The sequence below is a fragment of the Barbus barbus genome, assembly GCF_936440315.1.
Source record: "Barbus barbus genome assembly, chromosome: 39".
NCBI lineage: Eukaryota > Metazoa > Chordata > Actinopteri > Cypriniformes > Cyprinidae > Barbus > Barbus barbus.
The window spans coordinates 23102899-23174987 of record NC_136717.1 but is presented as its reverse complement, the minus strand read 5'-3'; the positions used below and the strand labels follow the sequence as shown (position 1 = coordinate 23174987).

General features: G+C 37.6%; 1 protein-coding gene across 1 annotated transcript; it reads left to right on the top strand.

Annotated features, from left to right (window-relative positions):
- The first annotated feature begins 45985 nt into the window (after positions 1–45985).
- LOC306858531 (leucine-rich repeat neuronal protein 3-like) lies at positions 45986–57428 on the top strand. The gene is made up of 2 exons (XM_079399099.1): positions 45986–46291; positions 54146–57428. The coding sequence occupies exon 2, from the start codon at positions 54486–54488 to the stop codon at positions 56604–56606; it is 2121 nt and encodes a 706-aa protein (XP_079255225.1). The 5' UTR covers positions 45986–46291; positions 54146–54485; the 3' UTR covers positions 56607–57428.
- The last annotated feature ends 14661 nt before the right edge of the window (positions 57429–72089 follow it).

Sequence of the window (72089 nt, the reverse complement as noted above, 5' to 3'; positions counted from 1 at the left end):
TCACAGACAGAGTACTGAAAGGAGAGTAAATATTTGTTTGCTCGCACTTACTGTAACTAATTAACTAAACCACAAGACAAAGCAGGTTATAAAAACAGAGAAACAAGCAAAGCATTAACATTATTGGAGCTCAATGACTATTCAGTTCAGTAATTAGACTGCATCATTGTATAATGACCAGTTACAAATAAATTCCATGTGTTATAATAGGTTTATTTAACATACAAACTTGGACATCCAGTCATAAAAGACGTCATTTACATATAGAAGTGTTACGGTCTGAAACATGCATTGTTTCTTGTTGCACAAGCTAAATATTTTTGTGCTGTGCTGCATTATCGCGATTCAAAATGCAATACATTCTCTGTGTGACCACAAGGGGTGCTAGTTTGTATGTTTCTGGCAAAAAGCTTTTAGCAATTAAAAGTAAGGTGGATATAAAAGGCTTTTTTTATACATACGAAATACCTGTATTTACTTTTTGGATGGATTGAGTTTTTTTATAACAAAGTGTGCAACAAAGTTTATTTTATTATTATTTTTTTTTACTTATTTTGGTGTGCACAACATAGCTACAGTTAAAACTAGCTATATTTAATTGCCAGAATTATGTGGTGTTTTAAATGTTTTAAAAGTCATTATACATTTTAAATGCTAGTTATCGCATTAACTTTGGCAGCCCTAAAACACTTAAACTGAAATAAAACAAACAAAATAAACTGCAACTAAAATGAAACCAAAACAAACAATAATAATGACGTCATGAAAACTAAATCAAAAGTAAATTGAAAAGACAAACTTAAAAAAAATATAAATAAAAAAATATAATAACTCCAGCCTGAATAAGATGGACCATTTCCATATCCGTACACTGTAAAAATATTTAAATAAAATATTTTATAAAAAATAAAGATTACTGAAGTTTGTTTTCAAAGAAAATACTACATTTTTGTACAGCATACAGTACTCCATAATTCCTGTACAGTTTTTCTACTTCAATATTTCACATTTAATTCAATGTGTTACTTATTTGTGATATTTATTAGCAATTTCTGAGTAAAAACAGTTTCTACACCAAATTTTTTCAGTGTGGGAAATGGCTATGTAACACTAAATTACAGCTGATTCGTGCACTTAATCTTATATGTGGACTTTAAAAAAAATCTGGAAAGTGTGGAATATCACTATGAAATGAAAAGTCTGTATTTTTTTCTCTGTTAAAATATTTTCTCATATGCCAGATTTATTCCTCTAAAAAAATAAAAAATAAATATATGGTCCCGACCAATGCTGTAAGTTTGAGGAGGGAAGATTTGAAAACTAGCACTAGTGGTGGAGAATTTACACACTTCCTGAGTTTAGAACAAACCATTGAACCTTTCTTGAATGTTCTTTAGATTAATGAAATGTTGTTCACACTAAGACGTAACTGCTCTTTTAAGATCACAGAAAGGTTCTTTGAGGAACCAACAATGGTTCTTTTATCGGATCACTGAAACCCTTTTGGAACCTTTATTTTGTACAGCATGAGGACAGTGAAGGTGAGACAGAAGGAGTGTGTATTATTTGACCTATCTCTGCACCCCATATATACCTGTGACTGGTAAACACTTTCAAAAGCTCTTTGTCCGACGTGGGCCTTGCTAACTGTCCACCTCGCATCTATTAAAGTGCGGGGATGATATGCTTTTAAGCGTCATTACTCCAAGGGTGAAGAGCTTTCGCAGAGTAGTGCTGCGCTGACCCTCAACTCCACTTCCATTAGCATAATTGCATTTCAAACGATCGGGATGTCCAAGAGACGAAACTATTAAAATACTCCGACGAGTCGGAAAGTGTTTGGCTCACCTTCATAAGCGACATATAGTGTAGGAGACGCGAGAAATGGCAGTGGTCACCCGAAATAACAGAGACTCCCAGAAGTGACGTGGCAGGCATCCTGCACTTCCGATACTCATCGTCTGCTAGTTTTCCTCTCCATCCATCTGTCCATCCGTGTTCCCTGTCCAAACTGTCTCTCCCACCAACTGTCCAATTATCTCCCAGCCTCCCTCCGTGATGCACGCCTGCCGACTGGTCGCTGTTTTGTCCGTAGAGCACCGTCTCACTTTTTTTTTTTTTTGCCGATGCCTCCATCTTTCTGTGAGTGATTGTGATAAATGGATCCAGAGTCGTGTCTGTGGGTAGGGCAGCTTTTTACCCAGAGCTCTCAGCCATCAATCAGGCTTGTCTCCCGAGTCCAGGTGTCCATAAACATGCGCATAAAATAGGATTTTTTTCAGCAGGTGGTAGTCTGTCCTTGGGAGAAGAAGAAAGTCAAATTGGCATACAGTATATTAGAAGCACGTCCCTTATGTCCCTCAGTGTTTACAGTTATCTGACAGTAGCTTAAAGACCAGCACAGTCCATCATTTGTCTTGAAATTGCTTTGAAGGCAATCAGGAAGCCGTTTACAATATGGCCATTATGCACAAGCCTCATTTTGTACAGAAATGCAAGTGGGATTCGCTGGAAACCTTGTCTGAAAGGAGCGAGTCGTAAATAAAAGCCCAACAACGCTGTTGCAATACAGTTGTGCACTGTTGACTCTGACATTTCGGTATCTCTGATCAAAACCGAATCCGTACACTTTACGGCTTTGTTCCAGGGAAAGGGCAGCTGGTTTTGAAGCTGCTCATAAACAACATATGCTGAGAACAATCCCGGACACCCTAGAGGCAAATCTAACCTTGGGGCTCTGGAGCAGATGTTGAAATAGAAAATGCTGGAGAAAACCTGATCATAGCCACTTTGGAAATATGAAGCATGGCATCTAACAGCAAACGTGTTTCTGTGGTGGTAAGAGTAAAGCGACAGGTCTGTATGATGTGAACTGCTATTACACCTTTCCAGAGGGATTTTTAATCATTTTGACATGCAAATGTGGTGTTTAAAGGCATAGTTCACCCCAAAATGAAAATTGTCATTAATTACTCACCCTCATGTCGTTCCAAACCCATAAGACCTTCGTTCATCTTCAAAACACAAATTAAGATATTTTGATGAAATGACCAGCACAGACTTTGTGCACAAAAAGTATTCTCGTAGCTTCATAACATTACGGTTGAACCACTGATGTCACATGGACTATTTTAATAATGTTCTTACTACCTTTCTGGGCCTTGAACGTGGTAGTTCCATTGCTGTCTATGGAGGGTCAGAAAGCTAATCAAAAATATCTTAATTCCAATAGTTTCACAGGTTTGGAACGTCATAATTAATGACAGAGTTTCCATTTTTGGCTGAACTATCCCTTTAGGAAACATTTTATTATAAATTCTACAAACAGTTGTGCTGTTTAAAGGGACAAATGAAAATTGTCATCATTTACTCACTCTCAAGTTGTTTCATAAGTTTATTTCTACTGTTAAAGACAAGAGAAGGTATTTTGAAGAATGCTGGTAACCATACAGTTGACGGTAGCCATTGACATCCATATTATTTTTTTTCCATATTATGAAAGTCAATGGCTACCAGCAACTGTTTGGCTATCAACATTTTAGTGGGAATGGTAAGACTTTTTTTTCTCAATTATTTGAAACAGAAATCTTTTGTAATAATTAAAATTTCTTTATCATCACTTTGCTCAATTTAATTCAGAATAAATGTATTAATTTCTCTCTCACATACAATGCAATTTTTTTTGCTGACCCCAATAGAAAACACTTTGGAAATAGGATGCACATGACGCATGGCATCTACCATCAAACATGTTTCTCCGGTGGTAATAGTGAAGTGTACAGGTCTATATGTTGTGAATCTGAATCTTTCCAGAGGGTTTTGTCTTATTGTTGGATGTTAAAATTTCATGTCACGTTATTACAGCTTTCAGCTGAAAACAATGCATTTTTAATGGAAATTTTTGTACTGAGAAGGAGGCATTCGGGTGTAAACATACTCTTCTGCAGAGAGTAGAAATTATGATATATACGGTAATGTAAAATATATGAGCCTTCAGTTTCATATATTGGTCACATGAAGCACTGAAACAAAAGCTGATTGAAGGTGAGCAGCAAGAGTAAGTCTGCGGTTTGTATCTTGGTTGGTGTGTGTAATATCAAACTTAAATAGACTCCTTGAGTATATTCACTGTGAAGGTGAAACCTCCCCTCAATGCCAGAGTCGTGATAGATGGATAATAACAGAGCCAATGCAAAAAACCCATTCAAAACAACAGCACAGCTGATGGCACAGGGCCAAGTCTCAATACCCACAATTCCATTAAGACTCCATCTTTATATTCAGTATTTATACTATGAGTGAAAAGGAACAAAGTTTAAAAATACGGAAGCAAACGCAATTGAATGTACAGTGTCGTTGCATTCCTTGCAGAAATGAGAACTATTAGTGTCACTGTAACCAAGTATTATCATAAATAGTGGTCAAATATCGAAGCTATCTAATCTCAAGGTCAAATCTGAATATTTTTTGGAAAAATGATTTTGTACCAGCTGTCAAAAATAATCTATATATGTATTTCTGTGATATATATTTAAAGGGAAAAAATGTTTTTTTTTTTTTTTTTTTTAAACATCCCCCCTCTGGTTTGTTCACAAATCGCACCCTGCATATATTATATACTGGGATTGAAGCGATGTGGCTTGGTAAACGTTTTATTGTCAGCATAAAGGCTGATAATGGCTGACCCCCCCCCCCCCCAAAAAAAAAAAAGAATAATAAGGATTATGTGTCATAAAGGTTCCGTTTCTATCTATCTATCTATCTATCTATCTATCTATCTATCTATCTATCTATCTATCTATCTATCTATCTATCTATCTATCTCAGATAAATCTATCAGCACAGCTTATATACACAAAGCTTATATATTATATGGAAAACAGCTTATATATACATACAATATATACATACAAACAAACATAACTGGGAATACTTCATTTCCCGTCTTTGTAAGTTTATAGTGCAATGCATGTTTCTGCAGAATATTATTTAATGCTGTTGAAAGAAGCATTAATACTTAACATATACTGCCAAAAACTGTTTCTGATTAGCTTTGATTTGTGATGGACTTGTTATGCTGTATTTTCACGTTTAATGTGTATAGAAAAATGACTGGTGGCTGCAATCTTGGGACATAGTGAAACTGTTCCCAGAATGTCATTGTGTCTCATTCAGCGCTAACACTCTCTAAATGGCACTGTCATCTTCGGTCATTTGTGTAATTAGGTTGCTTTCTCATTCAGAAAGCCAGGAGAAGGAAGAAGTGAATCTACCATCAGACATCTCTTAGTACTCCGAATGCAAATGTAATCTTGAAAAAGAGCGTATTTATATTTCTCTGTAGAGCTTTTGTTCATCTCAGCAGGTGTTTAGAAGAGCTCTGCTTAGAAAGGTACGAAAACATCAAAAGATGTTCTGCGCACCATTATAGAACCTCTAACAGGTTTTACTTTACATATCAAACTCGTTCAATTTCAAGCCTCTGTATCTACCGTGTACCGCCTTGTCGTGATCAAAAACTGCTGGTTTGTTGTGTGAGTAAACAGTGTTGCACTAACCGGTCTGCTAAGGAGCAGGAATGTTTGCTTCTCCTCAGACATGGTCATTTATCCACGGCGAGATAGATGCAAGTCAGCTCTGAACCCCTCATTTGCCGCGTTGCAGAATCCACCCATGTAGTTGAGGAATAACATCCTCCATCTCGTGCTGTCTGAACGCCAGACTGTTTGGCCTGCGGGCGATGTATTAAATGGTATATTGATAATTGAAATCTTTTCGGCTGACTCCGTTTTGCTGACGGAGCTCTTCGTAAGCAGATGGCCTCCATTACTCAAGGGTGTAGGTTGCTGAGCGGGGACACGGATCCAGCCTGTTCCTCGACTCTGATACTCACTCAAACATGGACACTGAGAGGAAAGAGGAACAAACAAATAAAACGGCCAGTCGTGTGAAAAAGAACAGATAAGCTCTCGTTCTGTGGTGCTTGAGAGCCACCATAGAAAACTTTCCCAATATGTTCAGTTGATACTGAATTGAAGTTTGTGTGCAATTTATTTCATTCTAGAACTTACGGTGGACATCCAAGTTTTGTTGTCAGAGTTTGGCTTATTTGGGTGATTGAAAGGAGTTTTTTTTACAAACTCAACCGATTCCATCAGGTGGTGTGTGTGGTCCAGTTCAGTGTTGTTATTTGGAAATTCTTTTTTTTATGTGAATTTGGTTACACATTTGTGAATCTTTTTTTGAATAGATTCATTTTATTTTGTAAATGTTTATTAGGTTGTGTATTTTACTAAATTGTTGCTATAAAAACACAAACAATGCTAACTTGTGAAAGAAATTTTTTTCTATTTTTCCAAAAGTGTAAACAGCTGCCACTAGTGCTCAACTCATGATGACGAATGAAAAACGCATTTCAGCTTTGGACCTAAAAGTACAAGATGAAAACATAATGACCAACAATAAAGCTTGTGTTGAGACCAAAAACCTCAGATTCCCCTCTAACTCTACTTCACCCAAAATAAACTATTTAAAAAGCACTGCACATTAAAATAACTGTTACTACCTACTTCTGTGATTTACAGTCTCTCTTTTAGCATTGCACTGGATGCAGTTAAAACTGCGATAAAGACGCTGCTTCTGAAGGACAAACATCAACAACCTATTTACCTACCTGAATGTCCCCAAAGCATCTGTCACACACAATCCCAGCAGCCATTTCACCTCTGCCCTGAATCACAATGCTGGGTGAACAGATCAGAAAAAAGAGGACAGGCGTCACTATCATAGGCCTCCAATCTGGAAATGAACACAAGCCTGCAGCAACGTCTGGCCCAAATTACCTCCTTCAAACAAATTCGCCATTCACATTGTTTGAAACACTGGCGAGATGAGCAACAATAAAGAATTCTTCTAGTTATAATGAGCATCTACTCGCCATCACGCGACACTCACTCAAAGGTAGGAAATGAAGTCACATCACACAGCTTATCATTACCGCTCGGTACAGTACACTAATTGGTCAGCTTTTCCTCTTGTACCTCAGTGACACCCACTTTAAATCCTCTTCTTTTAAATCCACGGCGTATTTGGCACTTCATAATTTTAGTGCACACCAGGGTGAAGGAAACTTAATTTCTTTAATTGCGATTAACATCTCTCAAGAGCAGAGTTACACGATACAAACGATACAAATCGTTGCAAAGCAGCTCTACAGAAAATTAAGTTTCCACAATATATTTATATATTGCAGAACCTTAACATATTTAACTTGGTAAAAATTTGGTAATTCTGTATGTTGTCTGAGCATTGGCATCCTCTGAGGTCCTCTGAGGGGTTGGCATCATCTTTTCTCAGGTGTTCAGTCATCTCAGATCATTTAAGGGTTGGATCCAGACTGAAGCTTCTGTAATTCCTAGTTACCACGGGATGTTAATCCCGTGGCAGAAACAGAGAAACAAATAGAGACATAATTAGCGTAGCTGCTGTTCCATCTAAGCACAATGATTTGTTCAACCCAAGCTAAAGAAAAATAATAATGTACATTTGATCAGATATAACTGCAGTACAAGATTATAAGACGCATTATGTAAATGCTTGGCTAAAGAGATGAGTCTTTAATCTAGATTTAAACAGACAGAGTGTGTCTGAACCCTAAACGTTATCAGGAAGGCTATTCCAGAGTTTGGGAGCCAAATGTGAAAAAGTTCTACCTCCTTTAGTGGACTTTGCCATCCTAGGTACTACCAAAAGTCCAGAGTTTTGTGACCTTAGGGAGCAGGTTGGATTGTAGCGTGGTAGAAGACAAGTTAGGTACGCAGGAGCTAAACCATTTAGGGCCTTATAGGCAAGTAATAATATTTTGTAAATGATACAGAACTTAATAGGTAGCCAGTGCAGAGACTGTAAAATTGGGGTAATGTGATCATATTTTCTTGACCTGGTAAGAACTCTATCCGCTGCATTTTGGACTATCTGTAGCTTGTTTATTGAAGATGCAGGACAACCAGCTAGCAGTGCATTACAATAGTCCAGTCTAGAGGTCATGAATGCATGAACTAGCTTTTCTGCATCAGAAACAGGTAGCATGTTTCGAAGCTTGGCAATGTTTCTAAGATGGAAGAATGCTGTTTTTGTAACATGGGAAATATGATTTGAAGTTGCTGTCTAATATAACACCCAGATTTTTGACTTTAGAGGACGTAACCGTGCATCCGTCTAGTTGCAAATTGTAATCCAAGAGATTTTGTGTACTGTTTTTTGATCCAATAAGTAATATCTCTGTCTTATCTGAATTTAATAGGAGGAAATTATTGGTCATCCAATCTTTTACATTTTTTACACAATCTATTAGCTTAGATAGTTTAGAAGTTTCATCTGGTCTTGTTGAGATATATAGTTGAGTATCATCAGCATAACAATGAAAACTAATCCCGTATGTTCTAATAATATTACCAAGCAACATGTATATTGAAAATAGCAGAGGACCTAGGACAGATCCTTGTGGTTCTCCATACTTTACTGGTGATAATTGAGATTACTCAAGGAAATGATCAGTAACATCAACACTTTGGGGTACGATATCTATATCGGTAAGATCAATTCCATGCGATATAATTAAATCTAGCGTATGATTAAAACGATGAGTGGGCCCGATGACATTTTGCTTGACTCAAAAAGAGTTTATTAGGTCAGTAAACGCAAGTCCTAACGCATCATTTGTATTATCAACGTGAATGTTAAAATCTCCGACAATTAGCACTTTATCAACATTAACCAATAGATCTGAGAGGAAATCTGCTAATTCTTTTAGGAAATCTGTATATGGCCCTGGCGGTCTATACACAGTAGCCAGAGCAAGAGATAGGAGAGATTTATTTTGCATATCTAACAGTGTAACATTAAGCAGAAGTATTTCGAATGAGTTAAACCTCCTGTATCCTGTGTTTCTGAGTAGCATTGAGAATATCACTATATATTGTTGCAACACCGCCGCCATGACCAGTCTGACGGGGCTCATGTTTATAACAGTAGCTTGGTGGAGTAGACTCATTTAGACCAAAATATTCATTTGGTTTAAGCCAGGTTTCAGTTAGGCAGAGTACATCAAAATTATTATTATTATTAAGAGCAGAGCCACTTTGAAAGGCTAAAGTGAGGCAAGTAGCAAACGCTTATTGAAAATGCTAGGCTAGGTATTATGGATTCAGAGTGGGCGACCAGTAAAATTTCACACCATGGTAATTATCCGTTGATGGAGAGGCTGGAACCCATGTCAAGTAACTTTGCAAGCATGCATAATGAACAGCTCAGCTCAAGGAACTTAAAGGGACAGCTCAGCCAAAAAATGAAAATTGTCATCATTTACTTTTTACATCTTTTTTTATACATTTATATAATTTATTTTTGTGTTGAACACAGCATAAGATATTTTGAAGAATGTTATTAGCCAGATAGCTGATGGTAGCCATTGACTTTCATAGTATGGAAAGAAATACAATGGAAGTCAATGGCTACTGTCAATGGTTTGGTTACCAACATTCTTCAAAATATCTTCTTTTGTGTTGTGAAAGAAACTCATCCAGGTTTGGAACAATTTGAAAGCGAGTAAATGAAAAAAAAAAAACAACTATAACCTTTAATGGGACATGCAAAAATTTGGAAAACATGGCTTTTTTTCACTGTTTCCTACTACATTTAATGGAAAGTAGCTAAAGATTGCTCAAAATGTCACTAGATTTCATTAGATGAAGCCATTATGCTAATTAGCATATTCATGACATCATTTGCATTCTACTGTCAGCCCTTTACATTTGCTACTCTTCTACTCTCAAATTTCTAATAAAACTGTTTTCTTTATATACACACATATATATATATATATATATATATATATATATATATATATATATACACATATATATATATACACATATATACATATATATATACACATATATACATATATATATATATATATATATATATATATATATATATATATATATACACACATAACCACCATACGCATAAGATAAAGACAATGGCTGTGCTGTAATTTTGGCTGTATTTTCATGTAAAATGTCACTTAGAGAGAAGGTTAGAAGCAACAGAAAGTGCTCTAGGGTCTGATCTTGCGATAAAGTCGCTAAGCTGGCAACACTGCTTTTTTCTCTTTGGAACATTTCTCATTTAATTTTTGTCACTGTCACTGGGGTTCAGTGTTGTTTTGGTTCTCATTGACTTTCATTATATGGGATAAAATACTCTTCAAAATACCTTCTTTTATGTTCCACAATAAACTCATAGTCATGCAGGTTAGGAATGATGACATGATTTTCAATTTTATGATTACCTATTTTCTTTAAACTGGCTTACTCACAAATTGTTTACATATGAATAATAACACATTTGCATTTCCTGCCACCAAGGGCATAAGGATGAACTGAAAAGTGGGCGGGGACATGATCAGCCTGGTCATGCATATTAATGAGGCAGCATGACATTCAATACAGCAGCCTCTTCTTGGTTTCTAAAGCTGTATTTTTACATGCCTGGCTATAATTTCTTTTCATTGCACCGCTACAGATTAAAAAGGTTGTGATAATTTACAAAAATTCTTCTGGAAATTGTTTTCACCAGAAACCAGATTTTTACACTTTGGGAGCCTAGAAAACAGTCCCCTTTTCTACAGTCATTTAGAACAAAGTTTTCAGTTTCATAATTCACACTGCATTTATCCTTCGCTTTCTCAAGCTGTATTTTTACATGTCAAGCTACAATTTCTTTCCATTGCACTGCTACCAAGCAAAAGGTCATGATAAAAAAGTAAGATTTTTAGCCTTTGGGAGACTGGAAAAAGGTCCCCTATACAGTCATGTTTTTGTAACAAAGTTTTAGCTTGCATGTTATGCGGCAGTTAATATTTAGTTTCTAAAGTTGCCTTAGTTGTCTGGCTGCAGTTTCTTTCCATTGCACTGCATCTTTCCATAACATTTACAGACAAAAGCATTGTTAAAACGATCCCCGTTTACACAGATCCTCAAAAGACTAAAAACGCTGTATTATGCATGCCAGGCCAGTAGGTGGCAATGTACTTCGTAAAGAAACACTTCTGGCCTGTGCACATACATAAACTGAACACATAATATGCATGTGCATGACCTCAACATTCTCACAAATTTTTGTAGTTTAAATGGAGATGATAACAGCAATGTTTTCATTAGTTTGCATTTTCAGCCTCCCATAACGCTGTTGCTGTGTAAATGAACAGCCAAAATGCATAAAAAGTTTCTGTTTTTATGCAAACAGCCCCTAAACCTGTCTTTTTACATGATTGGCTACAAATTCTTTCCATTGCACTGCTACCAAACAAAAAGTTATAGTTATTTACCAAAAAGTAGAGGAAACATTCCACTGAAATTGCCTTTAGGAGTCTGGAAAACAGTCCCGTTTCCTACAGTCATTTAAAACAAGGTTTTCAGTTCGTAATTCACGCTGCAGTTATCATTTGCAGGATCACATTACTTTAACTTCTGAAAGCGTGAGTAAACATTGGTATAGCAGTGTTATTAGCCCATTTATTTTAGCAAGGAGGCACAATTCCAATTCCCGTCATCTACCCTTGAGATATCATAGCGCCCGGTTGTTTATGAGCTCACCCAATCTCCTGCAAAGTGGCAATGTGAGAGATTCGTGCAGATGGCAATGAACTGTGTGCTTTGCCACGATGAGAAGAGAGAAGGATGCAATCTCTGGAATGATGGCTGACTATGGCGCTGCCCAATATGCTTCACTTCGGTTAAATTTACAGCCTCTGTACGGCTTGTCCACAATTTCTCTCCTCTCTGCTCCGTTCTTTCCCTCACTCCCTCCCTCTTCCCTGCTCTGAGACGTCCTTGGGAGCAAGCGTACTTTTATATTTCTCCAGAGATGTTTTTAAATATACCGCTGTCATTGTTGGTCTGCCAATAATACCATTTTTACCTGTTCATCTATCACCGGTGACATTGCAAGTGGAGGATCTGCATTTTGTTGTAAAAGCAGACAGGTCTGCAGACGCCGAGCATGTCAGGAGTTATCAAGATGAATCAAAGGCTTTTCGAGTCTAAGTGCTCTACTGGGGAGTCAAATGGGATGTCTGTGCTAGGACAGGACCCCTGGACACTTACGTCTGTCTACAAGCAAAACCTGAAATAGGGAAATAGACACAAACAGGAGTAAAAGTGTTAACTTTAGGGCTGGGAATCTTCAACAATCACAGGATACATATTGTGGTAACGTAATGATTGCACGGCAGTATCATGAATGGATCGCGATTGCAACTGCAGCAAATGTGCAAAATGTATAGTGAGAAGAATAATAATGATATATGATTATACTGGCAAAATAAAGTAAAGTAAAGTAAAATAAAACAAAATAATTATCTGTGCAAAGATTACCAAGAAATAAATATGAGGACTTGAAGTATTAATGCAATATAGTGGGAAAAAATAATCATAATATATGATCATACTGGGGGCGGAAAAATAAAAGGATACAATAATAAAACTAAAAGGAAATTATATTTAAAAATAATGAAATTAAATTGAACTTTAAATAGGCATTTGCTTATCTTTACAAAGGATGCAGAAAGTATTTTTTTTGCCCTCTAAAAATATAAAATATATTAATAACTGAAGTATTGATGCAATACAGTGAGAAGAAGAATCGTGATATAGGATTATACTGGCAAAAAATGAAATTAAATTTTAAAAACTTAAATTAAAATAGGCATTTGCTTATCTTTGCAAAGGATGCAGAAAGACTTTTATGATTATACTGGCAATTTTTTTTTATATAAAATAAAATAAATTATAAAATAAATAAATATAAATTTATTAAATTAAAGTAAAAAAAATAAATAAATAGGCATTTATAGGCAGTTATTTTTAAATTTTATTATGTGCTAATATTATGTACCTGTAATATTATTTATAAATATATCAATTTGTTTTCTTAATGTTTTATAGGAACAAACAAATCAAGATCAACATCTTAAATGTATTTCTGGCTAGGGCTGAACATCCAGTGAGGTGTGTGTCCTCCAATACATTGGGGAATAAAAACGACACCCTGCTAACCTCCCAGCATCGCCTGAATTTGTGTGCATTTTAGAGGGCCAACGCTAACAACATTTGCCGTCATAGTTTCATGGCAAAACGCACAAAAGAGGCAATTACTTGCATTGTGAAAATGACTTACACTGTTTAATCACAGAGTGTTAGCAGGCCTCATTTATCAAAACAGGAGATACGTTCCAGTGTGCTGTGCCAGAGCAGATATGTGTGTCACTGAAGCACTGCAGTAACCGTCAGTCCCCCGGGACGACATCTCACGGGAGGGCACATGTACAGAGCAGCACGCTTTCTCTGCCCGATGAGCAATGTCGACCTTTCACGAAATGCACAATAAGACTTCTAAATGGCATTTAAAGGCAGTTGAACCCAGAATGAATGGCCGGAAATCGTTCCCACCGCTTTAACACTTAACAATGTTTTGCAAGGAGATTAAGAGAGTGGACCCTGGAGGAGCCCGTTAGAATGAATCACGGACAAGAGAATCCTTTTCAGAGAGCCCTGCTTTCAAAGTCATCACATCTATGTTTCATAAACCTGTGTTACATGACAGCACTGCTGCGTTTTTCCTCTTCGATTGTTCGCCACAGTCAATGGAGAACGCCTACGAGCGCTTCTGATGAAAGCCATGCACCGAACTGAGAAACTCAAGGCTAAACGCACATTTTAGTTCAAAAGGACATGCCGTTCAATTAGGATCTTGGCAGAATACTCAAGAAAACCATTTCTTTTTTCACTTGAGGTTATCGTAGCTTGTTTTTTTCATTGTTAATGCACCCCATATGTAGCCTGCTTTATATTTTATGATTACGTAGGCTTATGCAGTACGAAAATTATTGTATTTAGCCTGAATTGAATTGAATGATTGTTCCTCTTCCAATATTATACACATATCAGTATTTAATCTTAAATAAGTTATCTTGTGCAGTAAAAAGTTGCATGTTTGTAAAAAAAACATAAGGTGTTTTAAATTTAAGCCAAAATATGAGTCCATAATCCATAGTAATCCTTCCTCCAGAGAAAAAGTCCATTCCCTGTTGTCCTCTTGCATCAAAATATTTGTTTACAACTGTTTTGGAGTTTGGTTTTTGCTTGTTAACAGTGTTTGGTCTGTGCATATTTCAGGTGAGACAACTTTTTCCCTAGAGAAAGCTGTATTATGGATAGAGGACTGGGTGTTTTGGGTGAATTTAGCAATTTGCTAGGCTTTTCTAGTAGGTTAGACAAGTCTACCATCAGTTTTCTACATTTTTATTTCAAGTTATGGCTCGGGGCTGTTCTTTCACTGCACATTTATAGGCTTTTTTAAATTTTTTATTTTTTTTTACCTGCTTTAGTATTTGCATGGACAAAAACTGTCAAACAGGAGTATGATTTGAAGTATAATTCATACCCACAGAATAAACTGCTTGGGACATGTTACTCAGTGTCAGGCGTCTGCTCAAAACAATTTAATACATTAACCAGTATTTCAAGACTGTTAAATACATTTAAATATAAAAATGCATCCTATTCATGCTTATAATTCGCTGTGGCTTCAGTGCATCAATAGCTTACATTTTGAATACATCCTTGATCAGGCATCTATATGAAATGCATTTAGTCACTTAACATTCTTGTCTTAATTGTGTGATTAATTACTATAAATGCAAATTTTGTAAAGGTTTTTATGATGCTCTGACTGCATTTACTCTTGTAGCCAGCAAAGTGAAGTCATGTTTTAATCAGAAGTAACACATTATGTTTTAATTACTTGAACAATGTAAATCTCGACAAACACTACAGCTTGTCTTGTTCAGTCCTGTGTGCAGAGAAAAGACACAACTGTCTGAATAATGCATTGAGTTTGGAGTATATGGACACTCGTATTCCTTATTTCAGTGATGTGATCTCCCCTTCTCCCACACATCACTCAAAGTCAATCAATCATAAAAAGTGGTACTACAACACATGAAGAAGAATTTTAAAATATCACTGCACTCTGTCAAATAATGTAGGATGGGTTAAAACAGGGATTCTTAACTGGTTTTGCTTTAAGGAATAGTTCACCCAAAAATTACAAATTTTTCAGGTCATCCAAGATGTGAGTTTGTTTCTTCATCAAAACAGACCAATGGATCCTCTGCAGTGAATGGGTGCCGTCAGAATGAGAGTCCAAACAGCTGATAAAAACATCACAATGATTCACAAGTAATCCACACCACTCCAGTCCAGCAATTAATGTTTTGTGAAACAAAAAAGCTGTGTGTTTGTAAGAAACAACTCCATCATTAAGACATTTTTAAACTTCAAACTGTCACTTCTGGCCAAAATACAAGTCCATAATACATTAAAGCACTTCCTCCAGTGAAAAAGTCAATTCTGGGTTCCCTTGCCTCTCACATCAAAATTCACCAACATATTTGTTTAGAATGGTTTTGGACTCTTTTTGCTTGCAAACTGTTAGAACAGTGCAGATTTTTCACTGGAGAAAGCAATATTTTGGATAGAGGAGCAATGGTTTGAAGTTAAAAACGCATTAATGATGGGCTTGTTTCTTAGAAAGGCACAGTTTTTCACTTCACAAGGCATTCATTGATGGACTGGAGTGGTGTGGATTACTTGTGGATCATTGTGATGTTTTTATCAGCTGTTTGGACTCTCATTCTGACGGCACCCATTCACTGCAGAGGATCCAAATCTTTATTTCTGAACAGTTCCTTTAGGCACTGCATTTGAACATTTGTGACTGTATAAACAAACACAAATGTTGTTTTATAAGTCATATCAAAGTAAAAAAAATTTAAGTCTAACAATCAGATTGTCACTGTTTGCATCCTTGATGACATCATGTCCTGTTCACCAACTCCATAGACAAGCAGTTACCATGGCCACGAAAGACAAAAATACAGTTTCTGTGTCTCCCTGTGAATCAGAGGTGAGCGTCTGGGGTAAATAGTTCTAATGGAAAAGCATCTTTGCAGCTGATTGGAATCAGTTTTCGCTTCCAAGAACAGTGCGATACTGATATCCTGAGCCCACATCATTTCTAAAAGCCCCCCTGAGCTTACCAGATGAAATTAAGTTAGTTAGGCTACAGATTAAAACAATACAATAACATCTAACTGTGATAACATCTGCCTCCTGCCACAAAGTTGGATACTTTTTCTAGGTGTTCACTTCTCATAGAAAATGAGCCGCACACAAACATGACATGCAATGGACTGTAAACAATGAATAAAACATATGGAGTAAGAAAACCTTTAAGTAACCGAAGATGGAAGGGAAGTAATTTTCTCCGATTAGCATGATGGAAACCACACACTGTCAGATTAATGCAGCAGCAAAAACAGTAATGTTATTACTTGGCAGCAAGCGCCGTGCCACAAATCTCAATCAAATACACACCCAAAGCAGCAGATCTCAAACTGTGCATTGAAATGCTTTTATATTCTGGTGGATAAACGCACTAGCACAGAACACAAATGAGAAGACACATAGCATTAGCAGGGTATTGAATTATGGCTTTCAATTCAGCGAGGTGACAGAACAGGATTGACGCACCGTGAGATCGGACTTGTGCATTGTTTTCTTGTTCTATTACACATGAAGTATACTCTACTTTCCCAGGTTCAATCATTTTGCACATCAGTTGAAGGACTGGAAAGTTGTGGCTCACTGTTTAGTTGCACGGAAAACTTTACCATAGCAATGTGCCCAAAGACAGCCAACTGAAGCTGACACATGAGTCATTTCACCTGGAGTGTGAGCGTAACGCGGCCCCAAGCTGCGTCACTCACTGATTAGCTGCCCGCTGTTGAAAATGTATGTCTTGTGATCAGTCATCTCCCTCCTCACACTTTGATTTTCCTTATCTTCTGCTGTGGCACGCTCAACAAAGCCTGTTGTGGCATTGCACTGTTCTGAGGAGTAGAGATGGGTAATGCCGTGACAATATTATACCACGACCACATCAGAAACATATACAAAGCCATAACTCAAAAACATGACAAGTACACTTATACCAAACCAAATACAGTTTCTGATATTATAAGCTTTTATGATGAAATTTAATGCAATATTTGATATAAAACCCCAGGTTTTTATATTCTTTTGAATATGCCAAAAAGGGTTTAGCATATTGTCTGATATCTATATTTAAATGTCTGACAGCTAATGGTCATAATTAATTAATAATTATTAATTAAAAGTACTTAAATATTTAAGGCTGTAAATAAAGTACTAAATCAATTTATTTTTAATAATATAAAATGTATGATAAATATATAATTTCATTACATGTATTAATTAAAATATAATAAAATAAAGCATAAATTATAAAATAGTAGTAGCTTTTTATTAAATTTTTTCATTGATATGTTTATTATTGAAATGTTTTTGTTATATGCATGTGTCAATTTTATTTAATTTCTTTTATTTTCTTAAATATGTGGGTAGATAGTATTTATAGAGTTGTAACTTTTTAGTTTTAGTTACTTTTTCTTATTTGTAAGTCGCTTTGGACAAAAGCGTCTGCTAAATGACAAAAGTAAAAAAGTAAAGTAAAGTAAAGTAAATTATATATACAAATATATTAATTATTTTAATTAATAATAAAATAGGTTGTTTAAAACATAAATAAACATTATCGTATGATCATAATTCATCAATTATATTCATTAATGCATAATCGGTAATAAGTACATAAATACATAAAAACGTAAAATGTACTAAATAAATTTCATTATAATACAAATAATATTAAATATGTATAACATTTCATTATATAATGTAAAAAATTATATATGCAAAAATAAAGTACAAATTATATGTAAAAATAGACATAACATTATATATTATTCAAAATTATTTATTTTATTTGGTAAAATATTTATATATTTTTTCATTTATATACTTATTAATTATTCATTGTTAAATTACATTTAAATGTTTTTTTTTTATATTTTACCAAATAAAATAAATTAATATGTATGAATAAAATATGTAAAGAAATGTAAAAATAAAATCTATCTATCTATCTATCTATCTATCTATCTATCTATCTATCTATCTATCTATCTATCTATCTATCTATCTATCTATCTGTCTGTCTGTCTATCTGTCTATCTGTCTGTCTATCCGTCTATCCGTCTATCCGTCTGTCCGTCTATCTATCTGTCCGTCTGTCCGTCCGTCCGTCTGTCCGTCTATCCGTCCGTCCGTCTGTCCGTCTATCCGTCCGTCCGTCTGTCCGTCTATCTATCTATCTATCTATCTATCTATCTATCTATCTATCTATCTATCTATCTATCTATCTATCTATCTATCTATCTATCTATCTATCTATCTATCTATCTATCTATCTGTCTGTCTATCTGTCTGTCTGTCTATCTATCTATCTATCTATCCGTCTATCTGTCTATCCATCTATCTGTCTATCCATCCGTCTGTCTGTCTATCCATCCGTCTGTCTGTCTATCCGTCTATCCATCTATCTATCTATCTATATATCACTTCTATACTTTACACTCAAAAACCCAAACAACAAACACAACCTCTCTTATTCTCTTATTCAACTATGCCTCTGATCTTTTACCCCGACAGGTTTTTTTTTTTTTTATGTTATTTATATATTTTTTGTGTGATTAATTATTTTAGGTTTGGCAGTCTCTCCAAAAACACTTCAGTGGAGGAGCCAATTAAAAAACACACACAACAACATCAACATTACTCGCACATTGCCTGCATGCTTATTGACATTCTGTTATGTAAACGCTTCATAAACTGCCCACTCAGTCAACAATTAGCCTTTGCTGAATCCCCAGCGCCTCCGAACGCAGAAAGACTGAGTCCTAGTCAAAGACTGACCTTGGCGCAGACGCGGGATCTTTGAGCAATACTAATGTAGAGATGCACTCCAACATAAATGAGCCAAACAAACCTAGTGTCTTATTCCCAGGCATGAAAAATCAACCTTTGAACACAATGCTAACCAAATATATTTACCCTCTTTAGAACATTTGAATAATAAATATTACCCTCAGTTTTGCCGAGATGACAGATTCTTCAGTATATGATTATATAGTGGATATAAAACAGGGAGAATGAGAAGACAATCTCAGTGATTGGCGTGTGGTGGACAGAGTTAGAATGGGGAAGGCGGATCCGGCGGCATACAGAATGATTAATGATGAAATATTACTCACTGATTTTGACTAAAGTGCTTGTTATTTTGCAAAACTGTGGTAATGGCAGATAGGAAAATTTGCCTTTGAAAATGACACACGATAGATGCAACAAATCAAATCAAAAAGACAAACTGGCCAAATGTTGACATGTTGATTTCAAAAGTGCCACCTTTTTTTTAAGAAAAACGACACAGTTATAAGATACCTTATTTCAATAGAGTAACCATATATTTGGTTACTTATTTATTTTTAAGGAAGAATACATTAATTAATCAAGGATGCATTAAATAGATCAAAAGTGACAGTGAAGACATTACGAAAGATTACAGTTTCAAATTAACACTGTTTTTTCTATTCATTAAAAAATCCTGAAAAGTTTCCACAAAAGTATTAAGCAGCACAAAATTTTCAGCATCCACAATAAGAAATTATTTCTTAAGAAAAAAAAACCAGCATATTAGAATGATTTCTGAAGGATCATGTGACACAGAAGACTGGACATCGCAGGAATGGAATACAATTTTAAATATATTCAAATAAAACATGGCTATTTTAAATTGTAATAATATTTCACAAAATGCTTGCATAATGCTTTTTTAATCAAATAAATGCAACCTAGGTGATGGATCGAAAACTCCACACTATGCTGTATAAAAAAAATAATAAAAAATACTAAAAACAAAAATGAATTGTTTTAGAAAATATTTTTAAAAATAAAAATCAATATTATTGTGTAAAAATATAAAGTCAATTAAAATAAAAATAACAAATGCAACGATAAATGTAGATTTAAATTAAATGTTAAAAAAGATCAAATTATAAGCAAACATATAAACAAAAAATAAACATATAAATTAAAAATAATAATAAATGTAGATGTAAAATAATAAATATAAAAATGTAAGAAATTGCAAAACTAATACATGCAATGATTAATGTAGATTTAAAATAAATAGGGAAATTAAATATAAACAAATAAATATAACAGTATTTCAAAAATAATAAATGAAGTGATTATGTTGTTTTTGATCAAATAAATGCAGCCTCTCTGAGCAAAAGAGACTGGTTTCAAAAACATAAAATTGTACTGACCCCAAAATTTCTGAATGGTAGTGTAAATGTGCAACTTACTTAAAATGCGCTGTAAGTCATTTGTTTATGCTAAAAGCATAAAAACTGGTGACTGAAAACATATTGATCAGTGACTTTTGAATACTGAAGAGGACATCTTGCTTTAATCTCAAGAATGGTTTTGGCTCAGTCTCATTTATTACTACAAATCCAGGCCCAAACCTTCTGGTGTCTAGCCTAGAACTGCAACCAATACACCACATATCATTGGAATTTGCATAGTAGTCTAAAATGAAACTGTTTACTCAGTCATTAGTCGACCTTGGTAAATAGATTTAGACACCGGCATCAATTACACTGAAGCCGTTAATCGGTTTACCCCAGGCCAGCAGTGTGGGCTAATGCCTGGGTCGCGTTTCAAGCTCAGCGCTCAGTCTCGTGGATCTGCGGGTGCAAAGAGGGTATCGGAAGAGCTTCCTCCAGGCTGTTCTTTTTTGAGATTCCCTTCTGTCACAGTAAACACCCAAAACTCGCCCTGTCGGCTGCTTAATCTCCCCGACAGCCCAGGCATGACATCCTTTCCCTTGGCTCTCATTCCTAACATTCTGTCAAGCCGTCCGCTTGCTGTTCGCACAGCTCAGGAGTTTCAGCATTAGAAACGAACTCCTGTACACTGTCCTGCCTGGCTCGGTGTTTGGAAAAAAAAACAGAACGTCCCTGCCTTGACCTTATTTGGCAGCTGCTGGCATCCCGTGTACCGCCACGTATCTACGACAGGCTGTGAAAGGGGCTTGTTTTGCCAGCAAATAGCCTGCTGTTCCACCCAGTGACGTGAAGGTCCTGATCCCAGGCTGCGGCTCTTGGCAGATGGTCTGGCAAATTTCTCACCCGTTTCCAGTGCCTTTCTGATCAACATCGCCCCTTTGGCTGGGATACAGAGCCGCTGAGACCCTCTGCTTTCACGCACCGTTAGGCCGATCCCATAGATGTCCAGCTTTCTTATTCCTCTGCTGTCCGCCGAGAGTCTTCTGGACTCATTCAGCCTTGAAAGGTACTGAGGACAGTCCAATGGGACTCAGGGTATATTGTTCTAACTGGCCGATTTTTGTTTTTTCTTGTTCATTTCTAATTCTGCTGATGTTTTTTTTGAAAACTACAAACTGACACTGCTAATGTTCTGGGGAAATGTTTTTTATGCCATTCTGAATAATGTCTGAATGTAATAGGGATGGTGGAAAGTGGTGGGACCTCTACACTATTCTGTCTAAATAAATTAAAAATAAAATAATAAAAACTGGAATCAATTGTTTTAAAAATATGCAAATATTTTATTAAAAATATATACAGTATTTTCTGTAGGTATATTTAAAAATGTTAGAAATAGAGAAAGTTAATATAAAAATTAAAAAGTAATGATAAATGTGGATTTAAAATGTAAAAAGTTAAACAAATAAAAAATAAAATGGGAAATAAAAATAAAATGTGTAAAAATTATATTAAATAAAACCCTAAATGTAGACACAAAATAATAAACATTCCTAAATGTGGATGAAAAATAATACATGTAAAAATGTAAAAAAAACAAACAAAAAAAACAAGTATAAATGATAAATGTAGAATAAATGTAAAAAATTTAAAAATGGGAAATATAAACATAAAAAAATTATATAAAAATATTTGAAAATAATAAATGAAATAAATATAGACATAAATGAAAAAAATAAATATCCTAAATATCCTCCCCAATTAGTGGTTGGCCAAAAAAGAGCATCAGGATTTCCATCAAGTAGGATTTCAAAGCAAGTACTGAATCCTAGAAATGAAATTTGGCTTTTACAGAGGCACCCTTAGATGCCCTCTGCAGTATGAGCATATGAGCTATTTCAGAGAGATCATGTCTCTGGTCACGCTGACTGACAATATGAGACAATACCTTTGATCCTCCATCAGGACCCTCACACACGGACACACTCGGGGCTTATAAGACGTCTAACATTTTAAAGGGCCACACGCTTATGAGAATACAATTGCACTAAATGGAATGCAGTAGTTGTAAGTCTGTAGCAACCAGTAGCCAGGTAATAAGTTCCACTCCGAGATGGATTTATTGCCCAATGGCACACAGCCATCTTGGATCTGAAATTATTTTATGTAATGTCATTTCTTTTTTCCCTTTTCAGGACCACTTTTAATCAAGCAGACAAGCAGCGGAGTGTCAAAATTACTGCCAAGAGAAAGGACATTAAGAGGCTTTCTTCGGAAGGAGAAAGAAGAAGAAAATCAATATTCAAACACAAAATGAATCTGACTAGACTGTGAACTTCCCTTCAAATGGCGAAGGAAATGGGATATGAAAGATGACCTGCCATAAAAACCGATATCCCACAATGCCATCTGTCAGAGCTAAGGAAATAATGGCAACGACTAATGAAAGTTGAAGCTGGATTCAGCAGAGGTTTATATCAACAGAGAAAAACTTGATGGCGGTGGCTCTGCTGACTCTGTGGAACAGCAAAGCCCTGATTAGCTCTGTGCTACTTAAACACCGCTGGCCATGTGAGAAACAATTGATTCCAACAGAACTAATAGGGAACATGAACATTTTTAGGGCTGCAGGTAATTAAACAAACTGGAAATCTATTTTTATGTAGGCCCATTTTGGATTATGACTTAAGAGTCTACATTACTCTAGTCTGACAGTGCAACTGCACTAAACACTCAACATCTTGACCATTTAGAAGAGAAAGAAAAAACATCAAATTCCAAAGTCAAGGCTACTATCAATGTGTAGAAAAGTGCTGATTTAAACCAACCATTTCATGTTGCAGTTGCACTAAATGCTCAACCACTTGACCATTTAGAGGAGAAAGAACAAAACTCAAAATTCCAAGGTCAAGCCTATCAAAGTGAAAAAAATGGTTAAAAATCAAGATTTTGTTAGGATGAGATAGTACAACGATACTTGAAGATTCTAGAAGATATTAGAAAGAATGACATCATTTCGAACAAAACGAGTCAAGCTTATAATCAAAATGTGGAAAACGGTTGATTTAAACCTACAATTCTGACATTGAGATTGTATTAAATACTCAAACTCAGTGAAGAATGAAATGGCAAATACCAAGGTCAAGCCTACACTGTCAAAGTGGAGAAAATCGAAGATTTAAATGGAATATTTATAGTCTGTCTTATAATAAGACACTAAAAACTAAATTCAACATTTGTGTTCATAGACCATCAGATGTTCTCCACACTCCCCATACCAAACTGTAAAGGCCCTGATGTACTTCAGGTAAAATCGAAGAACAAACTGGTGTGACGTCATTCATTCGAAGTTTGTTTGGAGTTTGAAACACAAAACGCTTGACTCCTGACCTCTTTAGACCTTTTAAAGCAGAAAGAACAAAATGCCAAATTCCATTGTCAGGCCTACTAACCTAGTGTAGAAAAGGTTGATTTAAATGGAATAAAGCAGGCCAAAGCGAAGTTAATTTAGAGTTCGTTTCAGGAGTTTGAAACAGCTTGTCAAAGTGCCAAGATAATTTGAACTTTCTATTACCCTCAAGCGAAGAGCAGAAGGAGCCCTGCTTTGAGTATAGCAGGAACTTAAGTCCATGGCTGTATTCAAACTACTGTATGTAAACCCATCCATCTGCCCTGTCACAACAGTGAAGTTAATCACCACCGTTTGAGAAAAATACCCGAGTCTTCTGTCTGATATTATACAGGCCAAGATAAGGTGATTCTGAGCAACGGCCCTCCAGGGTCGTCACTAAAAGCTCTATATTTCATTTTCCTGCTGTATGTAAAGTCAATGCCCTTTAAAATAAACTGTCAATTCACGACAACCTCCTTTGTCACACTGCAGTGAACACAAATCTTTTTTCTTGGTGTTTTTTTCTGCCTTTCCTCAGGTGGAAGATAACAAAAGCACCTCGCACAACGCCTCTTCCTCCTCACCTTCCTCTCAGCCACCATCAGAACAGCAGATTTCAAAATTGATCCATGTCATCCAGGCGATTTCCATTTCAATCTATTTTTACACCTCATGGAAGGAAGGCCATTTGCAGTAGGGAATCACTCATGTGTTTCACCCCGAATGATGATAAATTGAAGAGCCGCAGAGAATAACGATAAAAAGGATTTTATAAGTTACCATTCCATTCGCATTGGCTTTCCTGTAATGCTGTCAGGCTGAATCATGGCTCTGTGTTTTCCACCGAGTCACATGTGGCATAAGCTTGATTTAATCTGCGTATTAGATATTAAATATTTGTGATTCCAAATCGGCTTTTACAATGTTGAGGGAAAACGCAGATGCTTAGTTGCATGCAAAGTTTAAATCACTTTACCTGATGCCTTTGCCAAGGAATAATCTCATCTGTGCGCAAAGGTCAAGGGTATAACATTTTTAAATACACATTTTCTATGAATAATAATAATAAAAGAAAACATGATGGATGAATGTTTGCACAAAACCAGTGTGTGCTCACACACCTGTTCAAAAGATTGAAAGATTTCCATTACACACATCAGAAAACATACTTTTGGACTGCTTATGAAATAAATATTCATCAAAACACCCCGGAATCTTTTACCCAGGATCCCAAAAGCAAGAAAATGCCAAATACATGAATATTGTAAAGCTAATGAATAATTTATGTAACTGTGTAACACGCTAGTGCCTTAAAGTGAGACTTGTTAAAAATGGTAAAGCTTATAAAGAATGTCTGAGAAGATTTTTAAGCTATCTAGGTCATTGTAGAATGTCTAGTTTGAGTGTGTCCAGATGACTAGAATAACTCTCAATATAATATTCAATTGGAATGCAGTTGAATTCAGAAACAAGGCACAAAACAGTACCACAATTAAAAATGGAGAGTGAAAACTGATGCCAAATCAATCAAAATCAAATAAATATTGAAGCCACTTTTCTCAGTTTCAGTGTTTGAGTAGGTACTATGTTTAGTATTTAGTCACAACATACAGGTTGAAAATGGCCAGCTGTGGTTGGTGCAGCATTTAGCTAGACCCATAGTGAAGAAAATGCTCCTCCAAAACATTATTGATCAAATGTCATAAATACACCATCTGAAGGCACAAAGACCTTTAGTCACATGGCATTTATGGCTCAAAACATCCTGGCAGCAAAAATGAGCTACCATGAGCAAAGATGCCACATTTCAAATCATGCATTTCTGTGGAATCCAGTGCAAGTGGAGCGACTGCCATAGAGATGAATGGGAACGCTAACGGATAGCTTTCTCCAGGTATTATAAACCTCCTTGTGCTACATTAAATCATGTTTTAATTACGGGAGGATGTACAAATTCTCGCGTTCCCCATCTGAGCATTAGTCTCCCCAAGGACCGAATGCAAATTCCACAGCAGCAGCTCCTCAAATAGCTAAAGTAGATGATAATTGGATCCATAGTTAGCCGTGAGGGGGCAACAGTTTTATCCTGTTCAGTCCTCAAATCATTTTGGGGCATTTACTGTGTCTTTTCTATCAAAAGAGCGAAATTAAAGAGTGAATAAGATGAGGAAGTTTTGCTTGCTCCGCAAAAAAAATAAAAATAAAACAAAACAAGAACTTGTCCCATCAAGCTTATCCCTTCAAAAGTGAATGCCCACCAAATGTTTCACACAATGGCCTGCCAAAAACTGCCAAAACCCCTCGAGCGCAAATCAGCCTTTATGCTGAGGTGCTCACAAAAACCGTGCCAGGTTTAACTGCATAGCAATGAAAGCCAGAGTTTGCCAACATCGCTGACGGTACATAAACATTGACGCATCGTCCTCTTGTCTGTTTGGGAGAAAACGTTCCTGTGCTCTCTGTTTGTATGCGGGAGCAAACTGTGTTGTCTGGTTAAATTAATGAATCCACATTGGTGCATTTATTGGAATGAATAACTTTGAGTGCTCCTTGCAACCACCCTGTAATTTTGGAGAGTTGATGTAAAGTTGAAATGAATGATGAACACATTAAATAATAAATAAAGTAGATCTGGATTATTGATCAGCCCCACAGGTTCAGAGATTTTTTTAGAGATTCCTAAAGCAATGACTTTTTTGTTGTTTTAGTAATGGAGGCTGAGGGCAATTGTAACAGAAACCACTAAATCAAAAACACAAGTGATCACACTTATTCAGCACATGCTCAGCATCCTTTGAGAAAATGTACATAAATATAAAAAAGAACATAATATTACATTACATGTCCATAATATTAAATTAGAATATTAAATAAAATAATATAATGATAACAAATTATGTTTAATATAATAGCACACACACAGATTTGTAGTAGCGTGTGAGACGATGAAAAATTTAAAACATTTTACATTTGTCCCCGGTTTCCCCTGCATGGTAAATAACTGTGACAAACACATTCACATTCTGCCAGACAGTTCTGCTGAAGTAGACAACATCTTACACACACACACACACACACACACACACATGAGATTATGCTCAAAAGCTGCCACTATTTTTCACTCTGAATGGGGCTAGATGACACACTTTTTACTCCAGTAAGGGATCATTTATTTTTGAAAGTCAATTTCTGTGTAGGCATACTATATATGAAAGTTTTAGTTATGAAAAAGCTCTTGAACATTTATTATTTTATTTTATTAATATTTTATTTTATTCATTCTTTCAAACGCTAGTCTGGTGTGGTCTTGCATAACACAGTACTCTAATGTGATAAAGTACATTATAGATATTTGCAGCGTGTGAAATATTTTAAATGAGGAGCTGGGCCTTTAAATAAACTGTCCAATGCAAGTCTAGGGAAAGTGACTATTTATTCTGCCGGTGTGGGAAAGTTTGCTGCTAATGAAGCTGGGACTAAAGCCTCTCTGGACTGTGAACACCTTCTCCTTTAATCTTTATTTATTTAATGAGCGCCTATATGCCACAGTGTTAGTAATTAACCCTCTTTCTCCTTCTAACTCCTTGAACACGAAATCACAGAGCAGAGGCCACACTCAGTGCTAAGGGCAGGGAATACACAACAGCAAAGAGGAGGAAGAGAAGAGCCAAAGCTCTCTGGAAGGCAAAAACGACGTGCCGAGGTTCTGGCAAGCAGCTTGTCTGATTAGTGCTGATTAGGGTCTAATTGGAGTTCTCCAAAACAAGATGACCTCTGCTTTGTTTACTGATGGGATTAATCGTGGCCTGGCAGAATTAAAAATCCCAGCTGAATTAATTCCTTCCTCATTAGGTTGAAGCTTTTTAAAATGCAGACTGCATAAAATGTGTTCCACATCGCCGGAGAGTCCCGTGGTGTTTTGAAAGTTCAGTGGTGTTTTTAGTTGGTTTGATACTTTTTTTTTGCCATTGACGAGCAAACAGTTCAGAAATTCACTAAGGCTTGACCTGATACGGCACAAATGACATCAGAGCAATAATTCTAATGAGAACTCATCAGATCTTCTGGAATGATTTGTATCTCGTCCACAGTCAGTATCAGTACTATATTTATCATAGTCACGTTGGACAGTGAGATGTTCACAATCTCCGATTATACATTCTGCAAAACAATATAGGCTAGCTTAAATAGGAAATTAGAATCTGATTTGCCGGCTGCAATGCAAAAGAGCTCAACAGTGACTGCACAATTTTAACAGCCGTGGTTCTGAAAGCTGAAAATCCTTTAATTACCTCCATCTGCCTTTTCGAAATATTCTTCAGTGAGAGGTTTAACAATGACAATTTAATCAATGCAAAAAAACATTTTGAAAATTGGGGTAAAAACCCTACAAATCCAATAAAGTGTTTTACGAATATCTCAGCAGAATAAGAAACGCACGGCACAAGATAAAACCAATTGCATTTTAAGTATAAAACACCATATTTATTTTTATTGCAAATTCATTGTAGTGTTATTTTATTATATTCAGTGTTATTTTAGCATTGTTTATACACTATTATATTATTAATACAGATTTTTAATTAGCTTTTATTTTTTATTTTTTCCATTTTATCTTAAGTTTTAGTCATTTTGTTATGAGCTTTGGATTTTGATATGTTCATTTTATGTGCTGTCATTTTTTATTGATTATTTATTTATTATGTTTGTCAAGCTTTCATTTATTTTCTTGCCGTTTTAATTTGAGCAATTTTAGTACTTCAGCTTATTTTAGTTATTTTCCAAGGCAGCAAGCTTAAAGTTTTCCATCTATATTCATATTTTATTTTTTAATTAATGCTAATTAATTTGAATATATATATTCATATAACATTTTTACTAAATAAAATTGTTGAAAAGTTTCTCTATGGACAAAGTGAATGGGATTTTTATCTTTTTAACTGTTGTTCAAAATTCCATTGAAAAATCTTTTTTTTAAAAGTTGTAATCATATTAGTCCAAATGTCTTGAAAGGTTTACACAATGCTAAAAATAAAATAAATGGGATTTTTATTTTTATTTTTTTTACCTCCAGGACCCGAATGTTCTGCATTGTCATCTTGAAATCAGTCCACCAGCGTATTGTAGAGAGATTTCAGCATTCCCCCGTCCCAAATGTGTGGTTGGTTACATGTCAGTCCAGTGGAGAAAGCATTCCAAGTATTGTAAACACTTCTACAGTACTACAATGAAATATTAGTAATATTTAAGTTGCTAAGATTCAAAAGTCTGGCTACACACACGTACACAAGACTTTTTGTGTGAAATTAAACAGTTAAGCACTTAAAACCTTCTTCATCAGATTCTGATTCAGAAACAGCAACTGTAGAGCAAACATCCCAGCAGTTCCTTTAAGCAACAGATACGCCAGTCTTTTCCTTCACGGTGCACGAAAGATCCCCATAAATGCCAGCAAAGGGACCTTAATACTCTTACTATATCTGAAAGTCCAGCTGTTCCTGGTGAGCAGTTGGGATTGTTTGGATCAGAACAAGTGCTTATTGTCAAGGTTTAAGCGCAGACAGGTTTGCTGATTGCCACTGATGTGTTCCACCGCAGGGACCCAGTAAGTGAGCTGTCCTCAGCCCGGAGAAATGTAGGCCTAAGTTGTCTGAAAGATTATCTGTAGGGATATGCTGTCCCTCAGCATGAGGCATGGATTTAATCACTTAACCTGTCAGAGCGCACGAGTAGTAAATAAAAAACGCTGCTCCCACAAGCCCTTTCTCCGAAACACCGCAACACACACGCAGGAACATATTCCCATTAGCACTGACAGACTTTCTTAAATGTTTCATTTCACTTCCCTCAACTAGCATGAACACTCTGACCTAAGAGCTGGAGAGAGTTTATTACCGCGTGGCTAATGGTCTAGCACCAGCGCAGCATCTCTATCTCGACACATCAGCATTAAGGGGATAATAAACAAACTCCAAATGTGATGAGACAGTTAATAATGTTGCAGCAGCCGCATAGATTCGCATTAATATTACAGTTGGCATCAAAGACGCGCTCGCCGAACGGGCGCCAGCGACACGATTGCACATTCCTCCCTGCAACCTACACAGACATGCATTACATATGACAGTGTATAATTAACCTCATCTTTAAGATCGTTAAATCCACAAAAGCAGTAATTGCTATGCAAACATGTTAGATTTGCATTGCGATTGTGTCCAAATCTCATTATCTGTACTTTAACAAGACGGTGAAATTCATCTCGCTGTCAGCACCTGGGACTCCTGCGATTGTTGTTAGATGAAAAGGTAGAGACAGAGTTTGCTGACAGGGCATCCAAATAGCTGTATTTACTCTGAATCACAGGGGAACTATTACTATACTAGCAACAACAAATCTGAGTTTGTTCATAAATTCACTCCCCCCACCGACAATTCCTGCCGGACATGAGACTCGAACCTGCAACCTTCGTATTACCAGTCCGACTCTCTATCCATTACATTGCATTGAATACCTAATGCACTGAACTGTGATTGGTTAAAGCATTAGTAGGATTAATGCCAATTGTATTGAAAAGAGTAACTATTTACAATAAGGTCCCATTAGTTAATGCATTAACTAAAATTAACTAATAATAAGAAATGCCCCTTTTTTACAGTATTTATTTATCTTTGTTAATGTTAGTTAATAAAAATGCACCTGTTCATTATTAACTCATTTATTAAATAATATTAAAAGATACAAATTTAGATTTTAAAACTGTATTAGTAAATGTTAAAACTAACATTAACTAAGATTAATAAATCCTTTAGAAGTTTTTGTCATTGTTATTTCATGTTAACTAATGTAGTTATCCTTACTGCAAGTGGTACCCCTAAAACAAAATTTTTTCGTATCTTGTTCAAAATTTTCAAACAGATATGATGGGAAGACAAAAATGTACTGCATATTAGTAGAACCCATCTCCTGGAATAGCATTAGGCAACAAAGTCACCTCAAATCAAACTGTCTGCCAACCACTGGCACTTGCTATCAGATCTGCGATTTGGCACAAAACCCAGACCAATGCAAAACTCATGCTTCAGACGGTCCTCTCTCTGCAAATTTAGAAACTTCATTGTATATACAGACGGATGTGATTTCTTTCTTTTTTTAATTGAGCTTTGTGAGACTGAGCACTAAAGGTCCCCAAGATATTATGAAAAAACTTACATTTGGGATGAAATGTTGCCTTCAAGTGCCTTTTTTAGTCAAGAAATGAAAAGTGACGTTTACTTTAAAGTGCAATGGTTAGTCTTCATAAAATGTCAATATCCAAAAGGAAGAGATGTAAAACGAGGCAAAACAGAAGCTTGACATCTTCAGTATTTCACATAGTCTGTGTTCTCACAAAAGCATACATTAATGTTGATTATGTTTATATAATTGAGCTCATCTCTTTATAATTACTAATTTATCTGCTGAAATGTTAAGTTCAGAGCTTAGTTGCTGAAATCGAAGCCAATAGTTCTGTCACTGCAGCAGTACGGGAATGGCGTTATGGTGCTCATTAGATGCCCAGCATAACATTAATCTTCATTTAGAGGGCCAGTGAGACAAATGAACTGAATATTTCAGGCTTCAGTAAAACAATGCATGAAAACAACACAGAAGAAAGCAATATTGCAGAAATGAAAATGTAACATCTCCCGAGTGGCTTTCTATTAGTGGAACTGGTTGTTCTGTTTATGCATATATGCGTTTTCATTGACCGTTAATAGTCAGTGTGTTGTGGATGTGAGCTACGCAGAAATGTAATTCACATTCAATCCTAAACATAATTACTGCTATGACTACTTCCTGCATGTATCCGGGGGGTCTATTCTTTCTCCACGGCGGAGGCCATGCAACGTACAGCCATAAACAAAACCATTAGCTATTGTAATGCAACATATTCTATAAAAATCCAACTAGCAGAATAGCAATAACATGCTATTGCAATAACACTGTTATTTAGCTGTTAAAAAGCAATGACATTTCAAAGAGAACATGTTTTTGTAGGCCGTATGTGCCTCTGAGATGACTTTACGTGCCGCAGATTGGACAAAAGCTCAATTCGCGGATGCGGCGATTGGGAACAAAGGAAAAGAAAAACAGATTGAATTATCATCCCATCTGAAAACAATGATTTTCTTTCTCCATTCCTGACAGGATAAGTGTCCCAGCGTGAATCTGGGCCAGATGCCCACTGTACTCGAGTTCATTTGAAAATTTGCACGCCATATTAGTGGCGCAGCTGCGGTACACATCAGAGGAACATCAGAGGTGATGTCTTGTGCCACACTCTCAAAATGAGAATAGCTTGAGTAATTGGCCTATAATGCAAAATGATTACTTTTCTTGATAATCATGCCCTTTGGCAAAGGCTTTTTAATTTTTAGATTAATGCAAGTGCATTTTGATGACATCTCTTTCTTTATCAGAATCTATTATGGTTGCCAGTTTTCTGTGCACTAGTGAACCCTTACAATTACAAGGGTTGTGCAGCCAGGGGCACCTATAGGGCTTTATTTATATAATAACATATTTTATACTGTATATACATGCATACAGTATGTGCAAGTACCCAACTCATGGCATTCGCTATTCTTCTGCTGGCGGCCCCCTTCTGGATTGAGGATGAATTGCCTGTATTCGTTGCAAGGCCTCATGCACCGAACCGAGATGTCCGTACCGTGACAGTTCGGTACGAATACATGTATCGTTACACCCCTACATACAATATATTAGGTACACCTTGATACTACCAAATTGAACCCCCTTTTGTTTTAACCTACAATCTTAACGCCAAATCTGCCATTTTGTCTGACAAACAAAATAGACAGGAGAGTAGATTAACATTGTTGGACTTGAACTTGAAAAATGGTGTGTATTGTATTGGTATTTCTTTCAAGATACCTTCTGATGTTCATTCATGTTCATTTCATGATATAACTCGTGAACAGGAAGGGATGATCGGTTCTCATGCCACTTGAACTGAGGCGCTATGACGATCATGGCAAATTAAAGGAATGAAAATTCTGACCCAGCCATTTGAATGTAGCAGCAGAAATACAGACTCATCAGACCAGGTGAGCTTGTTCCAATCTTCAATTTTCCAATTTTGATGAGCCAGTGGCACCAAGTGTGCTCTTCTGCTTCTGTAGCCCATCTGCTTCAAGGTTCAAGCTTCAAAGTGTATTGCTGCATTCAGAGATTTCTACATACCTAGGTTGTACAGGTGGTTAGTTGAGTTACTGTTGCGTTTCTATCAGCTCGAGCCAGTCTGGCCATTCTCATCTGACCTCTGGCATCAACAAGGCATTTTTGCCCACAGAACTGCCACTAACTGGAAATTTTCTCTTTTTTGGACCACTCTCTGTAAATCCTAGAGATGGCTGTACATGGAAATCCCAGTAGATCAGCAGTTTCTGAAATACTCAAACCAGTCCATCTGGCACCAGCAAGCATGCCATGTTCAAAAGCACTTAAATCACATTTTTTGCCCAGTCTGATGTTTGGTTTGGACTTCAGTAGATTGTCTAGACTATGTCTACATGCCTAAATGCATTGAGTTCCTGTCATGTGATTCGCTGATTAGACATTTATGTTATGAGCAGTTGAGCAAGTGCATCTAATCAAGTGGGTGGCGAGTGGATATAATAAGAAAATTTATTTTAAAACAATTAAAATTGCAGTTGGTAAATTTAATAAAAATTTCAGCACATCAGTTCAAAGTGAGCCAATTGTTAAATTTAGAATTTTGCCCAACTATGACAATCACACATCTCCAGCTATGCTCATCACCAAGGGAGCATGGGTAAATGCAGAGGCACTGCTGCCGACCTCAAATCCACAAGCAACCCAGCGGCGTCTCATCAGCATGATATTTAATGTGCTACGCTCTTTGTTTCACTGCTTGCTGGGCTAGCCCTCTTTTCTTCTCTCCCTCCAGTGCAACACTCAATCTCCATCTCCAGCCTCACGGCTGACTGTTCTGACTCACCCACGCCAAACTTCTGCCTGAAAAAGTCTTATTTACAATTATGTTTTTATCTGTGAAATGAGGTAAAGCCTCACAGGAATCCACTGCATCATCATCAGTTTATTAAAAAATAATCTCACGCTGTCTCATTCACACATGACAGCACATGTGCACATCTCCAACACACTCTCTTGTTGTATATCACAGCTGATACATATCATGTGACTTTCTTGGGTCGCGGTAAATGAGGCATTACTTCATGCTGTCTCTGTGTAGAGCATCTTACACTGTGGTTGCCGAACTATGAAACCACAATGTGTTTCTTCTCCGTAGGAAGGAAACAGGCTATGTGGACAAATTTATCACTTATCTTTCTACCATGCTGATGCAAGACAGACCTGCCATTGTGAAGTAATGCTGGACACAGATAGCAATTATCTATATATATATATATATATCTGAGTGGCACAAAAAAAAATGTAAATACAGGAAAAGAGGAAAACTTGTTTTCTGCTTTTAATATTCATTTTGTTTTTCATCTGTATAGTAAAGTAGAAATTTATGAGCAATGGATTGAAACTGATATTGTATGAGAATTTTTTTTAGAATCTTTCTTTCTTTACAGCAGTGACAGTGACAAATTGTCCCACTTTACATGTATTCACCTTATTCATTACCCATTGTGTTTTTTCTGTGATTGTGGTTATGTTTAAAATGGCATAACACCATATGCTATGTTTGAACTATGCAGAAAATATACTGTACACACTACACAAATTCTACTAATATATGCATAGTGCTGTTTAGCTTGAGCACACTTTTTCCCACAATGCACAATGCAATGTGCTTAATGTAACTCTGTCATCTATGATGTTTAACATACCTTAATTTTTTACTATGCCTTGACTCATATTATCTGAACAGGCTAATATAATATAATATATGCCAAAACATCCTAACTTTGGGCAATCTGATCACATGATGAGCCAACAAAGTTGACTGATTGTGGCTGATGTTACTAAACAAAAGATCAGATCAAGCACAGTGCATTGTGGGATGCAGTATTAATGGCAGTATGCTTTGCCATATAAACTGGGATTTTGGAGGTGGAGGCAACAGCCCTGATTAAATACTATAAAAATAGTAAGAGAAGTATGTTTGTGTGCCATTTCGAACACAATCTCCTATGAGCACTATGAGCATGTGAAGGTAGCACTTTTTCTCCAACATGCCTAGCAACAGCTTAGCAGGAGCGCAGCAGGGAGGTGGATTGAGCTCATGTGTGGTTTTAGACATCTCACTCCGAAGAGCCGATAGTGAAGCTCCTTTATCCACCCTCTGTAGGGATCCACGAAGGACGGCTTCTCCTACCAAGCTTGAGCTTTGCTAGGAACGATGATAATGACTTCATTTTAGAGGCCGGCTCTGAACAGAAGATAAAGGAGCAAATTACACACTCAAAAGACCGCGCTCATCGAGATGAGTTTTTAGGGGTTTTTTTCTGACTGAGGATCGAGTCGGTACCAGATGAAGGCAGATGGGTGGTGAGCCAGAGGAGGATCTCTAGAGGGATTATGCTGCATTTCTGATTCTCGTCCCTGGTCTCCCCATGGTTTAATATGCGCCAGAACTCAATCTCACACCCTGAGTGCTGTTGATAAGCCTGAGCATGGTGGCATCAGACCCCAGAGAGGAGTTTATGTAGAGCTGGCGCATGGCAGAAAATCGAATTTCTCCGTAGACAATGAGGTCCATTTGTACAGTCAGACCGGATGAAAAGAGCACATTCCGCTGTCACTGTTTCCCACAGATTCCCACATTGTTCTCCATAGACTGAAAAACAGTTTTAATGAAAGTTATGGAACTTGTTAAGGGCCGATTTAATTAAATGGCAAAACTTGCCACATGTTTTGTATTCTTCTTTAGTTGCAGAGCAGCTTTTTTTGTTTCTACGCTAAAAATCGTTCCTGTCACTTATCGATTCAGGAAAAACACAATAATGGAGCACAATCACACTAAAAGTGGGTTGATAAAAGTCCACAGAGAGAAAATGTCCCTGCTGGAAATGCTGTTTTTGTTTTCGTAATAGAGTTTCATAATTTTTCATAAACAGCACAGGTGTCTTAAATACAGCATGCAATTAAAATTTACCCTACTTTTCTTAATAAAGATGCCTAGTCTTATTATGAACTAAGCATTGGTGCCCCACCCCCATTTTTTTGAAAATGCTGATAACTCGATTTCAACTCTTCAGCTATTTCAAAATAGTGCTGGGCAACGATTAATTGCGATTAATCACGTAAAAAATAAAAGTTTTTGTTTATAATACATGTGTGTTTACTGTGTATATTTATTATGTATATATAAAGACACACACATACAGTATATATTTGGAAAATTTTTACATGTATATATTTATATTCATATAATTTATATTATATATAAATATATTTAATATATAAAGATTTTTCTTAAATATATACATGCACGAGTGAGTATTTATATCTACATAATAAATATACAGCACACACACATATATTATGTACACAAAAACTTATTATTATTTTGGATGCAATTAATCGTTGCCCAGCACTATTTCAAAACTCGTGTTATTTGTGTTATTTCACTCAACATTTGTGTGCTACGGATGTTTGAACATCTAATGTCAACTTGTTAGCTGTATAGTAGTTGACGTCACGTTAACGTCAGTATCGGTTGTGAGCATTAGGTTGTTTTCTGCGGGTGTCACGTGTTTTCTTGACGCTTGAATGGCTGTCAATGAAGTTGGTGCCTGCGAAAATCATCTCCAACCAGTCACTGATAAGTTTCCATTACTGCGGACAGCTGCTCGTGGAGGCGGCAGACAGTGATTCAGCTCACTGGAGTCTGCATTGATGATTGGAAATAGATTCCATATTATTCTGTAGGTTATTTACCAATGATTCACTATAGGACAAAAAATTATGCCAATCAGCTTTGAAATGACTTGTAAATGTAAAACTGAAAACAATTTACTCACTCAATTTGCCAAACTCAAATAGGAAATAAACTTCATTTGAATGAAAATAAGAGTTTATATTTGCTATTTATGAACTAAATGGCAACTTCTAGACACATTCAATGTACAGGGAAAACTGGGGCTAAAAGTCGTGGTTATAAAAAACCATTGCACATGTCCAATGATATTATCCAGGAAATAAATATACAATAAAAAATACAGATCATTCAACACACATTGTCACAACTGGAACCTGCCACTAAACATCCACTTACAGTCTATTCAACGATTATGAAGTACAAAATGGTGGAAAAATGGAAAAGCAAACCTATAAAAATATCAAACTGTTATTCAGGTCAACATAAAACATATGTGACAACCTGCCCCCATCTGACATTTGCGACTACAATACATGACACTTTTATGAAATATCATAATATTGGAACTTAGTTTGCATAGAATTCACAAAAATTACCACAGTCAATGCTGTATGAAACAAACATGACATTTGTGTAATTTAGCTCACAGCCCTCGTGACAACTTGCCCCGGTCTCCTCTACTATGTAAAAACATTTTATCCCTCTGCAATGTCCTTTTTAACATAATTTGGTATTCAGTGTAAATTGTATCTCACGCATCCTCCTCTCCTCGCACAATAAAAAGCGAAAATAACGTGTGTGCAACAATGCAAATTCTGTACAAATAAATGAAAAATGCACATAAATAATAGCCTGTGCAGTCTAAAGAAAGTCGATTCCCCACACTATGGCTGGCATAAATGTGCCTGTCCAGCCGAGCTCCATCTCTGAGCTGATGGATTAATGATAACTAAACCCGCTGTTTGAGAATCAGCACGGTATAATTGTGTGGCAACACAATCTGCTTTCAGGGATGACGTTAATGGGCAAAGAGCCTCGGCCAGGCTTTTATTTGGCTGTCAGCGTGTAAAAGGTTCCCTACGGCGCGGGCCCCTCTCTGAAAACCAGTCACCACGGTGTCACACGGACAGACGCCGGAGGATCACCGTTTTAACAGCCCCAATGATTCAGATCAATCTCTGGAACGTGTTTCACTCGAGCGTGGGTGTCATCTCACACATGGCGTTATGCAAGCATCGGTGTCTCTGGCGCAATCCGATGTCTGAGATCTCTCGCTCCGGCAAGACTCACAAAAAGAAACGGCCTAATTTTATTATCATTGATTTGAACATTATGCTGTGGATCTTTGGGAGATTATTGCATTAAGAGGAGCGCATAATTCAATTAAAAATGCAGGGCTGAGGAACGCACATAATGTCATAATCCCATTTGATATGCGATCAGACGCAAGAGCTGCAGCACAAGACTCTGGCCGCCTGCCCGTGAGCTACGAACTCTGCTGACTGCCCCGACAAATGCACTTTTATTTTCCTGAGGGAGCTGCTTTTCAGGACATGATTTATGTGAGCATATTCTCCGCAGAGACCCGCATGTGTGCTTTTCGGAAAGCTCTGGACCGTCGTCTCTTGTCACCCGGCGCAAATCTGCGACTATTGTTTTCCATGAACAATGGGGGATATTTTTAAACCAAACTTTACTCTGCAAAAAAAGAGAAAAGCATTCAATTTCTGACAGCCGATGTTCAGTTAGGTGTGCAGAGTTTGCACTGCAGTAGAGTCAGGGCTAAATACAGGGGCAGAAGCCAATTTCAAGAGGTTCCAATTTAGTACCAGAGTAGCTTCTCCGCCTATTGACCCGCATTACGGTAGTTTGCACACAGTAGGACCAGGAGACAAACTGACTTACACACTGAGGCACTACATTTTCTAAATGGAAAGGGAGACCTGCACTGGCCCTCTGTTAACCCAGTCACAGCAATTTGGCCCTCTGTTTCAACATTTTCAGGTTGGTTTGTTCTAACACTAGTATCACAGTATGAGAGAGGCTTTACTCCTTGAACAGACATCCTCCAGTGACACAGATAATGATGTAGGTCAATGCTTTCAGCACCCAGACTAGATATCAAAGTTTCAGCTGAGGCACTAAACTTTGTAACATAGTTTAGCGTGTGTTGTTGTTTTATTGACGTTATAGTGCTGCCATTTTAAGATACCTGTAATATTTTCCATCCCTTGAAGGTGAGTCAGTTCACTAAGCTGCTATTTCCAGCGATGCAATTACAGCCTCAAACTGGAGAAACAGACAGCAACATGTTATTTCAAATGAGTGAATGGATTTTATTTATTAGAGAGGACATGGCTGGAAATCTACCAATACAGTAACTTGAAAGACCACATACATCTTCTGGTAGCTACTCCAAAGCTTTTACTGTTGCAAAGCTCTGAGCATTTTTTTCTTATAGCGTCTCTATGGCAGAGGGAGCATTTTTCCCCAAAGCCTATCCACAACTGTGATAATTACCCATGCTCCTTTCCACTGGCTCATTTGCATAATCAGCACCAGTCATTCACTGTGGTGGCACAAAGGAATATAATGAAACAAAACAGTAACAAGGGAGATTTCAGATGACAGCACAATGCTGCCACATCTCTGTGTTCGTTTGTTCTTATAGTTCCAACATCATAAAGATTTTCACTTCACAATGGCATGCAAAAACTTTGGGATGTTCCCACACGTTCCATTTTATTGTTTTTCTTATTCCTATTTTTCTTCTTTTTAGTAAGCTTGAACGATTTTTTTGTCATAAATGGACAGTCTGAGTGGCATTTTTCCAGCACAATCAGTGCTAAAGTGTAATAAACAAATCTGAAGGTCGTTGCCATGTCTGTGCACTTCAGAAATGCCCTTTACAGCCATTTTTCTCCCATTGAAAAAACATAATAATAGTTGCTGTTTCCAGCACATCAAAGAGAATGGAGAGAGCATTGATCTGCAGGGTTTCAACATCTGGCCTGAGTGTTATACACAATGCATGTCCCCCATTTCCATGCGTCTATTGAGCAAACTGACATACGGCTGGCGAGTCTAAAAACATACAGTATAATAGTTGCAATTGTTCTGGCTGCATTGAATTCTAAACTCATGGCTTCAGAAAGACAGGTTTATAAACAAGATACTGCATGTATCTAGTCAAATTCACAAGATAAAAATCTGCATGTTTTCCAAAATAAAACAAAGAAAATATTTTGCATTATTTACATTATTTTCAAGAACAAATTCACACACCTGTTTGCAGGTTATGCAGATATAAAAGGGGTGAGAAATGTGTTGGTCACACTTTAGTTTGGGGACCAATTCTCACTATTAACTAACTATTAACGACTTTTGTCTCAGTAAACTCCCAATTTGCTGCTTATTATTAGTTAGTAATTTAGTTGTTAAGTTTAGGTATGGGGTAAGATTAAGGGATCTAAAATACAGTCATGCAGAATAAGATATTAATATGCACTTTATAAGTAATAATAAACAGCCAATATGCTAGTACTGTAATTTGCATTCTAATAAGCAACTAGTTGATAGTGAGAATTGTTTAAGAGTTATGTGGCTTAATGAGTGACCCACTGAATGAAACACTAAAGACACACACATAGAAAACTAAGACACACAACGGTTCTGCTGTAGCTTTGATACTGTGACAATTTTTTAATGCAACATACTACATGTCTCTAGCCAAATTTACGAGATAAAAATCAGTATGTTTAACAAAAGAAAAGAATGGGAAAATATTTCAGCTTTTTTTAATTATAATGATTTTTGATGACAAATTCATGTTTTTCTGCAGGTTCCGTTGGTTTGCAAGCAGGGGGTGACAAGTGTTTTTATGAGCAAGTAATTTTAAATCATTCACAACTGTTTTGTTCTGTTCTGTTCAGATTTATTATAATTGAATGAATCACTTAACTGATTTGTTCAAAACTAAGACACACAAGGGTTCTGCCGTGAACCTTTTTAATCAACTTTATAAATAAATACCTATGTATATGGTGACAGACCTTATTTATATTTATTTTTCAATGTATTTTGTCAAAATATGGTAAAAAAACAAACGAAAAAAAAAAAACAAACAAGAGATATTTTCATTCATTTTAAATGTATTAAAATCATTTTAGATAAAAAAATTGAAATATAGTTAAATAAAAAAGATTACATTTGAGTTATACGGAATCTAAACCTACTTTACTATAACCGGTATTCAGCTAGAAAAGAGAGATAATACATGCAGTACAAAATGAGTTTAAGTGTAAGAAAAGTGAAAGGACATGTAAGAAGAAGAAATAAAGGAAATAATCAAAGACCAGATACACGAGAAACATCAAGAGATAAAGGTATTGACAAAAGAGTACTGCAATGAGAGAAATACTGAGTAATATTCAATTCTGTAATATTGAATATTGGATATGAACTCAGGTCGTCCGTGCATGAGCTGCACAGGGCAATTTATCAAAGCACAATTCAACATGCACCGTCCCATCAAACTGTACTGTATCTTTGCCTTACAAATGATTAAATAAGAAGTAAGGGCCCTAGAATTTCTAGCTACGGGCTTGGGTGGAAATCCAGGATTCAATTTCAAAATCATTCTGCCTCTGTTGCACAGAAATGCGCACACACACACACACACAAAAACGGTTTTCAACAATGGACAGCCAAAGCCTGTCATGAATCTGTTATTGAGCTTTTGAAGTCTATGTATGCAATGAGATCTGAAATTCAAGCTCAGTGCACTCGATCAGTCACCACACTTGTCCATTTCCACAAAACCAGGGTGCCACCTCCAACAAGAAGCCTCATCTTTTCTCTTTTTTGTCTCTTTTTTTTTTATGTATACCACCCTTTTCCCAACATCGAAGCTCCAGGATATGGCACCGCTCTCTCCTGGAGCCTCACCTCATGATCGGCTGAGATGAGCGAAGTTAACCTCGACACTTTTACTGGGAACTCAGTCAGAACAACCAGGGGAGACAACTGAACTCCTCAGAGAGGCCCTTGAACATCCCGCGGCTAAAACTGCAGTCTCGCTCTGCTTTTTTATATGAAACAAAAAAGAAATCTATCCTTTTATCCAGTCAACTTTTGTAGCATTCAGAGCAAAGCTTGAAGAGTTGGTGTTACACAGGTGCTGCTGAGAATACTAATAATATTGACTTTAACAGAGGAAAGCTGGATGTGTATGATGGCTGCATCTCAGGACGTTTGCGCTCTTAACAAGGACGTTTAAATAGTGTTGAATGCCTGATTGGAGATACATAAACTAAACTGCAGGGCTAGCCAGTGTGCTGACACAAGCTTCTAATCCCCGGCTAATAAATCTCCCCTTTCTCACTCTTTTACTTACAAATTATGCAGCCTTTAATAGGTGAAATAAATTTCGCAGTGCACCTGGCTCCTGAAAGAAAGAAAGTAAGAAAAAGAAAGAAAGCCATAAAGCAAGCAAGAAAGAACACATTCACTGATTCTGTTGCACATTGGAAGCGGAAATGAGCTATTTTTTAACTTGGCAAAGTAACTTGAGCATCATGGGAGTGTGGAGGCCTAATGAGGAGAGTGAGATGTTGTGTGTGGTTGGCTGGTGGCAGGATGTCTCTACATCAGTCTTAACTAAACAAACCCCCACCTGGGAAGCCTGTTAGCTGCACTGCAGGCACAGACAGCCCCATACCACAAAACCTGCTACAGTTTGAGAGGCGTATTCCCAGGCAACTCATGCGTCTCTGCAGGCATGTCACTGTCACGTAACGTTAAGGAACGTCACTTGTCCAGCTTTTCTGCAACTCCACCAAACTGAAAGCAATGTGGATATTGAGAAATTGGACTGTTTATGTCTGTGGCTCATGTTGCAGCTATTATCTATCAATGGGACATTGCTTTTACCAATTGTGTGTAATTTTATAACACGGCAGCAACAGTAATATAATATAATATAATAAGAATAAAAGTTCTATATCAATTACAATAATCAGAATAATACAGAAGCCCTAAAAGGTCATGCATCATTTTCTTGTGATCTCGCTGTAATTTTCTCATGAGACTTGACTTGCCATTTCTCTGTTCAGTCATAAGTCAGAACAGAACGAATGGGTTCTCAGTGAATGGGTGCCGTCAGAATGAGTCCAAACAAGTTGATAGAAACATCATAATAATCCACAAGTAATTCACATGACTCCAGTCCATCAGTTAACATCTTGTGAAGCAAAAAGCTGCATGTTTGTAAGAAAAAGTCCTCTATCCATAATATTTAGTTTTCCAAAAAAGGTCATCTTGCCGGAATCAGGAGAGAAATATGCAGTTTTACAAGTGAAAACAGTCCAAAACAGTTGGATGGATGGATTTTGATGTGAGCAGACAACAGGGGATGGACTTTTTTACTGGAGGAAGAATTATAATGGAATATGGACCAGAAGTGACAGCTTAAAGTTAAAATGTCTTAATTATGGATTTGTTTCTTCTAAACACACAGCTTTACTCTTCACAAAAATAGATTGTGTCGTTTTTATCAGCTGTTTGGTCTCTCATTCGGATGGCACCCATTCACTGCAGAGGATACATTGGTGAACAAGTGATGCAATGATACATTTCTCCAGATATGTTCCCAACTTGGATGGCCTGAATTTGAAAAATATTCAGGAAATTTTCGTTTTTGTGTGAGCTATCTGCAACTGTCATCCTTCAGCATCCTTTGGCTGGCAATAAAACCGACCACATGTTCAAAGTCACAACTTTATCTATGACAAAGCCCTCTCAGGACACTGTGTTGGAAAAGGTGTTTCACTGAAGGTCCTTGGTCAAAGTAAAAAATTTGCTCATCCATGATGCAGTGCTATAGATATACGTCTTTGTCACCTCTAGACAAAAGAAAAAATAAGAGAGAACAAACGGAGATCGAGATCGACAACTTATGACATGTTGAGTTCAAGAAGTTGTGGTTAAAAAAAAAAGAGGTTTCTTAGGACTCTGTTGACTATGACTTGGCAGAAGACTAGTTTATAGTTAAATAGCCTGGCGTGGGCGGTTTATGACTGACTAGCATTGAATCAATTTGACATGAATATATTATCATAAATTAAAATGTATTTTATACAGTTTAATAATGTTTACATCTGTGCAAGTATTGGCAATAATAGTGGTTTCAGAATCAATACACTTGTAGCTTTAAAATGACTTTTGTTAAAGGCTCTTCAGAAAACTTTACAGGTTCTATGTCTTTGTCAGAGGCTGTAAGACCATCTTGTTACATTCCCCTGTATAGTCTAGGGGTTTCAGAGCGGAAGTAACAAAGTCAAAAGATGTGATTAAATAAATAAGTGAACGTTGAGAAATCTCCCTTACCCAGCTCTTATCACTTTCACCATTAACACTTCCAATAAAGGTTCATACAAAAGATTATCAAATGTCGGAAATATACTTAATTGTTTTATTAAGACCTTAACATAAACCAAAAAGATCAGAGTAGTTAATCAACTTAAATAACCAAGTCGTCAAGAGAGAGCAAATGCCAAAATAGCAAACAAAACAGTCTTTCTAAAGGTAATAACTTCCCTAGCAAAAGAAAACAAAATAAAAGACAATAATCTTACCTCTCTCCCTTACTAAAGAAAAACAGGAGAAAAGTTTAGAAGAGGTTAAACCCAAATAAATCGGCGCCCAACTCCCTACACGGTTTCACAAAACTAGACTCACACAGAGTCTCAACAGTAGCGTTGTTGTAACCACACTTTAAGTTTACAGATCACAGATTGCTGAAGAGCACCTACACAAACAACGTCTCTGGGATAGCAGATAAGGGACTTCTCCCGAGCTGTGTCTCTCTGCTCCTTTATATCCGCCGCACACTGTGTAACAGGGAAACCACGCTGCCGCTAATTGCAATCAGCTGCGGATGAGTTGGACCGCTGCTTGGCAGAGAGAAAGAGAGAAAGAGGGAGGACAGAAAAACATGTGACCATCTCCCAACATACAGAACATTTACGTCATGGGACGTAACAATCTTCTCTAAGTTTCTTGTAAAAATATTTATAACTGTGGGACTCTAGTCAATAAACTGAACTGCCCTCTAAGGCCTCGTCTGTCAGAAAACAGATGCAGTGAAATGCCACGACGAAACCGCCTCACAAATTCCTAATATCCCTCAAAATTTTTAATAAATGGGGGCATGGACAGATGAAAAACCTGGTACTTGCTGACATCAAGCAAAATCCAGATTTATGCTTTTATAGTACATGCACAGTTTTCTTTGGCAGAGCAGTCTCCTGATGCCAGAACAGAAAAAATGGTCCAGTGTTCGACCCTATTGGGAGTTTTATTATGAGTTATATCCCTGTTTTCTCAAGGTGTGTGAAGTCCCGAGGGTGAGCTGTGAAGGACCTGTGCATGGGCTGTAAAGCAAGACAGGTCCGTTTCAGGAAAGCACCTTCACAGTGAATTCATCCCTAAAAACAGGGTCACAGCAAAAAGGACGTATTCTGTCAGAGTCCCTGAAACAAGAACCAAAAGAATTGGATGCATGAAAAGCCTACCTTCAGCTTCCTGATTTTATTTTTTTTCATTCCAAAATTCTAGTTGTTGGTCAGTTCTGATCCTTAAATGAAGTTGCTACACCTTGTCTGCAATGATACAAAAATATAAAAACACAACAGTTATTACTTAAGTAATAACAAGTAAGAGCGCTATCTATCAACATCACTGTGATTTCACATGTTTAAAAATGATACAATTATATGATACAAATAATTGTAGCCTATTAATAATTGTAAGCATTTTTTTTGTATGTTGGACAAAATGATTGTATGCTATTTAGTGTATATTTGTGGTTTCATGAATGATTTATTAAAATTATCTTTAATTATCTATCCTGTACGTGGTTTCGATTAAGTTTTCATTGTAAGAACAAATGCCATAGAATAACAATATGCACTGATTTGTAAGTCAAGACTCAGAACCTCTTGAAATTAACTAAAAAAAATAAACCAACCCTGAGAAATATTTATTGGAGTGTCCAAGTGTGCCTATGCTGTAAACTTTATGTTATATTAGTTTAGAAGCTATATAAACACTCTATGATCTTTCATACTCTCTCAGTCACTAGTATACAAAATGTCTGGAAAAAACAATCCCTAAATACGACGCAATCAGAAATTAATACCAACATATTATCCATTTTCTTCTGCCTCTCCTTATTTCTCCAATGGTTCTTGTCTGACAGACGCGGCTGTTTGGCCAATCAGCTGCGAGAGTTTCTCTCCGCCCCGCCGCTATTGGTTGATCTCTGGAGACTCGGGGGCTGTTCCGATATTAATGACCGCTGGGCAGACAGCTGCATGTCAATGTGACAACCGAACGAGCGGCTGCAGATGCGCCTCTGAACGCGGAGGAAGGAGGAGGTTGTCAGTGCGAGGGACTCTAAAAAGCTTCCAGACGGCTCTCACCCGGTGGATTTTGCCTTAATCGCACGGCAAAAATCTTAACGTTAGGAGCGCAAACCGCTGCTATTTCTCCATCTGCGTGAAAAGAAGACCACGCGCGCTTATTTTCATTTGCGTGGCGCGGGCTTTCCGCTCTCTGGAGCACTGCGCTATAGATGAACGGAATACATGTCGTTTTATTGACCGGGATGACTTGCGCTGAAACGGTAAGTTTGAACATTTTCCAATCCACCACATGTATTTGATTAATAAATATTAATTTTAGTCGGTATTTACTGCATGAGCATCCACATTCAAGTTGAGAGAATATGCGTCAGAGTGATTCTTTCACTGCAAAACGACCGTGAAGGAGCAGAAATAGAGGGAAGTGTATAACAAGCACATAGGTAGTTGAATAAATAGCCATGTCAGCCTGGAGCACAGAATTCCTGTTGCTGATGTCGCGGTCGGAGAACAAACACATGTGTGCATCAGCAGCAGCAACAGGAAATCTGTGCTCAAGCTTGGCATGCGTATTTTTTTGGACACAAGGCACGTCCTGGACGAATAGCCACAGGCAGTCTTGCATCTGGCTGTTCTCAATCTCCTTTAAATCACCCTGTTGCCGTCCAAGATGTTCTACAGCACCCCTATAGCACATGAATTTCAAATGCAGTCGCCTTGAGCATCCACTGTACAGTAAGTATCGTTAAATGAATGTATATCGCTTTGAATGGAGGCATTGTGGTTCTGATCCATTCGTCTGATCTGCATTCATTGCTTCAGCCTAATTTATACCGTCCACAGCAAAACACCTCCTATGCAGATGATGACATTTTTTTTAACACAGCTGTTAATCACACAACCAGCGAGTTTGTCCTCCCACATCTCTTAGTAGACGGAGGCGGTGAGGAATCGTTGCAGACTGGCATTGCACTTTCGGAGGTTGTTTTACGGATTGCAAATAGCATTTATGTGTTTGCATGCATGCTTTATTTTAACACATATTTGGGGTAGTGCATCAAATTAAATTAGTAAGATGAAAATAAAAAAATATTAAAGTAGAATTATGTTTAAAAAAAGTGCATCACATAAATATCCATATATGATCCTCTACTAGCGAGCAGATACCAATTAGATCACTGGGTTTCAGGGGCAAAAATCATTGGGCTTGAAAGAAAAATATGGAAGGATTGGGCTTATCCATAGAAGACATTAGTGGGACCACCATAGTCACAGAGGCCTGGGACAGCCATTACCAGTTGTCCCTCACTGACGGCCGGGCCACTGTCTCGTTACAAAGCGAAAATGTTGAACAAAAATATTGTGCGGCTTAATGGTAGACAATACACTCCAACCAGTTTGTGTCCTTGGAGTCTCTTTCATGCCAAACTCTCCAAACTCAGACCTGAGTGGGCAATTCTTAATCACTGATGTAATCACATGGGCCACTTGATGGCTGCACTAATTAAAAGACAATAAGTAAAACCCTTGATATTAAGGATCTCTCAGACGCGGCTTTTGTGAGCACACTGGAGTGTTTAACTGATTTTAGTACCTCTTTGTATGACGAGGTGCTGGAAAATTGCTTTCTCTGATCGTTGCGTCATACCAAACAGTTTGAAGCACAAATCAATGGTGGATGTGCGGTTTGAAATCCAATTTATGCAAGCCTGCATTGTCAGTGCAAAGTGGTGGGGGCTTCGAAACAAAACATCACAATGTGAGTGCTGAAAAATAGCAAGTGTAGCATTTCATTAGCTTAACACTTGAAAAATTAAAATGCTTTCATGTTCTGGCAGAACATAATGCTAGCCACACCAATATCATGGGTTCAGTTCCCAATGAAAGCATACCTTGATTGCACGGAGGGTCGCTTTGGATAATGCCTGTGCAAAAAGAATTAATGAAAATGTAAATATAATATAGAAGACATGTAGAAACATGATGAATCCACTTTTAGAGGTATATTTTTTTGCATAGTTGTACCTGCCATGTCTAATACAAATAGGGAAAAAAGATCTAAGGCACGTTAAACTGGCTTTTTAATGATTTCTCCCCAATCTCCATCTACTGAAAAGGTCACCACACTCCACGTTCTCTCATTGTTACAAAAGCCTTGACTAGCTCTGTTTCAAAATATAGACTTTAATAAGAGAATATGATAGCAGCATATGCTATCTGTGTTTTCACGAGTAAACAGAGCAGAACCATCTGAGAAGCACTGCTGTGCTCTCCATCTGTTCTTAGATTAGACTGATACCTGTAGTAGAGGCATCCGGTGCGGTATAGAGCGCATACTGGGAGAACTGGGATCTCATTATGTCTAAACAGTCAAGCTAGAGATGTTTAGAACACAATAAACCATGCACTGCTACACCGATAGATCGATTGACACTTGCTGAGGGGAACACGCTTTCAATCAATCAGGCACAATTAGAGTGAAATGCTGTATTTGTACCCTGGGGAGATTTTATTGGATTTCATAATTAGGTTCTTCATATATAGTGTAGTTTAGTGATGCAATTATTCTGCCCATTGTGCATGGTATCTTTTCCTCAGGCTGGGTTTTGCATGGTAGAGAAAATAGCAACGTTACATGTCTCTGGATGAGCAATGTGGTTATATCAATATGAGTCAGAATGTTCTCAGAACCTTAAGGGAAATTCTGGAAAACTCTCTTAAAACTCAAAGAGAATGTACAATTGGAGTTATAAAATTATAATAAAATATACAACAAGGATTGTACTGGCATCTAAACATTCTGCATTCTAATTCATGTCAATGTGTTTTTAAATCCAAACCACATTTATACCCAGAGAATCAGTTTATCTCTAGCTATATGAGCAATAATGCCTTCCACTGAAGACTAGCTTAAAGGGGGTCAATAATAGGAATGAGAGATAAAGAGACCCTTTATTGATCCTTGATGGGTAATGTAGTAACTACCTGTAAATAGTTGGCCTACTGGTTTGCAAATTTTGTAAGAATGTGCATTTAAATCTTTTATCCTTCGAATAGCATGCTTTTTGCTTATACATTTAATTAGTGCTTGCATGGTAGAACTGTATTGATATACCTCTTTTCACTTTCTTCCCCACAAATTTAGCCTAATATTAAAATTGAAAAAAAGGTAATTGATGTTTACCATTCAAAATCCATTGTAATATTTGCAAAACAAATTTCCACTGTGCAACTATTTGTGTAGTGACTTGTGATTGCTATTTTTGTCGTCAGAGTTTAAAATCACTCTTACATGCCGAAGACAGTGTTGCATTGTGTGCAAGGTCCCATGCACAGCTGAGGGGAAATAAATAATAAATAATCTAAGATGCACGCTGAGTGTCATGACAACAGCAAAAGTGGCTCTGATCTGGCATTTCATTTACACAGAACCAAATCAGAACCAAATCTTAAAACCTGTGCCTGTCTAGAACATCACCGCTGTTCTTTTTCTACCTTGCAAGCACTGATATTTCCTTCAGGAATTGCCGTTCAAGTTAATTTATATCAGCACAAACTAGATTTCCCTAAAAGAGCAAATCAGCATCAAACAATCAATTACAAAATACCAGAATTGTTCATGTACACCTGAATTCATTGAGGGAAACAAACGACGGCAGTGGAAAAGCTGAAACCTGTGGGGTCCATCGGTTAATTTGGAGCATTGATTCTGCATTAACCGTCGACCCGGGCGCTGATTTTGTGAGCACATAGGAGCAGGTGCAAAGGGAAACGTTCCTTGAGCATTGCACTGGAAACTTCATTATGCACACACATTGCATAGCAAAGCCTGTTTAATGGACTCTTCCCTTACCTTGAAAATAGTGTAATGGCAAATCAATGAAGCACAGGGCAGGGGGAGGAGCAGCAAAACAGACTATGCCACCCACTGAGAGGCCTATGCAAACTGGCTGGCACCTAGGCCCTCTGCGTCTTCTCCAGGCCTGAGAGAACAGCTTACACAGGGCATGTGAAGAGAGGAGGGGAAAAATAAGAGCTTAAGTGAAACACAAAGAGGAGAGAGAGCATGGGTGTAAGAGCAGGGGCGTCTTTCTGTAGACATTTGTATGAATGAGCGAGAAAAATTCTCAAGACTATGAACAATATTTCCTCTGAATCATCTCTATAACACAAAGGGCTATTTCTACAGGAAGCAATTCCACCTCTGCCTACTTTCTGTGCATGCGATCTGTTTGACAGAAGTTTAACTGGAAATGAAAGCCTACAGCTACACCTGGCATCATATATATTTCATACACCCATGAAAGCTTGCTGGTCAATTAAATTTTACTTTTATGTTTGAACCCCCAAAAAAACTTTTTTGTGCTTGTAACAAATGACCTGGAGATGGAGCGGTGGCTAGGAAGTGGTGGCTTGAGACCTGTAACATCATCAAATCAAAATACATTATTGTACTTGGTCTTTTTAGAAAAGTGTCCTCAGTGTACATTAATGTATGTTTATCCCTATTTAAAAACACAAAACATGTTATTATTCCCAGTGCAGTTTACATTGAGTTGCTACAGCTACTTTCCAATCTTCAGAGGCGCTAACTTGGTTTAAGAGGACCTCAAGTTCAGTAATCAGTCCCCAGCTCAAGATTTACAGCCTATATCAAACGTCTCAGCCCAAAGCAAACACAGGAGCCGGGCTGCCACCATTTAGCCTGAGTTACTTCCCAGGGTCAGTAGGGCTTAAAACATGCCCTTATATTTTACAAGCCCAATCAAGATGATGCTAGCTCTGTGATATCAGGTCTGGCAAATAATGGCGGGGAATGATTCTCTGACTCCTCTACTCTCCAATTTCGTTGACTGACTGTGCAGTACATCAGGACGGTGATTAGAGGCATCCATCTTGAAATTCCATTTTCTCTGGTATTAGTTAGATTTCTCTCTGTCACTGAACATGTGGCACACTATGCAAGGTATTGCCACTTAAGCTCTATGAGCCACGGTGTTTTTCCAAGTTCTTACGTTTGTACGTTCTCACCTAAACTTAACTGGGTTAAGCCTAATTTCCTTCATTTGTCTTTGACTGGAATTTTTAATGGGTGCGCCATACCTTTATTGCTGTTACAGAGTCAGTGGAGGTTAATACAGGTTTAGTTGTATTAGTGTGTCTCCTCTCCTGGGAGGGTTTTTTGTAGATACTCTAACAGAAACAGCCTCCAAAACACGATCATGAGCCAACCATTACACTCAAAAAAAGACATTATTTACCATCGCAGAATCTAGGGCTATAACAGGGTTATTTCTGGAGCATAGTGTATCGATTTTGTAGTCTTAAAATGACTAAAAACTTCTTTGATTTCTTCTCACTTCTCAACATATATGCAATAACGATGCCACTGCACACAGTTTTAGTTCCTTTTTAAAATGTAGCTAAATAATTACATTCTGAAATAATGTACAGAAATCAAACAGTTGCAGATGATGCTGTTGACTATGGAAACCTTGATTTAACACTCATAGCAGTGCCAAATTATTCATGCCCCATTGAACTATGCCTTTATTGTGCATTGTTAAATGGTCCTGTTCACGATGTGAAATCACTGAACACAGAAACTCTGGCCCTGCATCAAAAGCATAACCTTGTCTAAAAGGGCAAGATGAAAAAAAAAAAATCCTGCACAATAGAAAATAGAAAGAAGGATAAAACATGTTGCATGTGGGCCGCCAGAACAGTTCTCCTAAATGCATCCTAAATTCTAAACATTTATAAAATACTAAGTACTAATTTTAATATCTTGATGCTCTAATATCTGGGAAAATCAGGGATCCAGAACTATCACAATTTAAAAGAAGAGACTAGAAAGATTAGAAAAAAAAAAAAACTGCAGTTTTATTTTAATTTATTGCACATTAATGCTATGCTGTCAACAGACAAGCATGCCTACGCACTGCATAAGTAGTGATCCTGCACTACTAGAGAGAACATGTAGGTGCTGTAGGAGCAGTCCTCCATTTAACACATCAGGAAAATAGGCCATTCGTGTCAGTCAGGAAAACTAGATGCATTTTCCAGTATTTATGGCTGACACAGGTATTGTCAAGCATCCATTTCCCAACCACCGTGAGAGTAGCGGCACATCTATGAGGTGTAATAAACACCCAAATTTAAAAGCACTCGTTACCTGCTAGGCTTATTAACAATTTGACAGTCGTTGTCTATGGCAGTGTTTCCCAACCTTTTTTCTGCCACTGCACAGTTTTGATGTAAAAAATCCCACAGCACACCACTAAACATTACAAAAAAAACATTACACAACAAAGAAATTTTAAATTTTTTCCAATAATTCCACTTGGCGTCATCAGAGTTGGTATTTTGGCTTTATGTATGATCAGACACTTGCACTTAATTTCTGAAAATCATACTCAAATGGAGTTAATGAGGTTTTTGATGAGCGAGTGACAGATCTGTGTTTTGTCCATCATTAGAACAGTCAAATCTGAGGCAGTGAATTAATTAATTAAAATAAGTTTATTGTAGCTGTATGGGCGCTTAGTTTCTCGTTAATACATTTGGCCAAAATCTCACAATATAAAAGACGAACGGCTATGATATTTAAAACGTACAAAAGTGTATTGGCTACAACTATAGACAGCAAATGCTAAGACTCTTCTCTGCTCTTTATACACACAAAAACATTAGCTTTTATAGACAGCATTTCTTGAGTAAAGTTCTTTATTTACCCTTGCATTGCAAAGAAGTAGACTTCTGTCTTCGAACTGGACGTTGCAGCACTTCATTCTGAATGGAGGCGGGGTGGAGTTATGACGTTTGACTGACAAATTGAGGATCCAATGGTGTTACGAGGTTTAGTCACAAGCTCTTTTCAATGCATTTCATTGGTTAAATATTTGTAAAAACCCACAAACCTACATAACAATGACCAATAGCACTGATTAAAATAATAACGGAATATAGTAGAGATAAGGACGTTTTTGATAATTTTCCACGGCACACCGTACAACGTGCCATGGCACAGTGCTTGGGAAACACTGGTCTATGGGACAATTTGGTGTAGTTCCTAGCATTTCTGTAATCTCTGTTTACAACACAAGTATACTTCGGTGATAGAGAGACAACAGATCAGGTGCAGTAACACCCGAACACCCGGGAAGGCCCTATTTATTATGTACTTCAAACAGATTCTGTTGCCGCAAATATTATTCATCATAAAGGTCCCTGCATTGAAGCTTATTAATAATGAAGAATCTTGTTGCCTTGGAAAATCACACATTTCGCCCCCTCAATTACTCACTCAAAAAAACACACTCTCACCTCCACAGAGCCTTGAGGGATGAACTCTGGGTTTCTCTGTCGGTGAGGCTTACTAAAGACTGTCTGTGGTATCCTCGCTTCCTCACCACCTTCCTTGGGCACTGAAGTTGAAAAGAGAGATGATAGTGTGATGGAACAGTCTCTTTCTTTCTGTCTGTCTTGCTTGCATTCTGGCTATTGCACTTTCCATAGTAACCCTGGCGATGCGGAGAGAGCTCTGACAGAATTGCTGATTTTTCTTCAGTATTCTGCATAGCCCAACAAAGAATTGCTTTTAACCGTGGAAAAATAACAAATTGTTTTTTAAAAGTAATGTTGAGACCTAATGTGGTATTTGCAATTAAAATATCTAGTATTCAAGGCCATGGTTTATGTTGCTTATAGCCCAATCATGTTATTTTCACTAAAGTGGAGTGTAGTGAGAATGTTTTGTGTACATGGCTAAAACATTTCATCATGGTGAGTTGCTTCTGGGGAATCTACCCTTTTGAAAAATAAGCAGCAATATTAATGCTTACATGTAAACACACTAAGCTTCATAATTCACACATTTTAGGGAACTTCAGCTTCAGAATCCTAAAAAAAATATCTAAGGTGAAGGACACCCATATCCGTATGTCAAAGGCTTAGTGTGCAAGGTACTGCTGAATAAAATGTCAGCAGACATCAGAGTGCTTTAATGTGGCTTTTGTAAATGTCAGCATGCCTCTGTCTTGCCTTAGTGATGCCCTTGCATTTTTCCGGTAATTTTATGCTAATATGTTTCATCTCTTTCTTCTTATTTTCTTCAGGTAGAAGTGGATTAGACTGATGATGGCTTCATCTGTAGTATTAAATGAAATGAACAACCTTGCTTCTGCCTAGCTGAAACCGCCGCTACCTGAAGTTTAATGGTGACCTTTTTACCTTTATCTGCCCAACCAGTAAAATTTCATACACCTCCTTCAATCTGAATTACGGGAGACTTGGCGACGGGACTCGCATCTGTTGACAGCACATCAGTCAGGGCCTAGGGAAGGCCCTTTGTTGGATTCAAGTGATCACCACAAATTGTTGATTATTTTTGAAGTGAAGTGCTTTTGCCACAAAATCTTTAAGGACCAACTACTTACTGGTGGGAATTGTGCCAATATGAAGGACATATCATTTGCGGATTATTTGCTAGTCGGTCTTGCAGTGACTACCTTGGTTCTTGCTGCAGAAGAGAGAGTCAATTGTCCCAAACTTTGCGTATGTGAAATTAGACCCTGGTTTTCCCCTAGTTCTGTCTATATGGAGGCTCCCACTGTTGACTGTAATGACCTTGGACTATTTAACCTGCCCATGAGATTGCCATCTGATACACAAGTCATTTTACTGCAGACCAACAACATTGCTAAAATTGAGCGCCCTTTGGATTACCTGCCAAACATCACTGAAATCGATCTCTCACAAAACAACCTGTCATCAATACGTGATGTCAATATTGGCCACCTCCCTCAACTCTTATCCCTACACATGGAGGAAAACTGGATATGTGCCCTACCAGACAACAGCCTTTCTCAACTGACCAATCTTCAGGAGCTCTACCTAAATCATAACCTCATCTCCTTCATTTCTCCTGAGGCTTTTCGTGGCCTTCAGAGCTTGCTGAGACTTCACCTCAACTCCAACCGGCTTCAGAGTATAAAAAGCGAATGGTTTGAGCCCTTACCAAATTTGGAAATTCTAATGATTGGGGAAAATCCTATCCTCTCTATTCAGGGTATGAATTTCAAGCCTCTGAGAAACCTTCGCAGCCTGGTTCTTACTAGAATGAACCTGTCACAGATTCCCGAGGATTCACTTCTGGGCCTTGACAATCTGGAGAGTATCTCATTCTATGATAATACATTCCCTAAGGTACCCCATGGTGCTCTCAGGCATCTGAAGAGCCTCAAGTTTTTGGACCTTAATAAAAACCCCATTGGGCGAATTCAAAGGGGTGACTTTGTGGACATGCTTCATCTTAAGGAGCTGGGCATTAACAGCATGCCTGAGTTGGTGTCCATTGATAGTTTTGCCCTCAACAACCTCCCAGAACTGACCAAAATTGAAGCCACCAACAACCCCAAACTTTCCTACATACATCCAAATGCTTTCTATAGGCTGCCGAGGCTGGAAACTCTAATGTTAAATGGTAATGCTTTAAGTGCCCTCCACAGGATCACAGTGGAGTCTCTCCCAAATCTCCGGGAGGTTAGCATGCACTCTAACCCTATCCGCTGTGACTGCGTTGTACGGTGGATGAACATGAACAAGACAAACATTCGCTTCATGGAGCCTGATTCCCTGTTCTGTGTGGAACCTCCAGAGTATGAAGGTCAGCATGTGCGGCAGGTTCACTTCAGAGAGATGATGGAGATCTGTCTGCCTCTCATCTCTTCAGAAAGCTTCCCCACACAAATCAGTGTGGAAAGTGGGAGATCTGTGTCTCTTCACTGCCGTGCCTTTGCTGAACCTGAGCCAGACATTTACTGGGTGACTCCGTCAGGGAGAAGGGTCATCCCAAATGCTGTTTCTGCGAGATTCTACATGCACCCCGAAGGCACGCTTGATATTTATGATATCACTGAGAGCGAGGCTGGATTGTACACATGTGTGGCACACAATCTTGTTGGGGCAGACCTGAAATCTGTCTCAGTGGAGGTAAATGGATACTTCCCACAACCTGTCAATGACTCAATGAATGTCAACATCGAATCTGTACAGACCAACTCTGTGTTGATATCCTGGAATGCCTCTCATGGTAGCCTGGCACCAAACATTAAGTGGTATACATTGCCGACGGCAAACCATCCAACAGTGGCATTCACAGCTAGGGTACCATCTGATGTGACTGTATATAATCTCACACATCTCAGCCCTGCTACACAGTACAAAGTGTGCGTGGACATTCACAGCATCCATCATAAACACGACACTAGGTGTGTAAATGTCCTAACTAAAGGATTAGAACAAGCGGTAAAGGACTCCGAGAGGTGGGACATGGCACTGTTTGCTGCTTTTGGTGTGCTTTTCATTGTGATCTCAGTGGCTTGCTTTCTGATTTATGTCTTTATGAGGAACCACTGCATTTATGGAGAACTGAAGCGATACTCTTCCAAAATGGCTCTGATGTCTGAGACCAGCCAGCAGTCTCCCTTTACAAGGCTCTGGATTTCTGGGAAAGGGATGCCAGCTGCTGTTGAAGTGAAAGCCACAGTCATAAATGTGTTGGACAATGCATTTTAAGCTGCACCTGTAGAGGACCACAAAAACTACAAGCAAATTGACAAGGCAAGAGCAGAAAACTTGCTGTTCCAACTTGCCATTTATCTTTTTGCCTTGAAACAGACATCAAATTCAAATGGAAGGGATGTCTAAAAATCTATAACTAGCTCTATAGCCCCTCATCACAAGCTGTCAGATGTGGCAAGTGGCAATGGAACAGTGGTAACTAGCGAGAAGTAGAGACTTGCTGCTAAAATATGCAGTGTGATATTTGTAGGCCATTCACTGAAAACAGATGATATTAAGACATCAGGAAGGTGTTGTTTCTCATACCTGACTGTTAAATGTGTAAAGAGTAGTGGAACAGTCCTTGTGGTCCCAAGCAATACCGTCTGTGCTGTACGACAACCACATAGGCGTGTTAGAGACCCGACTGTTTGTTGAGAAGGAAATCCAGTAGAATAGAAGATTACGGTGATTATGATGTGAACTTTTGATGAAATATGTCGTTTTTCTATTTAAAAGCAGATCTGTCTTTTCATGCCTAAAATTGTTATATATTCTATCCAGAGATGTAACAGGTATCTTCTGTGCAATAGCCAGGCAGTAAACAAGTGTGAATTACTTACAGTATGAAAGATACAACTTAAGTAACGAGACTATACATTTGCTGAATAAAACACAAATGTACATCTTAAGGAATCTATATACATAAATATATATTATATTTGATTATATTACTATCAGGACTGGATGTTGTTGAATGCAGACACTTTAAAAGCATCTCTCAGACATAAATTGCAGAAGGTTGATCATGACAGGGTAAGTGCCTACTCCTGAATCTTAGACAAGAAAAAAAAAAAACACTTTTGAATGTTACTTCTAATGGTTTCCTGAGAGATCCCTGGAGAACAGAGCCATGATTCCAGCCTCACATGCAAATTTGTGCAAATACTATATGAGAATTTTTAGCATAAACATGGTTTAAAAGCATTGCGTCCTTGCTTTGAGTGTGAAAAAGCCATTTTTATATTGACTGTGCTGTCTGTTCTACCCTAAGCACATTAGTCAATGAGACCAATGTGCTTAAGGTAATGTAAAAACTAAATAAATGTCAGTGTTTTTTTTTTTTCTTCTCATGTTGAAATCAGTGTTTACTGATCTAAGTTCTGGGGAAAAAAAGCCTTAGCGTGATTAACAAACACTTGAAGGAATAGTTCATCCAGAAATTAATGTTCTCATGTTGTCGTGTTTTTCCTTTTTCTTCTGCAGAACACAAAAAAAGGTTAGCATAATTTCAAGGTGCTCTTATCTGTACAAAGAAAGTGAATAGGAATAGACACTGTCAAGCCTACAAAAACAAGCCAACATGGAACATGTGGCAGTGCAAATGAGCAATACAAATAACAAAAAAGGACCATAAATAAATCGATTTTTGGAAAATAACAGCTTATACATTCTGCTAAACTTCTTGTGTTTCACAAAAGTATGTCAAATGTGACTGAAACAACAGGGTCGGCAAATGACAACATTTTTATTTTCTGGAGAACTATCCTTCCAGGGACTCCCTGGTTCAAGTCTAAGAAAACCGAATCAGCTGCGAAGAATAACATTGTATTTGCTCCATTTAAGATCCAGCACAGACTTACAACCCAAAAAATTACAAACATGATGAATGCTCGTTGGCCACTGACTGACACGGAGGATTTGTCAGACAGGCGTGCTCGTATATCAGCGAGGCTTTCAGCAGTGCAGACAGGCCTTTTAGAGGCCGGCTATCAGTCAAACACAAGGAGAGCTAAATTATAACTCAAATTCTATGCTGGCACTGTTCAGGCAGGCTGAAGTCCACAAGCCTTTGCCCTCCCTTTTCAGTCATATTGCAGGTTGAGGTGCTTCTGCAGCTACAGACAAGGTCACCATGTACCTGTACTGCATAAAAAGAAAAATGACATAGCAGCAGAAGTATGATAAACCAGATAAGCCTGCAACAGATAGAAAGCATTGGTATAAAAGTAAAAACTCAACGACTAATTATGCAAGATACAGTTGCAGCCATGTCACATCTGTTTTAAACCTGATACATCCAGAATGAATGGAATCAGCAAGATGTCACAATTTAATTCTTAAAGAGGACAAAAAATTAAATATGATGAATCCTCAAATATATTTCCTAGCACCTCACACAGATAAAAGAACTCCAAGGCCATCTAACATGATATTAGAACTCATCTGTCTGCATTTTAAACCATTTCTAGATGAATAACTTTTACTAAGAAAGGAGTAGGAGAGATTTTAAAAGCTTTAGGGGCCTAACGATGCTATCTTCTCTATTTCACTAAACAGATTTTTGTTGAACAAGCTACCTAGTCTAAGACAAATTCAATTCCATAATGCCTGAAAACATGGTTAATATCGCAGGAAAATTCCTAACAACAGCTTTTTTGCTTAGGTAGTCTAACTAAGGAGAAATTAAACATCCCATAGTCCTGTTTGTTTATGAGCCAAACCAGCTGGACATCTGAGTTATTGCCCTATTAAAAACTACATATTGGGCTTTTCCTGCTACAGGCCACTACTGCAATAAAAAGTAAAATGACAACAATCATTTATATTTCTTTCACAAGCACCCAGGGATTTGGATAATTATAGCACTTAAGGGCTCGCAAAATTTCTAAATCCCAGGTACTCTTCAGATTTTGGTAGCCTGAAAATTAATTTAACTAGCCCAAATAAAATAAAGACCATAAATGTCAATCAAAAACATTTTCAATACACAAATATCAAGGAAAGAGTCTTATTTTACTATTTACAAGGTATCTGCAGAATATTTAAGGCATCTATTTAAGGCAATTTGAAAAATTATTTCTTATACCATTTAACGTATTTAAAAACTCTTCAGTTTAGTTGTGTCAAATTTAAGGACCCGTGGAAAGTTCTTTTTCTTGCCGAGCAAAACTTTTCTCTATTGGGCGGACATTTCGGGCACCTGAGCAAAAGCATTCTTTATACCAGACCTGTACAGCATGCGCACAAAAAAGTGTGTAACGTTTAACTTTAATGTGCTATTTATATTTGATTTGACCCTTGATGTAACTAAATGATGTACATTTTAGTTTACCTGAGAAAACATTTTTACTGGACAATACACTGCAGTTCAAAAGTGCTCATCAAGGCTCTATTTGATAAAAAATACTGAATATTATTTCACAAAATAATATTGTGAAATATTATTGCAATTTAAAATAAATGTTTTCTATTTTAAAATACTTTAAAATGTAATTAATTCCTGTGAAGCAAAGCAGTATTTTCAGAGTCACATGATCCTTTAGAAATCATTCTAATATGCAGATTTTTAAATCAGTGTTGGAAACAGTTGCACTGCTTATATATATATATATATACTCTATTTTTCGGGACCTGTGATATTTAAAAAAAATAAAAAGTTAAAAAGAACAGTTAAGTCAAAATAGAGATTATGTGTTACAATATAGAGTATTCAAAATTTTGGGGTCAGAATTTTTTTTTTTTTTTTTTTAAAGATACTTTAAAAAAAAGTTTAAAGTAAGTTTAAAAGAACGTTCAATCAGCTTTATTCAGCAAGGATGTGTTAAATGGATAAAATTGATAGCAAAGACTTCTATTGTTAGAAAATATTTCTATTTTGTATAAATGCTGTTCTTTTAAACTTTTTATTAAATCAAAGAAAAAAGGTTCCAAAAAAATATTAAGCAGCACAACAGTTTCAACACTGATAATAAATCAGCATATTAGAATGATTTCTGAAGGATCATGGGACACTGAAGACTGGAGTAATGATGCTGAAAATTCAGCTTTGATCACAGGAATAAATTATATTTTAAAGTATAGGTATTAAAACAGGAAACCAATATCAGAAATTGCAATAATATTTCACTATATCACAGTTTTTTCTGTATTTTTGAAATGAATACAGCCTTGATGAGCAAGAGACTCAAAGTCAAAACCCTGATAAATAACTGACCTTGTTTTTGAGTCTATAATACTGGCCTAATATTATCAAAACAAACTATTTAAACTAATAGAATAGAATAGAAACTGAAGCAAAACTTAAGATGAGATCTGTAAGTTAAATATTTAAAAAAACGTGAACATGAATTCTTCTATAGCCGTCTAAACATGGTTATGAAGTATAGTTTGTATAATACTCTGAGACATGTACAGTCACACACAAGAGTTTTATTACCGTTCTTTGCCCATCCTCCACTATTACCAGCACTTAATCAAGCCACTCTTCTTTAATACGAGGACGTTTTATTTCACATGTCACTGCGTTTGCGTTGTCTCTCGTGTTGAGCGCACTTCAACCATTGTAGTATTCAGTTTCTACAGCGGCTCGTTTGGTGCATATCGTTCTCTTTCTATGAAACCTGTAAACCGCATTCACCGGCTCGAACTCTGTCGTGACATCAGCTCTATAGCGGTTTGCCCGAGCATTGCTATTCTTTCCCTTTTACTGGCGGCATTCAATCAAATGGCTTCCCAACTCATTTTTGTGTGCGCAAGGCATATTATTTCTTGTGAGCGGCCTTGGTGGAAGAAAAGCGCGGTCGCGCGCGCGCTCAGCTTAAAGAGAACATTGTGTGGGAACCCAGTATTTAAGAAAGCCTGTCGGGCAGGGCAGTGATACATTTTGGTAGCCTGACTGGAAAACACAATAGCCCCAGGACGTCGGGCTAGCGATTTTGCGAGCCCTGCACTTATAATCTCTGTGAGCTCACCCTGATATGATCTGGCCTGCAAATTGTGGTTGTGCCGCAACCCCCATTAAAATAAATATAAAACAATGTCCGATGTAGTGCTAACTAGTTCTCTGTAACCATGCAGGGGCAAAATGAAAATGTCAACAAAATTATACTACACTATCCATACTGAAATATCTTGCATTTAGAGTAAACATCTGAAATTAAAACTATTTATGTATTACATTTTACACAAAATGCAGTTTAGGTCACTTTTTTTCCCTTGAAAGACAATCTTGCATTTAACCAGGCAGTATTAAGGTTTGAGTGGTGACCACACTGAATCCATTTCCTGAAGAGACGAAATGTCAAGACAGATATGTTTCTTGCCCATCAGAGCACCACAGCCCCCAGATGCATTTGTCATGAGGTTAACAAAATGTTTTACTCACAGATAAGCTATTATCAAAAACACAGTAGTTCTTTGGATGCACCGTGATATGCTAACAAATACGATCTCAGTATTTTCGAATGCCATTTACCTGTTCAATCATTTTGACAAGCTTTCAGATTTCACCTCAATAACATTTATAATACCAAAAACAGTCAGTCCTGTTATGGCTCATTAACAGTCCTCTGTTCCTAAGACCTCGGAGTGAAAATGAGGACAACATCAGATTCCTTAGGGACCATTTTAGCCAGTTGGCACTCATGGATCATTGCTTTCCTGATCATTGATCGATTACTTTGCCTTTTAGCCCGTGTCTTTGCGAAAAGGCAGCTGAGAAGCCCAATCAATGGATGGTCTAATGAGCTATTCACACTCATGTCTGCACACAACGAGATGGACAATAAAAGATTCCTCACATGTCTAGCTGGACAGAAAAAGGGTCACGGCCAGTGTCAGAAATTAAATTCTTTATTAAGGAATGACATTGGCCCCCAGTGAATTGATTATCAGGGACCATTTTTACTTTTATGAGGGCAAATTTTAAAATGAAAATAGCATGCTGTACATTTATGTCAAAAACTTGTACAGAATTAATTGAAATGTCACTACAGTGTCTAAAAATGCATAACCAGATAGGCCTGTATAATAATCCCCATATTTTAGTGTGTGTTTTTTCACTTCCAAGTTATGCCAGCTTCTTCTACATTCTTTAATAACAAGCCATAAGCAGCAAATACTTTGAGCGAACAAATAAATGGAGACGGCCCAATTTAGCCCAATGCTGTCTAGGATTACATAATGGTAATGGCACATTAAGGGAGACTGTAGATGGGGCCCTTGTGATTTTAAAATGTATACACAGCAAATATCCACAGTATTCCATTTTTCAAACTGACGACACACAGGGCAGCTTTTAAGGTAGTGTTGCCAGGCAACACCAATGAAAATGGCCACCAGTGTAAAACAATTTGGCCAATACTGAGCCTTTTACCATTAATGCCTGAAGCTGAACTTGTTGCATGTGTCCCAGCATCATTTTCAAAGTATTGACCCCTGAATCAGAGGACAAACCATGGAGGTCAATAAAACCTGGATACAACTGGCTATTAAATTCAATACTGCAATCTTTGCTCATTGACAATTTCGTAAATGCAACGCAACTAATCACTTTGGAGCTGCAGGAAAATGCATCCGGATGGCACCACAAGAACAAGTATATCTACCAGGCAGGGCTCGATGACCCACAGCAGACCCATGGGAGATTACTTTTTCTCCTGGGGGAAAAAGCTCTCCATTTAAACTCACTGGTATTGGAGAAGGTATTAACGTACTGCAAGATTTACACTAAAAATAACCAATACATTGGATAAAAAAACACCAGTAATCTTCCTGTCCAACTAAAGAATTTAAAGAAAAACAGAATCTGTCATACACAAAAATGTTTTTGTTGAATGGAATAAAGCTGAAATAAACTAAATGTAATTATATATGCGAAACACAAACAGCTTACATGAAAATTATAAACGTTGCCTGGAAAACTAACTGAAAATGTTTAAGTACTAAAATTTAAATAAAAATAAATTAAAGCTAAACAGAAATATAGAAACTAATGGAAAAAACAAAAGTACATAGCAAAATTATTAAAGCTAAAAATAAAATTCACACATTCACACATATTGACAAACCCAACACTTTTGGGGGGGGGGGGGGGGATTTGAACATCTTCATTTTACAGTAGTTATTTCAGTTTTATGTGTTTAACACAGCAAAACCAAAACCCTTTTACTACCCCCCAAGAGACACATATCCCTGTCTGGGAATTGCTGAATGAATTACATTATAACCTGGTTATCAGAGATATAAAGAACAAATCATGTGTTAAGAGTTTGTTTTCCATAAAATTACTAGAGTGGTTATGAAATCCCCACAGTCCATGAAAGCCACAACATCGATGGTCATGATAAAGTCACATTAAATATAGAAATTAAAAGTAGAAGCCACAGCTGATCTGAAAGTTTGTAAACATTTTGAGAAAATCCCTTAATCATAATTTATTTGTATTTTTTTTTTTATATAATTATTTATTTTTTCGCAGTTTCCATAAAATGAGAAAGGTATAGTAAGGACATTGTTAAAATATTCCATATGATATCCTTACTACCTTTCTGGGCCTTGAACGTGGTAGTTGCATTGCTGTCTATGCAGGGCCAGAAAGCTCTCAGATTTCATCAAAAATATCTTCTAATTTATGTTCCGAAGATGAACAAAGGTCTTGCTGGTTTGGAACGACACGAGGGTGAGTAATTAATGACAGACTTTTCGTTTCTTTTCATTTTTAGGTGAACTATCAATTTAATACATTAATACAAGGTGTGACAACATCAGAGCTGCCTTTCATTTCCATCTCTGAAACTTTAAATCTTGTGCATTGACACCTTAAGCATTCCATATAGCCCTGCACCTTGTGACACACCAGAAGATTAAAAATGCCATATTCCCTCAGTTCATTACACGCTTCCTTGAGAACTACGATAACAATTGCCTGTGCTGCAGAAAAAAAAGTATTTGATGTTCATTATCCTCTGTTGATTTCTCCCTTACTCTTCTTCCCTCTCTCACTGTCTTTCAAGCTGCTTCCATTCATCCCAGATAAAATGAATCCCTCAAATTATAGCAGATCACTGCAAAAAATGTACTGCAATTTCATGTTGATGATAATTGCATTCAACATTAATTATCTATTTAGATTATTTTGCAATTCTGATGAGGCATGCTGGTAGTTAGCAGCTCTATCTGGTGACGATCTGTCTGTGCCACGTGCTGATCTACGATTACTAAATGATCAGTTGGTTCAGTTAATCTACAAGACACCTCAAAATCATGCACAGACAATTCTGAAATTCAATCGTGTAAATAGCTGCCAAACAAATCCTCTTAAAACACCTATTCGTCGTAATTATTTGACCTTTCAAAACAGCCCTATTAGATGAAATAACCAGTACCTCAAGATTCAGGATTCACAGTCATTTGCCAGTCTCAATTATATTGAGGGAGAGGCCTGTTGTCTACCAGGTACTTCGCCTCTGGAAGAACATCGGTGTTAACGAGACCTGTCCACCTTTCTTTCAAGTCTTTCAGGTCATTAGTGAGAACCAGAACAAGCCCAGTTCATCACACACAGATCCTGGTGCTTAAGCCAGTGCCGTCATTAACATCAGACCTAAGCTGACTGCTTTCTAGCCTTTGCAGGAGCATGTTAATATATGCCATCTCACAGTTAGCCACAAAGATAGAAGAAGTGTCTCCAACCCAACCTTCAGCGTGGGTTAACAGGATGGAAGTCAGACGTGCTGGGCAACTGGAGTGCGTGTGAGTGTATCCGTGCAGCTAATGAGGGGAATCAATCAGGAACACGGCCGTCTCTAAAGCCAAAGCCTCACACTCTGGGGAGACAATGTCAGGAGCTGCTGTTCTCGGATCTGCCTTGTTCGAACTGACTGCTACAGAAACGAAAGACATCGCCACAGGGTGATTTTTCAAAATGAGCACAAACCACATTATACCTCAACATCCGCCAACAGAAATACATCATATCGACACACTCTCTGAAACAATATCTTTGTCACATACTGGTACATCTCCACGTCTTATAAAACACCCCATTTTAAAAGTACATGGCCTATTTTTCCTACTTTTCTACTATATTCTATGATGCTGATGCAATAACTAGCATCAGATCTATGACTTGCCACCAGAGTTCAAGTCACAAAGACGCACATGCTTTGAATACCACGGCACAGCAGTAAGCCCCAAGCCAATGGAGCGCTGAAGGACTTCAAAACCAATCCAAGTGATCTGGAGTGATGTCACTAGACACTGTGCTTTCTCAGCTGAAAAAAGCCAGCGCCGTATTTATGTGGCCCTTTATGTGAGCCATGCAGAAATACTGATGGCCGGGAGTGGAAATTAGCTCCGTCGTCAGACAAGAATGCTGCCAACGACAGGCAAAGTTCACGAAAGCACATCAAGCAAGCATAAAAACTACAGAAATAGACAATGACAGAATAACAAATCGTTTCAAGTCAAACTTGAAACAAATCAGTTTTGTCCACGAGCACTAAAATAAATGAGTAAAAATACTCCTGAATACCCTTACAAAATGCACTGTAGCGGTACAATAGTGCAGTGATGATATCAATATCTTGTAATACCATGGTACTTTGATAAAACACTTTCAAAGAAAAGTATAAAAAATATCATGGTACTCCAAAATACTTCCAGTATACTTCCATTACTGTGTCGAAAAAATCAGGGTATCATCATTTGGTACTGTCTCATATGCTTTTTTTGTAAGGGATTTCCACAAAAAAAACAATAGTACAGTACCATGGAATTTTTTGTAAGGGTATTCACGAGGACCATTAAGTGCAATGGTTAAAAAAAAGTACCATAGTATTACCATCACTGTACCATGGTACCATTGCCGTATTTGAAAAAGATGTTATTTACAGAGTACTTCAAAAAATACATAGTGCTTGTAAAAACATGTAACAAAGAATCTCACACATTTCTTGTATAGTCTTGTTTAGCTAAATTTTTGAAAATGAAATTACCCTGCATTAGACAGGCTAATGAAACATTTCACATCTACAAATCAGAATCAACTACCATGTGAGTGAGAATGCAAAGCGCAAACAATAGCGTTTGATCAGGCAGTACACATGGGGACTTTGACTGGCCATCAGATTCAGTCATCTTCAGCTATTGCAGACGTTTTCATTTGCACACTCCTGTTGACAGCATAAAATACCTTTTCTTGTTTTCCCTGCACCATGCGGCAGTAATACCGTCTTCATCGTAATCTAAATGGCAAACACGGGCATGATTGACTCTGCCTCTCTGATAGTACATGTGTGTAGGCAAACAACCTTATTCCGTCTCAATTCTCACTCATGGATCAACGTACCTTTCATTTGTATCACAATAAAGCAGTCAGAAATCACCACATCAATCTGCATACCAGCAACTCCACCCATGCCTTTGTATCCACTCTTTATAATTTTCCCAACACTGGTCCGTGGGGTCAAACATGCTCTTTAGGAGCGATTCAAGAGAATGACAGATTTAACAAATTAGGATGATGAGGACGCAGACTTTCCTCTCTGCACACTGTGACCTTGCTTATTTAATGATGCTTCGCAGAAGCCAAATGAACTTGAGTGTAAACCTATTACATCTCTAACCTTAGACATTTCACGAGGCTGTGATAATCCTCCCAGTGCACCGAACATGAGGATTTTGAAAGAATATCAACCCTGTCCTGCAGCAATGGCAGCTAATCAATCGAAATCTTATTTTGAACAAGCACTACATTATTTTTCTTCCCTAAGGGAATTATTCATCGAGGCTAGCCGTTAGCAAAACAACCCTACGCTGCTGCTGCTTTGTACCTAAACAGAACTGAACAAGGTAGTGAGGGTATTCAAAATTGAATTGAGCTATATTTCATGCAATATGTCATGCTAAATTAGCCCTGTAATCAATAGCCATGCTAGATAATTATACATCCCGGCATGGATCATGTAAGTAATTTAGCGATCCATTGCTTAATTCAGTGCAAAAATAACTCAATATTTAGATCCTAGAGCATGCATCTTGTAGAAAATAGCAATATTTGTGCAATAACCATGAAACATTGAAAGATACTGTTTAAAAAGCTACGCTAATGCTAAATATCCCTATCTGCCATCAGCTTAGATGAATCCTGACCTCTACCAACAGCGTATCACACCCTAAACAAGTCAAGCGACAATTCTCCACTTCGCTGCTGATTGGCTGCAATGATGGGCATCTCAGTGGGCCAATCGAATGGTGCCAGAACCAGGGCAGTCCAGCACTGGCAGATGGACAAATGAGTGGTCAGGTGCCTTCAGTAGGCTCTTTGACTGATGATGATGATGAGCCTGTGTTTGGCAGGTCACTCGCACAGATGGTGAGAGCCTCGCCTTCCTGCTGCTTCCCAGTCGACTTTACTTTTTCATTCGACGCCTGACATCAGTATCATGTCTAAGCGAATCGGCTGTTCATGCAGAAGAAGTCGTCAGAGTAGCTTAGAGAAACAACGCTTGTACACACCTGCTCCCCACGGAGAGAGAGATAAGTTTAGGCGGGAACAGTGATGTAGCAAACTTCTTAGCTAACAAAACATGCAAAAACATGGCATATCTTACCAGCTTGCAACATGTCACACAGCATGTCCTCTAAAAGAAACAGAATGTTCATTTTAAAATTCACTTATTGACTACGTGCTTGAAACATCGACGGCATTCACTTATACGCACATAAACAACCTCTTTATTCCCTTCTTTCCTAAACTGGAGTTCAAGTCAGCAGATGACTAAATGACATTATTCTCTACCGAATAGATGCTCCATCTTGCTCGCATAATGACAGAGGAGCGCGGTCATTGTGCGCATCTTTGGTATGCATCAAATACAGTTCGGTGGGAATGGAGCTCGCTATGACTGGAATAGCAAATGACCTTTGTTGTATTGATTCTGGCGTGGGCTACACAAGGCTGTCAGGCCATCTAAGAAGCGCTAGGGCCCTTTAGGAGACCGAACGAAGCCGTGAGCCGCTAACTGAACACTCTGCACCATAGAGTTTTGTTGGGAGCAGCTTTTAAAGCTTGCAATAAAGACTTTTATGCGCATTTTTACTGCATCAATTAAGCTTACGGTCCCTGCCCAATGCTCTATATTGGCATGTTTAACAGAATTATAAATTTATCCTCCACTATGCAAACGTTGAACCTTCAGTTGATGGTCTCCAGGAAACAGATGACATCAGTTATTCCTGCTTTTCAAAGTTTGGGAGAAGTTAATTTGTGAAATCAAAAGAGAAAACTGATGAATATTAATATTTGTATTAGCTTTCTGGAGCTGATTTTTAATATTGGCACAGAAAAGATTTTGTAAGCCGGATTTCCAAGGTCATGGAAAACCTGGAAATATTAGAAACTTAAAGTGTTGATTTATAGCGTAAAAAACATCAAGGAAATGAGTGATCATTTTTGTTATACTTAGCTAGAAAAATATATTTAAACGGCTGGAAATTGCTCTTCATGAGTTTTTTTTTTTAAACACCTTAAAATCCTTGAAGAGTAATCCCACATGGTAAACATGGTCAAAATGTGTGAAAAACTAGTGTGAGATTTATGAGACACTGTGAAGACATGCTGGTCATGGCATATTTGGGCAAGACCGAGAAGGTAATCTACACAAACAACACAGATTCTTCTTGCTACACTAGATTCATTTCATGCATTTTCACGTTTCCAAAATGTCCAATTTGTGATGCAACACAAGTACATCATGTAAAATATCTTCTATGGTCCGTTTTCTGTTCAGTATCTGTTGAAAAGCTAAGTAAATGTTTAAAGATAATCTGCTGACCAAGTTACAGTAGATCTTATAAACACGTTTATAGCTAGCTACTGGGTAATAACACATCTGGTGTAATGGCACAGACATTTGAAGGTAACTATAGCCCCCCTTGAGTACAATCAAATCAATGCTTTGCACAAAGTGTAACCCTGTGGTTTCATTTAACAGAAGATAACAAAAGTAGAGGTCCTAATTAATACCGAAGTGGAAGCTGTGCTCGGAGCAGATGGCTTGTTTTGGTAGATCTCAAAGTGGACCATAGGCAGAAAATAAATTAGACGAACATGCCTCTATGGAAACGTCAGAACAAGACTAATTACTCTGTTGTTTACCAAACTTTGGGACCACGCTTGAATCAAATAGAATGGTAAACAGAGAAAGCAGCAAATTAAACCTCCGTCTCAACACAGCCGTCTTCTTTCGTGAATATAATATTGATCTTTTGACCGACAGCGCAAAAGACTAGCTCGAAGCTTTAAACACCCCCTCCATTTTCAGTTCAGTCAAGACTTGTGATTCCACCACCAACAAATCCAATAAGGTTCAACCCATTTATACGCAAGCAGTCCTACAAATCAATGTGGTTTGGGATACAGCATGAGCGTGGTGAAACCCTACAAGGATCAATAGCACAATAACACACCTGGAAGGGGACACAAAAGAAACATCTGAACTCCAGCTTGTTTATGACGTCCAAGGAGATCTGCTGTCAAAAACCTGTATGCTGATTACAAAGAAAAACTGTGGGGAACAACAAGGAACAAATGTCATGAAAGCAATAGTAAACACATCATCTACTTGAAAGACAAAAAGGGCAACTCGTCAGTCCTGGGTGTAGCGGTTTATTTACATCCCTGCAAACACAAAACACAATAATTCAAGGTGGACTCTTCACAGCTTGCATGCATTAATTATTTGCGATTCATAAATTAAAGATTTGCGTCTTTATCGCTCCTTGTCTTGGCCAAGGTCCCAGTATTGTTCAACAGAGAGGTGTTGAAGAAACAGTGGGTGTGGGTCGGGATATTGTTTGGGCGCACGCATGACAGAAAGCAGCAGGTAAGCGCAAATGAAACAGTTTGATAAAAACACAAACATGTCTCGGCATGATCTAATAATTCAAAGAGAAATGCAAATGGAACCCGTCTTTTGAAAGTCGGAAGAAACCCATCTGAAATTCTTTTTCTTCTGCTCTCTGAGCGCAAAAGTTTCTGCAAAAAATCACTTATTTATGCATGTAAATATATTTTTGGGGTGCCCTACGTTGGGCGTGCAACTTACTCGTGTTTGTTCATAATCTTCTTTGCTTCTGTACAAACAAGCTGCCTCAACAAAGCGAACCGTATTGATCTTCCAGTTTTCTTTTCAATCCCTTGTTCCCATGAGCCTTCAAAAGAGTGCTTGTTGCTCCATGCGGTGCTAATGAATGGGGTACACTTGCGTGTTCCTCTGTCCCAAGTCTCTTCGTGCCCCGCGTGTTCCTTCAGGCTGAGAATGTCTCGTTGTCTCGCGCTTATCTTCCCCAGGCACTCGCCGTCACGTAGGGACGAACCTTTCATCTGTCTTCTCACCGTGGCAACGCGACCAAGCGCGTCAACAACCAAGACCTTGAGTCTCTAACGGTCCTCTCTCTTATAATCATCTTGTTATCCTTTATCGTCACTTACAGACGATACGGATGGTGAAGTTTGGCCTTCGGAGATATCAGAAACATAGTTACATCAAACTGAGAGGGTTTACCTCCCGTAAGCGCTAGCCAGATACAACTTTCATTACTTCTCTCTTTTCATCATGTGAGACTATATGGTAATACAAAGGGAATCGGAATGGCTAAAGAAGCTGATCAAAGGCAAAACCTATCAAAAACCATTTATTTCTGTTCACAGAAACTCATCATATTCACTGCACATTATACCGAGGCAAAAGATCCATGTGTTCTACAGCCAGTCACGTCGTTCAAAACCCCAAAGCAAAATGGCCGCCACGCGGTTTCATATCTCAGAATCAATCTGACAGCAATGTCTGAGTAACGCTGCTCTCGCTCGAAGTACAAGCACATCATCCAGGTCTGATTTGGCCCTCAGGCGTTGCAAGACGATCTGCCTTCCAAATCAGAGCGAAACACATTTCGTTTTTCATCTCCATTCATCTTTATGCAAAAATCCGTGGTCAGCGCACATTGGTATTATACATTGAGTCAAGCTAAAAATCAAGCCAATTCCGATTGTATCAGGTCCTTTTATTTAAACACGTGCACAGATTCGTGTAGAAATTTCAATTTCAGCGGGTGTCAGAAGTCAACATTTAATCAGTATATAGAAGCTGGACAGAGTGCATTTATTAATATTCAAATTCACAGTGCTGTTAACCCACTGATGCATTTGGTAAATACATTGCCATAATTGAACAGATCTGACAAACTGTCATTCAAACATTCAACCATTATCTGTGCAAATCACAGATGCTTCAGACATCCTTGCCTGTCTAAAACACACAACAACACACACCAACAACCAACAAGGAAATTGCTATTGATCCATATGCTTTCAAACACTGCCACATTATGCTCATGATATGAAGCCTTCAGTTGTCAATAATGCATTAATGTGGAGATAAAATATGCGGCTGTTAAAATTCAGCAGTGTGTTCAATGTATATGCATGAAAGCTGAACCTTGTCGAGCAGTTCAGCCTCTTAACAAAACTAATGTGAGACAGAAAAGACACTGAGGAAGAAAGAGACAAATCTGCATTGCTATACGCTGCCAGCAGCCACTGCTGAGCTCTGTCTGGGTTATAAGCGGATCTCCCAGTCAATTACGGGTGATACAGAATGACAGAACCACATTTCTCCATATCGCTATCATCGCATGAATGTACACATCGGC

Bases quoted from the DNA above. Each gene is read 5' to 3' on its own strand.
- LOC306858531 (XM_079399099.1), top strand. From the start codon at position 54,486: ATGAAGGACATATCATTTGCGGATTATTTGCTAGTCGGTCTTGCAGTG.